The following is a 72089-nucleotide window of genomic DNA, read 5'->3' as shown; positions in this document are numbered from 1 at the left end:
TCCGATTTTAAGCATATAATGGCATTTGCGAATGTTAGCGCTGGCACCATTACTCCTTTTCAGATTCCACGCACCCCCTCATACTTATTGTGGCCCCACAGTGCTCTGTGTTTCATTATTGCTGCATTCCGCTTCCCCTTTATTTTCAGATTATCTTGGTGGTTGCTTGAGTAAACATCGACGATAGTGCCACCGCATTTTCGTGACGTAGCGCCATGGTGTAGGTCTATTGACCCTTTTCGCGGCGATCCCGTGGGCGCTGCCACGTTTGATCACGTGGTGACGCGTTTATTGCTTGTCTCAACTACCTCCATTGCCTCCTTGTTTACAATGTAAGTGTATGACGCCGGCGCGGATTAGAAAACCTCTGTTTTCGGAGATATCGTACACGGTGACTAGGTGGACGACAGGAAGCTTTGAACACAGCTTCAAAGAACATTCAAAAGCACTTTCGGAGCTGATTATAGCTATGTCCAAATGGCGCAAGCAGCGTATATGGTGCTTGTTCTAAAAGCGGGGCTAAATATGTATTCCAAGCTATCCAACCTTTCCGATTATGAATTCAGTGAGGATTAGTGTGTTTTGTTCTTCGTTCTTTATTCGGCAAATATTTTGAAGCAGTGGCCTTTCATCAAGCTAAACATTTCGACAGAATTACCTGTCTGGTTGGGAAAATTGATTAAGACTTGGGGATTGACTCCAACCAAATAAGGAAATTTACAAGCCCGACGTTTCGGAACCAATTCGGCTCCTTCTTCAGGGGGTATTCTTCGGAGGTGGCGGTGTGCCGCTTTTAAAGGGTCCGTTGTAACAAAGGATAGGAAGGGGGAGAGAGCGTAAGGTGCCGAGACACTTGGCAGGGCACCTGTTCTAGACAGACAAAAGAGGTGGTGGGTGGGGGGGTAGGGGGGGATTCGGCGTCGCTGGTCGGATGGGTTGACCGATGCTGGGCGCCCTTTAGTCGCGGGCATGCCTTGACGAGGGACAGGGGGGGGGGGACGAGTTGTTTTGGTGTTGCTGACCTAGAGCGGGGGGGTCCTTTCTTCCCTTCGTCGCGTCTGCAAGGCCATGAACATACAAAGAAGGAAGGATGCCCTTCGCGCGGTTTATATTACCCGCCGCGTTCTGAATTTGCCAAGACTCTAGTAGTAGCCTTTTTCGCCAGTTTGTCTCAGTTGAAGGATTTGGGTTTCTTGGAAAGAAATCTTGTGGTCGGCGTCTTCGGAATGTTCGGCGACGGCGCTGCTTATTCGGTTGAATGTTCTGACGTCGTTTTCATGTTGTCTGATTCTTTGTTTTAGATTTTTGGTTTCCCCGATGTACGACGCCGGACAGTCGGCACAGCTGATTTTATAGACGACGCCTTGAGCTTTTTCTTTTGGTGGACAGTCTTTCGGTTTAGGAATGAGGATATTCAAAGTGTTCATCGGCTTATGGGCGTATTTGAGGCCTTATTTTTTCAATATTCGGCTGAGAGCTTCGCTGGTACCTTTGACGTATAGGATGGACACTCGTTTCTGTGGTCGAGGGGGAGTCAACGGTTGGAGGTCTTGTAGTTTGTTTTTTTCTTTTTTGTTGTCGGGGTGTTTTTCGAATGAATTCCGTTGTATAGCCGTTCTTTTTGAGTTCGTTGAGAACCGTTCTCATTTCGTTCTTTTGATCTGATTCCAATGTGCAATGAGTTTCGACTCTTTTCAATAAAGAATTTACGACCGATGCCTTGTGGTTTGCCGGATGGTTGGATGCGAAGTGTAGGTAGCGGCCTGTGTGGAATGGTTTTCGGTAGACTGAGAATTTTTGATTGCCGTTGGTTCGTGTAACTTATACATCTAGGAATGGTAACGATCCGTTTTTTTCGCGCTCCGACGGGAACTGTATATCCGGGTCTATGGAATTTAAATGGCTCTGCAGGTTTTCGACTTGCGACTCCATTCACGATACAGAAGCAATCATCCATGTACCTGAGGAAAACTTTTGGCTTCGGGGAAAAAGTACTCAGAGCTCTGTCTTCGATATTTTCCATCGTTAGGTTAGCCATGGTGACGGAAATTGAGGCCCCCATGGGAGTTCCTTTCACCTGCCTGTAGTAGCTGCCTCGGAAGGTGAAGTAGGTATTTGACAGGCATAGCTCGAGAAGGCGGCAGATCTCGTCTACACTCAAGGGGGTTCTCTTGTCGAGTGTGTCGCCGCGTTCCAGGGCATCCCTTGTTGCGGATATAGCTAACTGAATGGGTACTCTGATGAACAAAGAGATCACATCATAAGAGACCAGGCATTCATCATCTTCGAGGCGTACATTTGATATGAGCTTGATGAAGTTTTCGGGGTTGCGCACGTGGGATGCTGTCCTTTCGGTGAGTGGTGATATAATCTGGTGCAAGTATGTGGATAGTGATTGAAGTGGGGAGCATGAAAAGTCTACGATTGGCCGCAAGGGGATTCCGGGTTTATGGAGTTTTGGCAAGCCGTAAAAGGCTGGTGCGGACCCGTTCCTGCACATTAATTTTAGATAAAGATTTCGAGAATTTGGGTGGTTTCAGAAAATTTCTACCAGCGTCTTATTCAGTACTGATTGGGTCCTTGTGGTGGGGTCCTTTTTTAATTTGCGCTGTCACCAACAAGGCTCAGCAAAGACTGGTGACTGCGGGGATACACGAGTGCCACACAGTGATTAGGAAGAAAGAAGTCGACGCGTTCTTCGCGAGAAGACAGCTCGAACACAGGGTACCCCATCTTTTTTCATCAATTTATTCGTTTGCGAAGACCATTGCGTCCTCAAAGGAAAAGAAACACCGCGAAACGCAGAAGAAAAAACTCTATTCTTTATTCAAGAAAACCGAAAAACCAGGAGTGTTGGACAGGAACACAGTAACGAATTTATCATCGAGAAAGCTCACAACAGAAGAGACTTCAGTCCTGGCAAAAGGTCATAAATTCAACGTCACCACAGATAACCTCCCCATGCCCAAGATTGTCGCCGCCCTCGAGAGCGGCATCCAGCAGCTGGACCCAAAGGTGCGGGAACCGCTCAGAATAAAAGCAATAGGCATAATAAGGTGCAATAACAACCGCCGAAAAGAAAGAAACTTGTCGTCTCACGAAATAAGAGCGCTGCGATTACTGAGGGAAGATAGGGACATTGTAATGCTACCAGCGGACAAGGGCAACTCAACCGTCGTGTTAAACATGCAGGACTACAAGGAAAAGGCGTCCACCCTCCTTAACAGCCAAGACTACGAAAAATTAAAAAAGGACCCCACCACAAGGACCCAATCAGTACTGAATAAGACGCTGGTCGAAATTTTCCGAAACCACCCAAATTCTCGAAATCTTTATCTAAAATTAATGCGCAGGAACGGGTCCGCACCGGCCTTTTACGGCTTGCCAAAACTCCATAAACCCGGAATCCCCTTACGGCCAATCGTAGACTTTTCATGCTCCCCACTTCGATCACTATCAACATACTTGCACCAGATTATATCACCACTCACCGGAAGGACAGCATCTCACGTGCGCAATCCCGAAAACTTCATCAAGCTCATATCAAATGTACGCCTCGAAGATGATGAATGCCTGGTCTCTTTTGATGTGATCTCTTTGTTCACCAGAGTACCCATTCAGTTAGCTATATCCGCAACAAGGGATGCCCTGGAACGCGACGACACACTCGACGAGAGAACCCCCTTGAGTGTAGACGAGATCTGCCGCCTTCTCGAGCTATGCCTGTCAAATACCTACTTCACCTTCCGAGGCAGCCACTACAAGCAGGTGAAAGGAACTCCCATGGGGGCCTCAATTTCCGTCACCATGGCTAACCTAACGATGGAAAATATCGAAGACAGAGCTCTGAGTACTTTTTCCCCGACGCCAAATGTTTTCCTCAGGTACATGAATGATTGCTTCTGTATCGTGAAGGAGTCGAAAACGTGCAGAGCCATTTAAATTCCATAGACCCGGATATACAGTTCACGTCGGAGCGCGAAAAAAACGGATCGTTACCATTCCTAGATGTATAAGTTACACGAACCAACGGCAATCTAAAATTCTCAGTCTACCGAAAACCATCCCACACAGGCCGCTACCTACACTTCGCATCCAACCATCCGGCAAACCACAAGGCATCGGTCGTAAATTCTTTATTGAAAAGAGTCGAAACTCATTGCACATTGGAATCAGATCAAAAGAAAGAAATGAGAACGGTTCTCAACGAACTCAAAAAGAACGGCTATACAACGGAATTCATTCGAAAAACAACCCGACAACAAAAAAGAAAAAACAAACTACAAGACCTCCAACCGTTGACTCCCCCTCGACCACAGAAACGAGTGTCCATCCTATACGTCAAAGGTACCAGCGAAGCTCTCAGCCGAATATTGAAAAAATAAGGCCTCAAATACGCCCATAAGCCGATGAACACTTTGAATATCCTCATTCCTAAACCGAAAGACTGTCCACCAAAAGAAAAAGCTCAAGGCGTCGTCTATAAAATCAGCTGTGCCGACTGTCCGGCGTCGTACATCGGGGAAACCAAAAATCTAAAACAAAGAATCAGACAACATGAAAACGACGTCAGAACATTCAACCGAATAAGCAGCGCCGTCGCCGAACATTCCGAAGACGCCGACCACAAGATTTCTTTCCAAGAAACCCAAATCCTTCAACTGAGACAAACTGGCGAAAAAGGCTACTACTAGAGTCTTGGCAAATTCAGAACGCGGCGGGTAATATAAACCGCGCGAAGGGCATCCTTCCTTCTTTGTATGTTCATGGCCTTGCAGACGCGACGAAGGGAAGAAAGGACCCCCCGCTCTAGGTCAGCAACACCAAAACAACTCGTCCCCCCCCCCCCCCTGTCCCTCGTCAAGGCATGCCCGCGACTAAAGGGCGCCCAGCATCGGTCAACCCAGCCGACCAGCGACGCCGAATCCCCCCCCCCTCCCCACCCACCACCTCTTTTGTCTGTCTAGAACAGGTGCCCTGCCAAGTGTCTCGGCACCTTACGCTCTCTCCCCCTTCCTATCCTTTGTTACGACGGACCCTTTAAAAGCGGCACACCGCCACCTCCGAAGAATACCCCCTGAAGAAGGAGCCGAATTGGTTCCGAAACCTCGGGCTAGTAAATTTCCTTATTTGGTTGGAGTTAATCTCTAAGTCTTAAAGTGGCTTATCAGTTTCTGACTCAGTGAAGTTCCTCGGTGCGGCCACTATCTGATTATTTTCTGCCTAATCGCTCGCGGGTGTGCTCAGTTCCGATAGATTTGTTCTTGCTGCGCACAAGGCTTGAAACGTAGCTGTTTTGTACATTGTAATACCTTGTAGCAAATATATATTACAGCTAGTAACTCGCTTACTCTTGTGGACTGTCATGAAACATTCAGCTTCGACCATTCGTGCGCCATATGTGTAGTCCGTCATTTAATGTGCGTATTCAGTGCGCATAAATTCAAGTGTGCGCCCATTCACATATTCTTGATACGTCGGCGATAGAGTGGGCGTAAGTTTTCCGGCCACTTGGGACAGATGTGTATAGATAACGTGCGCGAAACTTACTATGACAGGAAGCAGCGCTACTCCCTTTTTCATTGTTTAACGAGTACCTGGTACTCACTCTTGCCGACGTTCCGGAGATAAAGCCCTTCCTTTGAAGGTTAGCGATACAAGGCTGGCGGATGAGCAAATTTCTGTATCCTCGAGGGAAGCCGTACATTACGAAGTGCCGTTAACACGTTCGGACAGTTACAGCAGCGGTCCGCGAACTTGGCCACACAGATTCATTATATTCCTTAACATGCAATCACTATTTTTGCGGCCAACTATTGCACACGTCTTCAGTCCACATGATTCGATCTGACATGATTGGAGCACAGTGTGTTAGCGAAAACTCAGTTGCATTTCCGACAGCTGATCGCACAGAAGCCAGGTAGAAGCGGTAATGGTTTCGTATTCGTGCGCGGTCTCTGAGGAGAGGTATGGCGCACCGCCCTGAGCACCATCTCGTTTCTCTAGAGCAAACTGCTCCGCGAAAAGACTCAATAGAGGAGATAGCGTTTCGGCTGGCGCAGCGCTACCGGCGTAGCGTGACCGGCCGCAAACGACGCTGGCCCGCGCGCCGATAACGTCGGACTATAAACGGCCCTTAATTAGTGTTTGGTTTGCCACTACTTTACTAGGTTTTCCCTAGTTCCGCTGGTCTCTGGTGTTTGCAGTAGCAGAGCCACGCATAACTTTTTTGACACTAACCTTCAATATTTTGCATGTGAACGCCTGTGATGCGGTCCACAACGTTCACGCTGTGGTTGACTGTATCTCAATGCAAATTGAGGCTCGCCCCGCTAGCATCCACTAAATTTGGGATACAGTTGCATGCGGCCCATTCGTCACTGTGAATAATGGTCTGCAGTTGAATATTGGCTGCAATAATGGGGCCTAGCGTCGCCGCATCTCGTCGGTAGACCTTGAAAAGTCGCAGCACTTCTGTGGTCGCGCAGACTACGCCGAAGATCCATGGTCCACGGTCATTAACACCGCCGTAATTCTGGCGGCTCGGCGGAACGTTGTCGCCCGTCATCAGGCGGCCTAGATTGTACTTTCGCTTGCCGCGGAGAAGGTACTCGTCAATTTGCACTATCTTCACGGGGCCACCGAGTGGAGGTCGCGCCAGCAGCTCGTCCCTCACGAACTCACGGGCGTAGTTCCACCAGTCGGCGTGTGGTGTGTTCCGATAGAGGAAGCAAGTCGCCGATCACCTCCTTCAACAGCCACACGTCTACGCTTTTGTTCACTCAGTACGTTAGCCAAATCACTTGTCGCGTGGAGACGTGGACGTTCGGACTACCGGGGCGGTCCATTTAGGCGAAGTAACTTCATTCGCCTCCCTACCCGTGCAGTGGAGCGGTACCGTGTAAATGCGAAAGCTGCTTTCGGCAGCTCTTGCACCGGAACCCAGCCCGACGTCAATTTTGAGTCTCCCTGTACAATGGGACTGCTTCGCCTTTGCATATTGGTTGGTCCGGTTTGAACTCCAGGTGCTTGCCCAATACTCCGATGACGCCGCCGGCTCTTGAAGCCGGAGAGAGCCGAAACAATCGCACGAACTCTTTCCCGCAGCCTACTCACACCAATCTGTGAAAAGGCTGCAAGCATAATTTGCCCGCCACGCTGTCTCCGCAGACAAGGGCCTTCGCCTAACTTGTCACACAGCCAGCGCACTGACGTGTTGGAAAGGTTAAAATGATGCTGAAACTCTACATCGGTCATGTAGGTGAACAGGCCCAGACAATCACATTGTCGCTAGCTGCCGCTGGATGCGATGACACAGGCTGCTGCTGCCACCGCCATGTTTCGGAGTTCAACTCGAGAGGGGTTTCGCGATGTGCGAATTTCGCACGAGTTCACCTGTCAATCAAAACCATAGGTCACGCCCCGCGCGAGGCATGTAACTCTTGTGCGCGTACCTACCATGGTTGGGCCACGCCCAACTTATTTTTCGGCAAAAACGACGCGGTGCTGAGCTGAGAAGTATCAACAGTCTTGACCGCCGAAATAGAACACGCACTGTTATCGGTGATGTACTGGGCGCCACTATCAAAAACAAAGCTTCGTCTTTCGCTGGCTCATGCATATATCTTCTTGGGCTGTGATCGCGCTACAACAGCGTTCATTGCCTGCATTGCGGCGATGTAGCGCACAGCAAAAAGTATCGGCACGTCACTGTAGCTGCTTGCAAGGCAGCTACAGTGACGCCGTAGTGCGCCGTGGTGGACGACGATGCTGAGCATTGCGTAGTGTTTTCCAGCGACAACGTATCGCAGCTGTCGTTTGATATGGCTGCTTTGTCATCAGTGATGTATTGGAACCGCAGTGTAGCAAACACGGTCAGCGTCGAAAATGACTAGCTTTTCTAGACCCAGTGCGAAGGCATTTCCTCATCACAAGCACTGCACACTAAACAGTTGCAACACCTTCCTCCATTCGAAGTCTAATTTCATAACTGCACAGAAAAGTCCTCACCTGCCAAAGTGCAACTGCTGCGGTGTCGTTGCGATATCCACCTGTGATCGCTGTTAGCTCAGCAGCAGAGGCAGTCGGCAAGCACCTTGGACTGCACAACACACACAAATAATGCCTAAATGGGCACAGAGGCACCTTCACTCGGCAAGCGATGACAAGCGATGAATTTTGTCGCTGGGCAGCTAGCGCGCTCTTCTTCGCAACGCATCGCGGAGGCTTCGCGCACACAGATATACTTGTACATTTTCAGTGTGCTGCGTCACTACGGACTCTACAATACCGTACAGCCATTTGAAGCGACAGCCGTTGATTCCGTCTCTATAGCTAGAGGGTTGTTTTTAGTTGGTGAAGCACCTGCGGTGAACAACCATGCCGCGGCGCTGCGTTGCCATTCCCTTAATGGACAGGGAATGGACAAACATTGTCATAATCGAGAATAGCAGTGCAGCGCCCCTGGCGACTGCTCACCGTATGAACGCCCTCGTGCGTTCGACCCTCTAGAATGCATCCGCTTGTAAGCTTTCGTCTCACTGTCGGCTCTCGCGGCATAAAGTGCACAATCTAATAATTCACTCGATCTCCGTCTGGCATCAGAAATTTGCAGCATTCAAAGCGAAAAACAGATACGTTAGGAAAGAAAACGTTATTTTATTTGTTGTGGTTTAACATATTCGATTGAGGGAAGCTGTAGGTGCAAGAATGCACCGCATGTGCCCGGTTCGCATTCGACGTATAAAAAGAGAATGCCCGAAAGAGGAGGCACGCCCTTGATGCGCCCCAGAAAGGTGTGGCAAGTGGCTCACGGCAAGCGTGAATATAGACAGCGGGACAGTCAGGTTACTGGTAAATTGCGATAATACGTTGATAACAATACGCGGCGCTGGCACGTTTCATTGCGCAGTCTTCCTGTGATTGAAATGCGGAAGCACTGGGCCATGCAGGGCGCGCTGATGTCTTATACGCGGCGTTATCGCGACATTGCTTTTTGCCTGCTGTTTTTGCGCGTTCCTTGCTATCTCCGTTCACTGACTGCCGTCTAGCAAACTCGGGCAAAACTCGTGCGATCGTGAAAATCGGCGCATTCTGCATAGCACCCCTGGGGTGGTATGCAGGGGCGGTATTTTGTAGTGATGCCTTATGACTTATCCTATACTAGTCTTATCATCCACCGCTTACGGCCGGCTGATCCCGTTGATAATGCGAGCGAACCGTCGCTCTGACCACTGACAAAGCGCATCCGAACGTGTTACCGGCACTTCGAGATGTATGGCTTTCCTCGAGGATAAAGAAATTTGCTCATCCGCTAGCATTGTATTGCTAACCTTCAAAGAAAGGGCTTCAGCAACAGAACGTCGGCAAAAGTGAGTACCACTCTTTAAACAATGACAAAGGGAGTAGCGCCGCTTCCTGTCATAGTAAGCTTCGCGCACGTTATTTATACGCATCTATCCCAAATGGCAGGAAAACTTACGCCCACTCTATCGCCGATGTATCAAGAATAAGTGAATGGGCGCCAACTTGAATATATGCGCACTATATACGCACAAGGAGTACAGGAGGCATACGTGAATATCTTAGCAAATATCTACAAGGATTCCACAGCTTCCTTGGTTCTCCACAAGAAAAGTAGAAAGTTACCTATCAAGAAAGGGGTCAGGCAAGGAGACACAATCTCTCCAATGCTATTCACTGCATGCTTAGAAGAAGTATTCAAGCTCTTAGACTGGGAAGGCTTAGGAGTGAGGATCGACGGCGAATATATCAGCAACCTTCGGTTTGCAGATGACATCGTCCTATTCAGCAACAATGGAGAAGAATTACAAGAAATGATTGAGGACCTTAATCGAAAAAGTGTAAGAATTGGGTTGAAGATGAATATGCAGAAGACAAAGATAATGTTCAATAGCCTGTCAAGGGAACAATAATTCAGGATTGCCAGTCAGCCTCTAGAGTCTGTAAAGGAGTACGTTTATCTAGGTCAATTACTCACAGGGGACCCTGATCATGAGAAAGAAATTTACAGAAGAATAAAATTGGGTTGGAGTGCATACGGCAGACATTGTCAAATCCTGACTGGGAGCTTACCACTGTAGTTGAAAAGAAAAGTGTACAATCATTGCATTCTACCGGTGCTAACATATGGGGCAGAAACTTGGAGGTTAACAAAGAAGCTTGAGAATAAATTGAGGACTGCACCAAGAGCGATGGAACGAAAAATGTTAGGACTAACGTTAAGAGACAGGAAGAGAGCGGTGTGGATCAGAGAGCAAACGGGGACAGCTGATATTCTAGTTGACATTAAGCGGGAAAAATGGAGCTGGGCAGGCCATGTAATGCGTCGGATGGATAACCGGTGGACCATTAGGGTTACAGAATGGATACCAAGAGAAGGGAAGCGCAGTCGAGGACGGCAGAAAACCAGGTGGGATGATGAAGTTGGGAAATTCGCAGGCGCAAGTTGGAATACGCTAGCGCAAGACAGGGGTAATTGGAGATAGCAGGGAGAGGCCTTCGTCCTGCAGTGGACTTAAATATAGGCTGTTGATGATGATGATGATGATAATGATGATAATGATGATGATGATGATGATGATGATGATGATGATGATGATGATGATGATGATGATGATATACACACAATAAATGACGGACTACACCTATGGCGCACGAATGGTCGAAGCTGAATGTTTTATGACGGTTCACAAGAGTAAGCGAGTTACTAGCGGTAATTTACATTTGCTACAAGGTATTACAATGTAAAAAACAGCTAAGTTCTAAGCCTTGCGCGTAGCAAGCACAAGTTTATCGCCACGGAGCACACCCGCGAGCGATTCGGCAGAAAACAATCAGATAGTGGCTGCACCGAGGAACTTAACTGAGTCAGAAACTGACAAGCCGCTGCTTCAAAATATTTGCCAAATAAACAACAAAGAGCAAAACACACTAATCCTGATTCAATTCATGAGCGGAATGTTTGGATAGATTGCCGTACATATTTAGCCCCACTTTTAAAACAAGCACCTTATACGCTGCTCGCGCCGTTAGGACAAAGCTTAATGAGCTTCGAAAGCGCTTTTACATGTTTTCTGAAGTTGTGACCAAAGCTTCGTGTCGTCCACCCAGCTACCGTCTACGATATCTCCCAAAACAGAGGCTTGCTAAGCCGCGCCGGCGTCATACACTTCCATTGTAAATAAGGAGGCAGCGGAGGCAGTTGAGGCAAGCAATGGACGCATCACCACATGATCAAACATGGCAGCGCCCACGGGATCGCCGCGAAAAGGGTCAATACTTAAACGCGCGCGCCATCCGCAGCTATGTTCGGAGCATGCGCTGAACGAACCCGAACACGCGCGCCTATTTGAACGGCTGTCTGCGACCGTCAGCGAAGCAGCGTTGGCGACTTTCTTTCTTCGCACGCGATGGATTGTGGGTTGTCGGTGCCGTCGCCTCCGACGAGCGAATGGTTCAGGAGCCATTTGGGCAGCGGGCCCGTCGGGGCGCGTCGGAAGCAGCCGGTTAATTTGGCTGCGCCGGCGCGCCAGACTATGGAATAGAATGTGAGCGCACTAGAATACGGTTGTCTAGTACACTCTAACTAGAATTAAGAGCCATTCTCCGGAGCCGCCATTTTCTCGCGACGGTGGCGCCGCGGTGCGAGCATTGGCTGTGGACTGCGGGCACCACGAATCGCTGCACTGGCGGAAGCAGGAGCGGTGGCAATGAATTGGTCTTCAAGCGGACCGTTGGCGTTTAACATTGCTAAGTGCATGCTCATTTCACTTCTGGATTATGTACGCATGACGAACGCAGTAGAACACGCGTCGGATCGAGGGCACGCTTGACTTTAGTTCTAAAGTTTCGCGCTATCATGGTCGCAATGAGGGCGACGCATTTTCGTTTGCGGAAAATGTACGCGTTGGTTTGCGCGCGTCGTAAAGCGAGATATTGATTTAGATTAAGTGTTCTGGCAACTGCCAGCCAAGGTGCAAGATAATTTGTGCCAATAAGCATGCTACAGCTGCATGCAACGTCACTTTGCGCTGTCACAGAGCCTTTGCAGTGACATGACACTGTCTTGTGGCGAAGCTTAATAGTTGTTGACAAAAGTAAAACTCACAAGGTATAAAGCTAGATTTCATTCATACCTCGACAAACTTATCCAAAGAGGGTAGAGGCTTTTTAAATGCGTTGGGGACCTTGTGTAAGGTTACTGAGTGAAGGATCAATGCGATGGAATAACAATATTGTTGCGCAAAAACGTATATTTACAAATATTTACAAAATAGGCGAGTAGCACAGGCGCAGCAACCAGCCAAGATGGCGAGGAGCAACACCTCTACCTCCTCTTCTTCGGCGCCGGCCTAATGTTGACCTCTGCTTCGGTGCCGGTCTTCTTCTGTCTCGCGTCATTACCACCCGGGCGAAAACGCGCGCACCATCCGGGCAAATCAGAGTGCATCATCAGCGGACGGGTGATATGGCTTCAGCCGGGCAACATGAACTACGTACGGGCAACATACTTCCGTACGGAGCGATAAAGCCCAGGCCAAAAGAAACGACGCCGCACGCGATCATAAGTGCGCGTCACACCAAGATGACCTGCTGTAGGTTCGTCGTGAAGCTGCTGGAGGACAGTAGTACGCATGTGGGAGGGCACCACAAGCAAGTGTTCAGGGCCTTCGGAGTATACACTGTGGCGGTATAAAGTGCCATTATGTAAGGTAAACATCCGGAGTGACTCGTCAGGGGGCCCGGAACTGAGACGGTTGATGATGGAACGTAACGCCGGATCACGCCGCTGTTCATCGCCGAAATGAATTAACTGAGATATAGAAAGGACACATGCATCGGTGTCAGGGTTGGTGCTGTCGGGTGGATCCACGGGATAAGGGGACAGGCAGTCCGCGTCCTGATGTAATTTGCCAGACTTGTGGATGACGGAAAATGAGTACTTTTGTAATCGCAAAGCCCAGCGTCCGAGACGGCCTGTAGGATCTTTGAGCGAGGAAAGCCAGCAGAAAATATAAGCGCAGAAAATGCATGAGCTTCTAGATGGCCCCAGACGAAAGGCGTATCTTTCTTGATAAGGTCGGTGAGCGGACGGGCGATGTCAGCGAAATTTTTTACAAAGAGACGAAAGTAAGAACATAAGCCAATGAAGGAGCGAACGTCTTTGGTTGAGCAAGGTGCAAGGAAATGCTTCACGGCGCAAATTTTTTCTGGGTCAGGTCGAATTCCTACACCATTAACAAGGTGGCCGAGCACTGTTATTTCGCGGCGACCAAAATGGCACTTGGATGAGTTAAGCTGGAGACCGGCGCTGCGGAACACTTGGAGGATGGCGGACAGGCGCTGGATATGGCTCTCAAATGTCGTTGAGAAAACAATAACGTCATCTAGGTAACATAAGCAGGTCGACCATTTGAAGCCACAAAGGAGCGAATCCATCATGTGCTCAAATGTGGCTGACGCATTGCATAGGCCGAAGGGCATAACTTTAAATTGGTATAACCCGTCAGGTGTCACAAAAGCGGTCTTCTCGCGGTCCATATATATGATCTACGGCAACCTGCCAATAGCCACACCGCAGGTCGATGGACGAAAAATAACTCGCTCCGTGGAGGCAATCGAGGGCATCACCTATGCGTAGCAACGGATATACGTCCTTCTTAGTGATCTTGTTCAGTTGTCTGTAATCGACACATAAACGCCAGGTGCCGTCTTTTTTCTTGACAAGCACAAATGGAGATGCCCATGGGCTATACGAAGGTTCTATGTCTTTTGCAGCCATCTTGTCGACTTCTGTTTGTATAATCGCCCGTTCAGCAGCAGAAACGCGATACGGACGGTGATGAATAGGGTTTGCGTCGCCTGTGTTGATTCGGTGCATGACAACCGTTGTCTGGCCAAATGGGCGGTTGTAGAAGTCGAAAACGTCCCGGTACGACGCTAACACACGGCAGAGCTCATCAGCCTGCGCAGGTGAAAGGTCCGCGGCTATCATTTTGTTGAATTCACTGGTGGGCAAGCTGGTGGATCCTGCTGAGCACGTCGGACTCAACGTCGCCTCAGATGTTAGCGTGGATTTTGACAGTCGTTGAGGGATGCCAACGTTGCAAGCGCAATTCCGGATGGTAGAACACGGGCGGATAAGCAAAAGTTGAGCACAGGCAGATAAGCTTTGTTGCTGACAATTTCGACAACCGTGTGGGGTAGGGTCACATTGTGTGCCAAGACAACGTCAGTAATAGGGGCTGCAACGTAATCCCCGTCAGCGACAGCGGGAGAGGGCGTCAAAAGAAGATAAGTAGTGGATTGAGGTGGTAATCGCACGCACTCTGAAGAACACAGTTGCGTAGGTTTATCAGGAAGAGTCTCTGGGACAGAAGGGAGTTCAAGTTGCAGGACACCGGTGCCGCAGTCGACGAGGGCTGAATGTGTCGACAAAAAGTCAATGCCCAAGATCACGTCGTATGGGCCCTGCTCAAGCACAAGAAACTGAGCGCTCGTTGTATGGCCAGATATAGTGACGCGGGCAGTACACGTTCCAACAACAGTACGTGTGCTTCCATCGGCAACTCTAACTGTACGTAGCACGGCGGGTGTCAGTACTTTTTTCAGCTTCTCACGAAGACTAGAGCTCATCACCGAGGTCTGTGCACCAGTGTCGATAAGGGCCGTAACACTGACACCGTCGAGTTGGACTTCGAGCAAATTAGAGCGGGTAGGAACTGTCAGACGAGGATTTCGAGGCCGGGTAGAGAATGCAGCGTCACCTCCGGGCGCTGCACTCGTTAGTTTTCCGATGCGTAGCGTCCAGAGTTGGCAGGCGACGGGAAACGGCGGGCTTGCGCCGAAGGGAATGGGCGGGCTTGTGGCGAGCGAGATCGGCGATCGCGCGGCGATGGTGACCTGCTGTACACGTTGATGCGAGTGTCGACGTCGGGCATGTCAGTCGGTGGAGAACGCGACGATGTTGTACGGGAGTAGCCTTCAGGCCGAGGGTTCCGGTGGCTCCAGCCAGTCGGTGACGTGTGACGGCTCCAGCAGTGTCGCGCAATATGCCCAACTCGAGAGCACGCGAAACATATTGGGCGATCATCCGGCGTCCTCCACTCAGCGGGATTGCGGTATCGCGAGTAAAAGGGCTGGTACCGCGGCGCGACTCGTGGAACTGGTGGTGTGACTGGTGCGACTGGTGGCACGCGAACAGCGCACACAGAGGAGAGTCCCAAATTCGCGACCTCCTGTCGAACCACGGCCTGAATTAATGAAACCATAGGCTGGTTGGCAGTCGAGACATCGGGCACGAGAGGGGCTGGTGACATTGCTTCTAGTTCCCGACGAACGATCCGTGTCAAAGTGTTCGAAACCGGCGATTGTAACGGAGGTAGTGGTTCCTCACATGATGACGATGCAGCAGTATTGGGGAGCCTGGTGAATTGCTGGGCGATACGGCGGGATTTAGCTTGTTCGAATCGCCGACACTCTGTCACAATAGCATCTACGGTGGCGCAGTTCCTGAATACTAAGAGGTTGAATGCGTCATCGGCGATTCCTTTGAGTATGTGTCCGATCTTGTCCGCTTCGGACATGTTACCGTCAACTTTACGGCAAAGCGCTAGAATATCCTGAATATACGAAATGTATGATTCAGTAGATGACTGCGCACGGGAGCCAAGTTCTTTTTTAGCGGCTAGTTGACGACCCAAGGGCTTGCCGAATAAGTCATTCAGTTTTTCTTTGCAAACGTCCCAGCTGGTCAGATTGTGTTCATGCGTCTCGTACCAGACGCGCGCGGTTCCTTTAAGATAAAATATCACATTCGCCAGCATAAGCGTATCGTCCCATCTGTTCTGTTTGCTGACACGCTCATACCATGGAATCCAGTCCTCAACGTCCACGTTATCTGTGCCAGAGAAGGTGCCCGGATCTTGCGGAAGCGAACAGATGACAGACGGCTGGGACGGCTGCTGCACGGTAGGTTCCGGCGCGGTGCGTGCTTCAGTGGCCATCACCGAGGGAACAACGCGGCGACCACTTCGGAGTTCTGTGCATGGGTGATGGGGATGAACAGGCAGCGTACCCCGCACCTCCACCAGAAAATGTTGCACAAAAACGTATATTTACAAATATTTACAAAATAGGCGAGTAGCACAGGCGTAGCAGCAACCAGCCAAGATGGCGAGGAGCAACACCTCTACCTCCTCTTCTTCGGTGCCGGCCTAATGCTGACCTCTGCTTCGGTGCAAGTCTTCTTCTTCTGTATCGCGTCAATATTGCCGCGAAGCACTGTTTGTTTTCTTTTGAACCGCCTTTAATGCTTCTCTAATAGCCTCGTTGGCTACGCCTTACGTGACCAAAGCGCGCTTGCTTGAACAGTCTAAGAAAAAAATAAAGCGCAGCTTGCACTCGAGATAGCGGAGCTGATGAGCTTCTAGATAGTCCTGGCTTTTGGGCTAGGCTAAGCACTACCAAGTCATCCCCAGCATATTCGGCAATTTATTGATTATTAATCGATTATTGATTAGCTATTTATTGGCTATCGATTGGCTATCGCAAGGTATTGACCACGTATTTGGGCTAGGCTAAGCACTACCAAGGCATCCCCAGCATATTTCAGAATTTATTGATTATTGATCGATTATCAATTAGTTATTGATTGGCTATCGATGACTGACTAAGCTTAAGTAGCCCAACCATACTTAGCTAGACTTAGCCGGGCTCAGCTTCGCTAGTTCACAAGGGTATGTGCCACCGCGGTTGGGCCCTATCTGCGCACTACCGCTAGGATCATCCCACATTTTCTGTTCGCACGTTACGGACTAACGCTCGGCCAGCTCCGCTGTTAAAAAAAACAGAAGAAAAGAAAAAGAAAAAAGTGTAGTTAAGAGAGACGCTAGTGGGTCCAGCTCTAGTCTGCCCAGACGCTATTGGGTCCAGCGCTTTGGCTCGCAACGGCGCGCGTGCTTGAAAGCCGTGTCTCGTTTGGCTGTCGACGCTGCGCTGCTCCAATCTCTAGTAAACCCTTTACAATTAGTGGAGCGTGCTGCGCCCTCAAAACCTGCAACCTGGAACTTCGATCCCGCACCGTACCGTCGACCATGCCTGAAGAAGCCTCCCAGCAAGTACCTCCCTCTGCACCGGCACCGTGCTCTGTTGTGCCGCGCCACAGGGACCCTGCTATCTTCACAGGCGCGGATGACACCGACGTTGACGATTGGCTTACGACCTACGAGCGGGTAAGCACCCGCAATAAATGGGACGAAACCACTAAGCTCAGCAACGTGCTATTCTACCTCGCGGGTATGGCCAGCTTATGGTACAACAACCATGAAACAGATTTTCCGACGTGGTCAGACTTCAAGACATCTTTTGTCAAGGTTTTTGGTCGCCCTGCTGTTCGTAAGCTGCGCGCCGAACAGCGTTTACGGGAACGAGCTCAACAAGTAGGCGAATCCTTCACAAGTTATATCGAAGACATCCTGGACTTATGCAGGAAAGTCAACACGACCATGTAGGAGTCTGATAAGATCAGGAATGTTATGAAAGGCATCGAAGACGATGCCTTCAACATGATCGTTGCCAAAAACCCTCGCACCGTGGCCGAGATAATTACACTGTGCCAAAGTTACGAGGAACTACGCAGGCAGCGGTCATTGAGCCGTCGCCCTCCATCGCGCGACGAACAGCTCGCTGGCTTGACGGCCATTTCTGATCAGCCAGCGTTGATGGCAGAAATGAAGGCTTTCGTGCGCGAGGAAATTGCACGCCAGCTCTCCTTGATGGCCTTTGCACAACCGCCACCAGTACAAGAGCCAACGTCAAGTTTTGAGCCCCCACTCCGCCGCACCATCGCGCACGAACTCAACCAGCTTTTGCCTGAGCGCCATCAACATGTTCCTGCGGCCGCACCTCTCCGCTACGCTGAAGTCGCCGCCAGGCTCCAACAGATCCCTCCGGCTGGACCACTCAGCTACGCGGAAGTCGTCGCCAGGCCCCACCCCTTCTCTCAAGGTGGGCCTCTCACATACGCCGACGTCTTGACTTTGCCCCGACCACAGCCCGCCATGCAACCATATCACCAGCCGCCCCACACAACGCGCTCTCCCACATGGACGGGGCCCACCACGGCGAATCGGTGGCGTACTTCCGACAGCCGGCCTATCTGTTTTGCGTGTGGCTACGCCGGTCACGTCACACACTACTGTAATTGCGTGCAGTCACCCAGCGCTACAACATATGCGCCAAGTCATATGGTCGGTCCTCGCCGCCCGTATTACGACGACCCTTCGGCATCGACACCGACGTTCCGCCCAACGCCCAATACCCGCCGCTCACCTTCTCCACGCCGACGCTCGCTATCACCGATGCGGCCCCGTCCCGCAGCTCGGGAAGAGGAAAACTAATCGTCGCAGTCCACGAGGCAAGGGCTGCGACGCCGGCGAAACGCGAAAGTCCTCAGGGTAGCCCGACGAATGTGATAGACGTGTTTGTTGATGGTGTTCACACATCTGCACTCGTGGACACCGGAGCGGCCGGGTCAGTTATGGACGCAAAACTTTGTCGCTTGATTCGGAAAGTCACGATGCCCCTTACTGGACTGTCCCTCCGCACAGCCGGCGCACAGCGTATTCACCCGTTAGCGGCGTGCACAGCTCGTGTTGTCATTGAGGACGTTGTATACGCCATCGAATTTATTGTAATTTCGTCGTGCTCCCATGACGTTATCCTCGGCTGGGATTTTCTCTCCCGCCACAATGCCGTCATTCATTGCGCACGGGCCGAACTAGAATTGTCACCGCTCTCAGATTTGACGCTCGCCGACAATGCTTCTGTACCGAACAAACTCCTCGTCAGACACGACACCACCGTTCCTCCCAACTCGTCAGTGGTTGTCTTTATGTACTGAAGCAGCCTCTCCGACGCCGTCGCACTACTTTCTCCGTCGGGCCGCTTTTCCACTCTAAAAGGTCTCCTGCTACCTTTTGCGACGGTGAACATCACGCAGGGCTCTAGTGCTACATTTATTTGTAACCCGTTCTCGTACCCTGTTTTGCTACTCCACGGAGAATGTCTGGGCAGTGTCGAAGTTATGGGATATCCCGTGCATGTAAGGTACAACACTTACTTTGGGCCGTTTGTCGGGAGAGACATCGGCAACAGGTTTCGGCGTGCTGGGTCGCGCTTCTCGTAAAATGCGTTCCGCGACAGACACCTGCATCTGCTTGGAATGCTTCTCAAAACTTGCGTCCACTACATGGCAGCAAGATTTGCTAAGGGCATTCTTGAAGCACAAACTGATAATGGCCCGCTTAACAAGCTTAGAATGTGCGGACGTATATGGCAGAAGTGGCTTGTTTGCTTTGGAGGCGGCATCACTTGACTAGTAACTATGTTACACGAATACGCAATCCTTTTAGTTCATGTAAGTGCATGCGCAGTCTATACTGCCTGACACATATAAACTGATTCAGTGGCACAATAAATTTAGTTGAAAGTTTGCGCTTGGTGTGTGTATTTTTCTCTGCCGTCCATGTCCTTTTGTTGCGCAATAACACCTTAGTAATGGACTACCAACTTGCCCGCAATGCTGCCCTCATTAAACCCATACTGTGCCCGTTACAGTACGCTCGGCTCGATTTCTACGTCTGGCCCATTGCCTATATATGTGTTCGATTCTTCTGTTGCCGATGACCTTACACCGGGCTAGCGATCACAGCTTCTGTGCCTCCTACAAGATTTTCGTGCTTCTTTCGACGTCGGGCAACCTTCCCTGGGCCGGACGTCAACTGTTACGCACCACATCGATACTGGCTCCCAATCGCCATATCGTGTATAGGCTACAGAACGTCGCGTGATTAATGAACAAGTGGCCGATATGCTCCGTCGTGAAGTGATCCGACCTTCCCACAGTCCATGGGCATCTCCCGTCGTCCTTGTTACGAAGAAAAACGGTTCTGTACGGTTTTGTGTGGACTATCGGCGCCTCAACAAGATCACTCGTAAGGACGTTTACCAACTTCCGCGAATCGACGACGCTATTGACAGCCTACAAGGAGTAGAATTTTTTTGATCTCTCGATCTGCGCTCAGGGTATGGGCAAGTACCTATGGCAGATGACGATCGACCGAAGACAGCCTTTGTCACGCCCGACGGCTTATACGAATTTAACGTCATGGCGTTTGGACTTTGTAATGCGCCAGCAACTTTTGAGCGCATGATGGATACCGTTCTGCGCGGCTTGAAATGGCACACGTGCTTGTGCTACCTTGATGACGTCGTTGTTTACGCTCCGGACTACTCCACGCACCTTCAACGCCTCCGGCGTGTTTTGACGTGTTTGAGAAACGCCGGCCTACAACTGAATTTAAAGAAGTGCCTATTTGCAGCGCGGCAGCTGACGATACTGGGTTACGTTGTTTCCAAGGATGGAATTCTCCCCGATCCAGCCAAGCTTCGTGCCGTCGCCGAATTTCCCACACCTACGTCCATCAAAGAACTGCGAAGTTGCGTAGGTTTGTGTTCTTACTTCCGACGCTTCATTCGAAATTTCGCCGCCATCATATCACCTCTGACGAAGATCCTTGGATGCAACGGACCCCTTCATTCGTGGTCGTCAGAGTGCGAGGAAGCGTTCGCAAATCTCCGTCGTTTGCCGACGACTCCCCCAATTTTGCGCCACTACGACCCGACGGCCCCAATAGAGGTGCACACATATGCCAGCGGTGTTGGCCTCGGCGCTGTCTTTGCGCAGCGCAAACCTGGCTTTCCTGAATATGTCGTGGCCTATGCCAGTCGCACCCTTACGAAAGCCGAGACCAATTATACTGTCACGGAAAAAGAATGTCTGGCGATCATCTGGGCTCTTACTAAGTTCCGGCCTTACTTGTATGGCCGCCCATTTGATGTCGTCACCGACCACCATGCACTATGTTGGCTGTCATCGTTGAAGGATCCTTCCGGTCGTCTGCCCACTGGGCACTTCGCCTGCAGGACTACGAGATCCGCGTGCTGTACCGCAACGGATGCCAACATTCTGATGCCGACGCCCTATCACGCTGTCCCTTGCCTGACGACAATACCTGCTGCTCACTATCCCAGCTAGCTGCTTCTACAATTTCTACAATCGACCTTGAGTCTATCGCTTCCGAGCAGCGCAAGGACCCGTGGATTGCCTCGATTATAGACTTGCTTGCTGACCTATCACCACAATCAACCACTCGTACGTTGCGTCGTCAGGCTCGCCATTTCGTGGTTCGCGACAACCTGCTTCACCGACGCAGTTATGCCGCAGACGGCCGCCAGTGGTTGTTAGTAGTTCCTCGCAGTCTGCGCTCCGAATTCTGCGCATCCTTTGACACCGATCCACAGTGCGCACACTCGGAAGTTTTCGAAACCTACCAGCGCCTTCGACAGCGCTACTACTGGCGCGGTATGTACAAGTACGTTCAACAGTTCCTTCGCTCCTGCCCGACTGCCAGCGCCGGAAATCTTCACCCCAGCTCTCGCCGGCTGGTCTGCAGCCTCGACCCTGCCCTACCCGGCCGTTCGGGCGCGTTGGAATTGATTTGTATGAGCCACTTCCCATGACGTCGGCTGGTAACCGCTGGGCTATTATGGCAGTAGATCACCTCACACGATACGCCGAAACCGCCGCTCTCCCAGCAGCTACAGCGCGCGATGTTGCCTCATTCCTGCTTCGCCGATTCATCCTGCGGCATGGTCCACCCCAGGAATTGCTCAGCGATCGCGGACGTGTCTTCCTGTCGGAAGTGGTTGAAGCCATTCTTAAAGAGTGCCACGTTATTCATCGCGTACCACCCCTAACCAATGGCCTCACGGCGTACCACCCCCAAACCAATGGCCTCACAGAACGCTTCAACCACACGCTCTGCGACATGCTTTCAAGGTACGGCGCCTCCGACCACACGAACTGGGACGCGATTCTGCCCTTCGTCACCTACGCGTACAACACCGCTACTCAGAGCACCACTGGCTTTTCGCCCTTTTTCTTACTATACGGTCGGCACCCGTCGCATACCATCGACACAATTTTACCTTACTGGCCGGATGCTTCCGAGGGCTCACCTATTTCTGCCACAGCACGGCATGCTGAAAAATGCCGTGACCTCGCACGTGCCTTTACTTCCAACGACCAAGAGCGCCAAAAGAGTACTCGCGGCGACTCCACTTCTGCGGTCACCTTGCTTCCTGGCGCGCTTGTGTGGATCTCTGTCCCGTTCACCGCCCCTGGCCTCTCATCGAAACTACTCCCGAAATCTGAAGGCCCTTACCGCGTCGTCGAACGCGCATCTCCCGTGAATTTATGTGGCTATATTTGGGCTACTGAAAATCTGCGACTTGGCTGCGTTTGGGCTATAAGTGGCGCCCTAATCCACGCTCCAGAGGTCGCTTTGATCGGGTAGAAGCAAATATTGAAGGCTTCGTTTTAGCTGGCTGAGCCGGCAGAGCGGTTGTGCATGTGTGCGTGTGCGAAATGACCGCCCCTCCCCTTCCCTTCGCTCTCGGCGCCGTTGTCTGAGCCGGTGGCTTTGATCTTTGATGCACTTAAACTTACACCCCGCTTGACCATTATGCACCCGATCCCCGGGCATGGGGATGAATCTGGGAGTAGTGGGTTTTTAGCAGTACACTGTACTAACAAGGATATGCTCAGGAAGGGAGAGCAATAACATAGGGTCGGGGCCGTCGGGTGATCGTGGCGCCGACATGAAAGAAGGGAACCACGAGTGTATGACACGCCCCAGTGTGTTCATGTCCATGCCTCAATTCTGGGTGATGTATCGCGCCGGGCACAACTTTCGACCTACTCCACGTATCTCGCGAAGCTTAAGTGCCATTTTCCTTCTCCTGCTAGATGATTTTTTGTCCGTGCTTACATACGAGATTCTTTTAGATAGGTTGGACGTAAGGTCGGATCCTCCTCCGAGAGGAGAATCCAAACATGGGGAAGTCGGCCAAGTATGCGCGAACGTATAAAAAATAATGGGAGCAAGACCCCTAGCCAAATGCTAGTTCTGGTGCTTTTACTTCTAGATGGTTTGCCCGTAATGTCACGGATGCAGATACTCATTTTGATAATATTGAAACATGTTTGCCACGATGACATCAGTGCACCACGTCACATGAACTTCACCCACCGTGTTAGCTTAGCAGGTGAGGTGTCGCGCTGCTGACCGGAGGTCGCGGGTTTGATTCCCGGCCACGACGGCCGCATTTCGATCAAGGCAAAATGCAGGAAAACCTGTGTACTAAGATTTAGGTGTACGTTAAAGAAACAGAGGTGGCCAAAATTAATCCGGAGTCCCCCATTGCGTCATGCCATATCATGGTTTTGGAACGTAAAACCCCAGCAATTAGAGAATTTTAGAATAGGGGCGTCAAAATTTTTGGGGCCCCAAAGAAATAGCGTCGAAGCCACTGCGCATGCGCAAGACGCTAACTGTGCTTGGATTTTACGTCAGGCAAGCTATTTCAGCGATTTAGCAGGGGCCCCAAAAGATGCCCCAAAAGCTTTTGTCAACAAACATGGCGGCGCCCATCGAAGCGACGGCTCTAACCGATAGCACCGAACTGGGCTCAATTCTTAGTAACGCGTGAAGTTCGTAAGCTAGGAGAAGTGATGGCGGTTATCGCTTTCTCTCAACTAACCTGTGTAATGAGGATTGATTCATTAGACACCGCTGATTCCGAATTCATGGCTCGTAGGCCTAACACGGATAGACTTGGCTGCGTGAAGTTACGTAAAGTTGGTTACTCAAAACTAACCGCAACAAGTTGCTTGCTGCTAATAGAATTAGTTCTAAATTGTAATTAAACACGTAAATCTAAATTACTCTTATGATAAAATGTTATATTTTATTTTAATATTTATGACCCAACGCTAATACCCACAAAGCTTTTTGGGGCCCCAAACGTTGGGGGCCCCTATTCTACAACTTTATTAGCACATCAACATGATTTGCCTTTTGACAGTAACCGGTTTTCACAGCATAAACACTGTTATCAATTTGTTGTTTACTTTTGCTCTTTGCATGCTGTCGCGGCTTTTACCATTTCGAGCGAGTTATGTTCGGGACGTGCTCGTCGCCGAAAATGACTACGCGCTTCTTACACTGGTGTACCGTTTTGCGCAGTAATCATTTAAAGCTTCGCTTATACCGATTCAGAGAGCGAGTGGCATCTGTTGTCTGACACTTTATTTTAACGCATGTTATTTTAACGCAAGATAATACACAAAAGAAAATTATAAACAGCAAGTAGGAACACTTATTGTGCCACTGCTCTTCGGTATCAGTATTAGCATACTTGTATGCCACAGGGCATTTGTATAATAATGTTGTACAAAGTAAACAATATCACACATACTATTGATACCTTTAATAAAACTGGTCAATGGGATCAGCTGTCCTTGAATGTAGCTGCAGTTTTGCTTACAATGCCTTGTATGCAGCACAACCGTTCTACCGCAGCCGTGGCCTAGTGGTAGAACGCCCGCCTCGGCTGCGGGAGGCTGTGGGTTCGATTCCCACCGCCGCCAGGCACCCACTGGTTCAAAAGGGTACAAGCGTACCCCGGCCTGGCGTTCGGCTTCCTTCAGGGGTGATACGCTTGGGAAAAGGAGCCTGCGCCCTGAATTCCCGTCGAAACCAACGTGAGCACGGAATTCGGACAACGTGCTGGTCAGAATGTATATAGGCCTATAATTGTATAATATTCATATCTGTGCTGTCCTCACAAATATCGAAAGGCTTCGGTGATTGTGCTTGTCAGAAAAGTAAGCAATACATATGCAGAAATAAAAAAAAGAGTGGTAGTTCACTAAGTCAAAGTTAAAAGAATTGATGTGAGGTCAGACCCACAAACTAAGCATGTCAACATTAAAATACAATGCATTTGGCTGCAAGTAAAATGTACAACAAATATTATGTTGTATCACATACCTACAAAAAAGTTAGCACCTTGGAAGCTGAGCCACCACACCGCAAAATTAGGAGGCGACGGCTCTATTACGTTGTGAACCTCAACTGAATGAATATTTCACGGTATTTAAACAACTTGGTATACACCAAATGTTTGTGGTTACAGTGAATCTGGCATCATAAAAGGCTATTGTAAAGCAAATGTACTGAGTGAGCACAATAAATTATTTTAAAAATAGAAAACCAACGGTACTCCAGGTGACAGTGGCAAATTTCCACAAAGGTCAGGTAAAAGACATACAGGATAAACATTAAAAAAACATTGTCATCCTCAAGAGTATACTTAGCTCACACATATTCCATTGAGAGCATTCACAGCATGTCCATGTCATCACACAGTTTGCTCTAGTGAAAGGTAGGCCAGCTAACCTACCGTCACTGTCCACACTGTTAAGCTTGGGCTGAACAGAACAATTGTTTAAGCATAATTTGCATGCAGGTGATTCAAGCTACAGCATTCAGCAAGACAGCAAACATGTACTTGCAGAATTTACAATAAGGTATCACATTTTCCCTCTATGAAAGTTTGGCATCTGCATACAACGCTCTTGAACAATATATGCACTTTACAAAGTAACTCAAAAAACAAATGCCGTAACATAAAACCAGGCGGGACAGCTGAAGTTGATGGATAAAGGAATTAATTGTGTGAGCCATCATGAACATAATTCACCCACGACAACACTTGTGTAGCAATTCTTCCAGTACTGCGAGCCGCAGGCACCCAAGCTAATACACCCTGCCTGGGTCAGCAGAGTAACCATGATCCTGTAAAATTGCTTCTGTGAGTGGTTCACTCGCTGCAGGGCTTCTCTGAGGGGCAGTGAGGTTAATTACATCGATTGAGTATGGTTTTTTCAGAGGAGCGTACAAAGAGAATTTCAATGTGTTCCAATAGCAAACAATTTCCGCCATCAATGTCCTTGACCTCATTGCGAACTATCAGACGCTTCAATGCTGCTGCAAACTGCTCTGCTGTTGGGTTGTCATTGCAGCCCCCAAATGATTTTATTGCAGCAAAAAGTAACTCAAGGTGATCCTGACAGATCTTTGAAGTCGGAAGATATGCGAATAGGCCATTTTCTGTAACCAAGTGGTTGTATAGACGGTTGTCTAAGCACACCACAAAGCGAATGAAGCCTATCTTTTGGTTGGTCCCTGTTATTAGTTTACCAGCTGCAGACTCCCTAAGCGAGCAAAAGTAGGCCATAAGTTCTTTGACATACGCAGTGACAGGAGCCACATTTTCAGGACACAGCGGTCCTTTCTATTCTTCTTGTCTTGGATGTCTTGAATTTAAAATGTCAAATGCATTGTTGACATGTCTGATAAACTCTTCTGTTGGCAAGGAACTTGAAAATTTTGAATTTTTTGATCTCTGCAGTCACTAAGAGCATCTGCTACCGATTGACTAAATGTTTGAGCCAAGTTTTTCCAGGCAATATGTGCTTGTTTAAGTTTGTCAAATGTAGGCCCTCTGCTTACTGGATTTCATGCAGCTCATCAATGTGTTTCAATAATATGAACTGTTTGTTCGTATCACAATAGCCTTTTTTATCAAACAGGGTGTGCCGCAGTAGCTTCAACATGTGACAGGGATTCAACATGGCAAATACAAGCTTTTTTTGTCACTGGATGCGGAAAAGAAGCATCCAGCTCAGTCAGGTCCATCTTGCAGCGAAAGCTGTGCAGCAATGACAAATTCGCTGCTGCGCCATAGCAGGACAAACTCACAATGTGTGCACCTGTTTCGTGAGTGAAGCTAGCAGCTTGCAGCACCAAATTGCGCCTCTGCTCACCACCAAGATCATGCACTAGAAAGTAGCCAATCGGCAGCTTCCATCTGCCATTGATTGCAACAAGCATTAAAACAAATGCATCTTTGGCAACTGGAAAGCGGTCATAATTGACATCAATGCCCATGTCAACATAACCATGGAAGCTTTTCCCATCCCACACCACTTCTCTGAATGGCCATCTCTTCCACAACCAGATTGCATAATGTGGAGAGCCGTGCTTTACCTGGATAGCCAATGCAGTCATTGCCTCTTTTGAAAATCCAGCAGCCCTATCAATGGATTGATATCATTTACACAGTGTCTTTGGATGCGGGAGGCATGTGTTGAAAACAGCTCGTACATATCTATGTTCTCTAGGGGAATAAAGATGCAAAGTCAGTGCAAATGACCAGAGCTCTGGCGAGTAAGCGGGTGACATTGCTGGCACCAGACTTATGCGGCAGTTGACGCATGAGCAAGTCTTTTTTTTTGCCCCACCAAGACTCTGCAATATGGCGACATCCTCATTTCCTAGAATGCGATTGTCAGATAAATCTTCTATGACATCTTCGAGATGAGCAACCTTTTGAAAAAGCTGTTGATGGGATTGCCGTAGAGCCTTCATCTTCTTCTTGGTCGCAGTTTGTAATTGTGTAACGCCATACTTCACGCCTCAGAAAGGCCTTTTCAGGTGCGTCTTCTGCTGGCTGTGGCTGCAAAATATCACGCGCTGTAACAGGTGCATGAGCGACGAACATGACACAAAGCATGTACGCAGAACAAAGTACTTAATTGTTGTGGCATACACTCTTGTGCAAGCTATGAAGAATATAATGCTTAATTTTATGTCATTACCTTGCTGACGACGGTTTCCGTTTACACTTTTGTGAGCTTAAAAACTGGGGGCATAAAACAGCCATACACACGAGCTTGCTAGTGCCACTTAATTTTGTTTCTTTATTTGCTAAATACTGCAGGCCCATCTGGGCCCAGGCAGGAAAGGACGAAGTACAAAACAACTAACACAGAAGAGGCCAACATAGCATAGTTCAATGAGAGATGTTTTAAAGAAGCCTTTTAGTTTGAGTGGGCAAAATATACTGAGCTCATATATCATGGCTCATTGTGACCGATGGAACATATAGAGAGCATAGAAAATTGTGAAAACCTGTCGGTCTTCTAGTTATTGTCATTTGAATGGAAAAGAGAAATTGAAAAAGGATTATTGGCCGCTAATTGGTGTTTAATGCAAACCCTGAGGAAACTCATACCGCTGCGGACGAATATGAATGCTTCAGTATTTAATTAGATGGTTGCCATGATCATAAATGTTAGTCTCCAAGTGCAGTTCATTGAGTGACATTTATTATGCTTCAGCTATTAAACAGTTGGCACGAAAATATATGCTACTTCACTTGCAGTTACCTAACGAAACGAGTATGTAAAAATTGTGGTGGTCGAGTATTATCCGCACCATAGTATGCCTTGCTGTTCGAGCTGTCGCTGGGTTGTGTGTAGGCAGTGCTGCAGAAGCTTCACCCTTGAGCATCCTGGATGGCCTTGGAATGGGAGACTGGACAAAATACACCAAGTGCAATGAGGAGGGACTGCTTACTGCCACATAACTTGAAATTGCTGATCGTGCAAACGAAACACCAGATGCACAGTTGAAGCTAAAACCCGGGACTAATAGCGACACCATTGGCTTCATTTAAAATTTAAGCACAATAATGACCAACAAGCAGGACATTGTTAGGGAGATCAGTGGCTGTGGCTATATACTGTATTTTTATCTACTGTCACAAAAAATGTTGATAAAGCTTACCAGCACAGTTGCATGTTATAAATTTTATTACTGTTTTAAATGTTGGAGCCTGAAGTATAATTCAGAGAAGGAGTGTGTTTTCCTTATTCCAACTTTACTGAAAAAAGTGGTTTTTCATCTTACATAACACTGCTTTGCTGCAGTTTGTTTTATTTTCCTTATCTTGTACTTATCCTAGATTGACTAAAATGAGATCATGATGTAGCATATATGGCTTTCATTCATTAGCACTTGCTTTTGCCAGTGTTCGCAATGAAATTTGAACGCAGTATGTTTGTCACCTGTGTCAAAAAAGGGCTGTAATGTAGCCAATGCTATGTTGAACAGTTCTATCTTTCTCTTCATTCTGAGCATTACTAATAGATCTTTTAAATCTGTCGAAAACATCTTACAAAAAGCTGTATGACAGTCTCATATGCATTTTTGAAACCTAAATAACTACTTTAATGGTGAAATCCAAAATATATATTACAGGGAAGCACCAGATTTTTGCAAAGCAGGTCAGAACATGAATGAACCAAGCCACACATGTGAGAAAATGTCTTAAGCAAGCTCTGTGATCATTACGACAATCAAACATGCCAGGACATGTTGGATTTCGGAAGGCTCATCAGCGATGTCTGAATCAGTCAAGGACGCGCTACCAGATGTAGCAGTACCCTCTGCTAGCACATCAGACAAGCCCTCAGAGATGTCCATATCCATTGTTGCTTGAGAGAGACCTGCCTGAATATAAGAAAAGCATATTTCACTTCAGGAATGGTGGGGGATGCATCTACCACAGTCATGAAAAAGGTATTATCAAAGTGGAAACATGCATTATGGCTGCATACAGCTGTGCATCAACTTACTGGCTCAACTTGATGCTGTTATGTTCCCGTGGATGTAGCTGCTTCACTTTAAGGTTGACTCATTGCTGTGGCACTGTCCTTTGCAAGCGTCTGCAGTTAAAGAATAACCAACCAGATATTTTTAAGGTCTGTAAGGAAGAAGAAGTACGCCGTGCAGAGCTCCGCAGCCGGATTGCCAGCGCTACTGAAGTGGGGCTCGGGCTCGACGCTGTTCCTGGTGCGCCTGGCTAAGCCTACGCAGTTGTGTCTTCCTGTCAGCGTCCTTCGTGTCGTCCACAGCTGTGCCAGACTTCTTTGTCATATTTGGTGGAGGTTTGCTGGGTCTTCTGTCATCCTGGAATTGCGCAGCCGGATTCTCCCTGCTACCATGACCTCCGCAAGCACCACGAGCTTACCACCAGCTGCTCCCCAGTCCTCCGTATGCCCCGGCACACTCCGTCAGCGGGACCCTCCCTTCTTTAGCGGCAGTGATGACCACGACGTTGATGACTGGCTGTCATCATACGAACGCGTGAGTCGCAACAACAAATGGGATGACATCACGAAATTGACCACCGTCCCATTTTACCTCACCGGAATTGCCCACTTGTGGTTTCGAAACCACGAAAGCGAAGTCTCAAGCTGGACCGTGTTCAAGACGAAGTTCAGCGAGGTCTTCGGCCGTCCTGCTGTTCAAAAGCTTCGTGCCGAACAGCGTCTGCAGTCGCGCGCTCAGCAGCCTGGTGAGACCTTTACCAGCTACATTGAAGATGTCATCGATCTCTGCAAACGCGTCGATGCATCCATGCCTGAGGGCAATAAAATCAAACAAATACTGAAGGGCATCGACGAGGACGCGTTTCAGATGCTCATTTCAAAGAGCCCCTCTACTGTTGCCCAAGTCATTGAACTATGCCAAAGCTATGACGAGCTACGCCGTCAACGCCTCCTCACCCGCCGCCCTAATCTCCATCAGGAATCGTTGTCCGGCTTGACCTCCCCTTTTCCAGATTCCACCCTCCTCTCGCAGATCAAGGCATTCGTCCGGGAAGAAGTTGCTCGCCAGCTCTCCCTTATCTCCAACAACCCGCCGGAGTCAAGTTCGTCCCTTAGTCCGACCCTACGACACGTTATAGAAGAACAAGTGTCCGAAGTTCTTCCTCTGGAGCGGGCGCCTCAACTCACCACCCCGTTGACTTACGCCGACGCCGTCGCACGACCACGCCCACCGACGTTCCGGGCTCCGCCTCCGATGCCTAGCCCTGTTTTTACCTCCACACGCATCCGTTCTGGCACCTGTGTCCTGTTCCGTTGCCTGCGACTCTACCGTACTCTTCACACCTTCCACTGCTTTCGTTCGTCGCCACATCTCACCACTGCCAACCGCGCTGCTTGGCCTTCAAGCAGGCGCGACTCACCTTCCTGTATACAACCACTTCCCATTCCCGATTACGTTGCTTCGCGGTGAATCTCTCGGCACTGTGGAGCCTTACGACACCATTACCACGTTGGAACTTTTTGGATCGTCCGAGGTCAACACCCTCTTCGGTAGTCCCGCACCTGCCACATCGCCTGAAGACGTTTTCAGCCACGTCATCGACAGCGCCTTAAACTCCAAGCAACGCCATGACCTTCTCCGTCTCCTCGAGAAATTTCGCCCTGCATTTGACAGCCATAGCACTTCTTTGGGTCGAACGACGACTGTATGTCACCGGATTGACACTGGTGCTCACTCACCGCTACGGCAGCGACCATACCGCGTATCGTCGACAGAACGACGCGTCATTGATGAGCAAGTAGGTGAAATGCTGCAGCGTGGTGTCATTGAACCGTCCGACAGTCCATGGGCATCGCCAGTTGTTTTGGTTAAAAAGAAGGATGGCTCGATCCGCTTTTGCGTGGATTACCGTCGCCTAAACAAAATAACTCGAAAGGATGTTTATCCATTGCCGCGGATCGATGACGCCTTAGACTGCTTACAAGGCGCAGAGTTCTTTTCCTCCCTCGATCTACGCTCTGGTTATTGGCAAGTGCCTATGGCTGCAGACGATAAGCCTAAAACTGCTTTCATCACACCAGATGGCTTATACGAATTTCGTGTGATGCCATTCGGCCTTTGCAACGCGCCCGCCACTTTTGAGCGGATGATGGATACTATTCTTCGAGGCCTCAAATGGAACACGTGCTTGTGTTATTTGGATGATGTAGTAGTGTTTGCACCAGATTTTCCTACTCACCTTCATCGCTTGGAGCAGGTTTTACGCTGTCTCAGTGACGCTGGCCTCCAACTCAACCTGAAAAAATGTCACTTTGGGGCACGAAAGCTGACAATTCTCGGACATGTCGTATCGAAGGATGGCGTTCTCCCCGATGCCACAAAGCTCCGTGCTGTTAAAGAATTCCCAAGGCCGACGACTCTAAAAGACTTGCGTAGTTTCATTGGCCTCTGCTCGTACTTCCGCCGCTTCATTCGAAATTTCGCTTCGATTATGGCACCACTGACAGAGCTTCTTCGGGGAGACCCCAATCTTTCCGCATGGTCACCGCCTTGCGACGAGGCCTTCGCGACGCTACGGCGCCTGCTTACAACACCACCGATACTGCGCCATTTCGATCCCACTGCTCCCACGGAAATCCATACGGATGCTAGCGGCGTTGGTCTTGGCGCTGTGCTCGCCCAGCGAAAGCCCGGCTACCAGGAATATGTTGTTGCTTACGCGAGCCGCACTCTCACCAAGGCTGAGGCGAATTATTCAGTCACTGAAAAAGAATGCCTAGCGATCATCTGGGCCATTACAAAGTTTCGCCCATACCTGTACGGCCGGTCCTTCGATGTCGTTACCGATCACCATGCACTTTGCTGGTTGTCGTCCCTCAAGGATCCCTGCGGCCGCCTTGCCCGGTGGGCACTGAGGCTCCAAGAGTACGACATCCGTGTTGTCTACCGCTCCGGCAAGAAGCACGCCGATGCCGATGCTCTTTCGCGCTCGCCTGTCCACGCCGAAATTGTCAGTGTCTCCGTTCTAGATGACCCAGTTCCCCCATTCGCTTCTGTCGACATGGCTTTGGAGCAGCGCAAGGACTCCTGGATTTCATCTTTGATAGATTACATCTCCGATTCACCTGCACGCCCACCATCCCGAGCGCTCCGCCGACAAGCTTCGCACTTCGCCATCCGCGACGGAATCGTCTATCGCCGTAACTACAGTTCCGACGGCCGCAAATGGCTGCTTGTCATACCCCGGCAGCTCCGCACTGATGTATGCGCCGCTTTCCACGCCGACCCTCAGTGTGCACACGCTGGTCTCTTCAAGACCTACACCAGACTACGTCATAGGTTTTATTGGCGCGGTATGTACACATTTGTGCAAAAGTACATTCGCTCTTGCACCGAATGTCAACGCCGCAAGCCTGATCCTTGCCGCTCTTCTGGACCAATGCAACCTTTACCGTGCCCTTCGCGACCCTTTGACCGCGTTGGAATAGACCTATACGGGCCTCTGCCATACACAGCTGCTGGCAATCGCTGGGTCATTGTAGCCATAGACCACCTCACGAGGTATGCAGAAACGGCCGCTCTACCAGCCGCGACAGCTCGTGACGTTGCCTCCTTCCTGCTTCAACGCTTCGTTCTCCGTCACGGCGCCCCCCGCGAACTCCTGAGCGACCGAGGTCGCGTCTTTCTCGCCGATGTCATTCAAGAACTTCTCACTGAATGCCGCATTATTCATCGCTGTACCACCGCATATCACCCGCAAACAAATGGATTGACAGAGCGGTTTAACCGAACTCTTGGCGACATGCTTTCGATGTATGTCGCCTCCAACCACACAAACTGGGACCTCATCCTTCCCTATGTCACGTACGCCTACAATACGGCACCCCAGGCAACGACGGGCTTTTCTCCCTTCTTTCTTCTATACGGCCGAGAACCGTCATTTCCGATTGACACTATTCTTCCTTACCGTCCCGACTTATCAGAGGGTACACCGGTTTCCGAAGCCGCCCGGTATGCAGAAGAATGTCGGCAACTAGCTCGCTCTCTAACAACGCAAGAACAAGCGCTACAGAAATTTCGTCATGACGACGGGCGCCCCCACAGCCAGTTTTCGCCTAACGCTCTCGTTTGGTTGTGGGTGCCTCCTACTTCGACACCAGGTGTCTCCTCCAAGTTTGTATCCCGATACCATGGACCCTACCGGGTTCTACAGCAAACTTCTCCGGTGAACTACGTCATCGAACCTCTGACGCCCCCTACGGACCTGCGTCGCCGCAGCCGCGAAACTGTCCATGTCGATCGGCTCAAGCCGTATCACGAGCCCTTCGTCCTTACGACGCCTTAGGCCTCCTGTGCGGCTCCGTCTTCAGCGAGGGGGGAAGATGTAAGGAAGAAGAAGTACGCCGTGCAGAGCTCCGCAGCCGGATTGCCAGCGCTACTGAAGTGGGGCTCGGGCTCGACGCTGTTCCTGGTGCGCCTGGCTAAGCCTACGCAGTTGTGTCTTCCTGTCAGCGTCCTTCGTGTCGTCCACAGCTGTGCCAGACTTCTTTGTCATAGGTCCAACAATAACATTTGCTGTGGAATGCATTTACACAACCGTTGCAGAATCATGCAATAGACCTCGCATGATCTGTGCATGTTTTCCCAACACACCACATCCCCTTGTGTAGAAAACTATGTTTGATCTAAGTGTGCTTTTAAAATACACATACAGCTAATTGAATCTCGGGGAAAATGGAGCTGTAGTAACTTTGCAGAGCATGTTTCACACAAACATATCAAAGATATAGCTGTAACACATACATAATGTAATGCCCCCTCTGTAATGCCTCCAGGCCTTCAGGGTACTACTAATAAATGAATGAAAATGATGTTCACTCCTGTAATTTAAAGTAAAACTGTGTTATTTCATCTCAACTGTCATTTATCTGTTTAAAATATGTCAACCAACATCATATCTCCTGAAAAAAAAGAAAATAATATTTAGCCTCAACATGGGGAGTGATTGAACTTTGCAACATGATGTTTGAACTTTGCACACACAAGGCGAGTTACTACGAGCAGAATATTCTCTACAAAATTAGTGTTTTTGGCGACTATTGCAAAACTTGGTATGTTATGTGAAGACTAATCTTTCATGGTTTCTTCAATTAATTAGTTTTATTGCAATTTTGATTGTTTTCAGCCACAAGAAATACATACAAAATTCAGTGAATAATAATTTTTATAGCAGAAAATGTGATTGTTCGACAATAAATAGTTTCACATCGTACCTTTTTAGGAGTGTACGCTAGCTGATAAAAGTACTTTAAAGAGAAATAAATGTTTAACACTTAGTGGGGATTATGACAAAGTTGGAAAAAAAATGGCTTGAATAGTATTGCACCACTATTTCGTCAGTTATAATTCACACGAGCACGTAGTCACTAACGATCGCGAATATTGCAGTTCCATTTTCATAAATAAAAGAAACGTTCGTTGTGCTTACCTATGGAAGGACAGACCATCGCGCCGATTTTCTGTTCGATTAGGGCATCCTGGCACAAAACACTTCATCACGCAGGTGTGCCTACTGCTGACGGGAGTTCTCGCCGGTCTGCTAAGAGGCCGAAGACTTTGAGCAGATCTCGAGCAACAGTGTCGACTGCGCTACGGGCCGGCACGGCCCTAAATATGTTCGGAGTCTCCGGCTCGCCAGTCCATCCTTGGGCTCAAGACGGGACGCATTTTTTCTCCCGTAGGGACAGTCGCTTCGGACCCTGTACGCTCGCTTAATCGCGTGCACATTTTGCGGGGGCGAAAGGCATCATTGTTTCCCAGAAGACGTCGTCAAACGCAACGAATCGTCGTCGGAAGGGCGGCTTGGTTGCCTTCACACGCTTGCAGGCCGAAAGGTTCCCTCGCTTCCCTGAAACCACACTGAAACGCAACTCGTCCTTGAGGTGGTCCTCCCGGGTTGTTCGGCGCAATGCCGGTTAACCGACGCCTTCGTTCGCAACAGCCTTGGCGGCTGTCTGCTAATTAAGCGGCGAGACTCAACTGCTTCACACACTCGAATTCCTTCACTAACCTCGGCGCGCGTTTGCCACGCCGAGTATGTGCGCATATTCCGAAACCCCTGCAGCAGACGAAACTGCACGGGCGATGAAGCGGTTGCTGCGGTGGTGGATAACACTCTCTCCCCCATCGGAACACACACACTCCCCCCAGACACCTCTCCCGAAGCTGCAGAGGAAGCTGCCATTGCCCTGGGCATCGTCAACACAGAAGCCCGGTATGTTTTATCAGATTCCAAAACTGCAATCCTAAATTTCGCACGAGGCCGAGTCCACGTTCCTGCTTTTTGCATACTGGACTCGCCCGCCGCGCCCCCGCCCCGTCATGTGGAGCTGATTTGGGTGCCCACGCACTGCGGGAATCCTGGAAACGAGGCCGCAGACCTCTTAGCCCGAGGTTCTTTAAACCGGGCTCTTGCGGCCTCCGATCCGGGATTCACGAAGGAGCGCGCGCACGCTTTCAACGAGCTGACGCATGCCTCCAAGGCGGCGCGCCAGCTGTACCCTCCACCGCACGAATACCTTAGCAATCGACAAGCAACCCTTTGGCGCCAATTACAGACACAAACTCTCCCCTCTCCTCTCATTCTTTCTCACTATCAGCCACTTTTCCTCACTTCAGCCTGTACTCTCTGTCCGCAACCTCGCGCTTCTGCTCTCCATCTCCTTTCTCATTGCCCGGCGGATCCTCCCCCGCGGGGCCTAGAGCACCTGAAGACTTGGGAGGACTGGGAGGCGCTGCTCCGCTCCGGAGACCCGGTCGTGCAGACCATTGCCACTGACCGGGCTGCCAGCGTTATGGACCGGACTAACATAAACGCTTGAGTGCCGTGGGGTCGTGCGGGGGGCCCTGGAGCCAGCGTGCTCCAAACTCCTCAGTCTATATAATAAAGTTTTTATGATGATGATGATGAAGACACCGAAGCGAACCGAGTAAAATCTACCGCTTGCCTATCACGTGAGGGCCTATTTCCCATCATTCCATTCCTCTAAATTTTTTATGACCAGGCTTCAAGATTGTCACGTGACGCTCCCTCCTAGTTTTTTCCTTCCTCCATGATCCAAGCGCCGTGCGTCTACACCCCTACTGCGCATGCGCATCCTCCTCCCTCTCCTATCCTTGTCTCATCTCCTCTCCTCTCGGCATTCCTCCTCTCCTTTCCGACGCTCCTCTCCTCTCCGGATTGCGCAACGAATGGCAACACCTGCGGCTCCGCGCGCGATAATGCGAAGCAGTTTAGGTAAAGGTACGTCCACACTAGCGACAAAAACGCGCGCGACACGCCGCACGCGGCAGACTCGCGCGGGCAAGTCCACACTCGCGCTTTGCTGCACGCGGCAACGGCGCGTGGAGTGTCGCGTTGTCTCGTTCCATTCGATACTTCTCGTAACAACGCGCTCTCCGTTCTGCCGATTTCGTGTTCCGTTGGAAGTGTCCGTGTTTCTTTGCGCCACTGCCAGCCACGCTCAGCCATGTCGGATACGGACGAAGAGGCACTGGTGACTGTGAACACTATAATACTTATTCGTTCTTTACCTGTGCGACGTCCACGTGCCAGAAAGCGGACGAGAAAGTTTTGGGTGCGCCCTATATGGCGGTACAGGGACACTGAGAGCCCGGCGCACACTCTGCTTTCCCGCATGTGCCAGCGGTTGGCACGCAACTCCTTGTCCTTAAAATCGACGTTCGATTTGTCATAGAGGCAAGCATATCCGCGAACGGTTTCCAAAAACGCCTCTATTGCGAGGCGAATTCTTCGTCGACGTCTCTGTGGCGGTGTGGGAAACCTTAACAAAAACAGCCCCCTTGACTGGAAATGGCCTCTGAGATTTTACGGCGTGCGTGTCACTGTTCAATCTCTGAGCCCATAGATTATGATTATTTGCTTATGTGACAGGTGGCGCCACAACAGCGCGGCTCGCTTCTTATTGGAGCTCGTTTTGCGGCTGCCGCAAAAAAATGGGTCTCGCACCCATTCGCGCGTTTGCCGCTCGTTGCTGCCGCTTTTCGTGAATCTTGCCGCGCGCGACAGCACCGCTCGCCGCGCGCGGCGTGTCGCGCGCGTTTTTGTCGCTAGTGTGGACGTACCTGTAGAGGCGCGACGGTAGGCGCCCCAGAGCCACCGGCAACAGTCCCCAACGCCGCGCGCATTCGGTGCGAACGCGACAACAGTTCTGCGCGTTGCTGGTGCTGCTGCATGTCCAAGTTTATACAGCTGATAAAACTACCACGAGTCGACCCCATGGCTGCTTCGCATACTACTCAGGGTTTACTGCTCGCGTATTACTCGCGTACTACTGTATGTGTTGTACTCTTTTTATATTCACACGTATAGCTTCACTGGCTTTACTCAACAATAAAACAATAACAAAGCATAGACGTTTCGCCACCTATGCGGGTGGGATCGTCAGTACACAAATGGCGTCCCATGAAAGAGTACATCAACTGATGTACTCTTTCATGGGACGCCATTTGTGTACTGACGATCCCACCCGCATAGGTGGCGAAACGTCTATGCTTTGTTATTGTTTTATTGTTGAGTAAAGCCAGTGAAGCTATACGTGTGAATATGAATTCGCCTGGCTTCTGGAACATTTTTTCACGTATCCGATATCGTTACGGATGTGCTCTACTTGGCCCCTTGAGGGAATACATCGGCTACGCGACGAAAATTGTCCGTCAGGACTGCCACCTGCGTTTCATCTACAAGTGCCTCAATAGCAACGTGGTTCCCAAAAGCCTGCACTGCCGGCCACTGGTCGACACACCCTACGGATGCAAGCTTGCAAGAGACTTCAGCAGGGGTTCCTTAAAGGCCCGAATTCAGGAGAACAAGCAGCTAATCATCCAGGCAAGACGTAAAGTTTATGCATCCGAGGCATATCTCCGCATGAAACTACGCGCTGCCGACTTCAGTGAGGTTTTCGAAGCAAGAGCAAGGGCGGAAACTCTTGAACGAGAGAAATGCACGCATGCCCATGACAAGAAACTGTCCGTTTTGCTACCCAGTCTTCCGCAACGACACACTGAGGCCACCAGCATACAGAACCTGTCTCGGAAACAGCTGTCTCGGGACCATGTGAGTGTTCTTTCAAGAGGGATGAACTTTGCTGTAGCAGCGCGGGTGATTCCAAAACGTGACATTATCGTAGAAACGGAGGAATGCTTCCGTCACATGAAAGATACTGCGGCTGTAGCCCTTGCTCGTAGCCGCATTGTGAACATATTGGCTAATTCCAGAACGCCTCGTTCGAATCTTACTAGTAGTGAATGTGCTGCACTTGAGGATCTGAGGTCCGACCCTTCTGTCGTGGTCCTGGAAGCCGATAAGGGTAAAGGCATTGTTGTCATGGACCGTAAGGACTATGAAGAAAAAATGCAAGAAATTTTGGATGATCCTTTGCACTTTGAAAAGATGCAGCACGATCCTACTTTAAGTACTGAAAGACAATTAGTAGACTACTTGCGTAGGCTAAAAACGAAAGCAATGGTGGACCAGTCGTTATACCGCCGTCTCTTCTCGTGTGACGGGGCAACGCCGAGAGCGTACGAACTGCCAAAGGTTCACAAAGATAGCTGCCCCCTGAGACCTATTGTATCTTTTGTTGGATCTCCGACACACAACTTGTCCAAGTTCTTAGTTGAAATTTTAAATCCTCTTGCGGAGGAGAACACGTTCACGGTTAAGAATTCCAAAGAATTCGTTACCGCGATACGTCAGCAGCAGCTGGGTGACGCGGATGTTATGGCATCTTTTGATGTCACGTCTTTATTCACCAATGTGCCGATAAAACTGGCTACCGATGTAATCGAGAAACGCCTACAAGATGATTGTACTTTGACAAGTCGAACTTCGCTGACTGTAGATGATATCATGATTTTACTGAGGTTTTGCTTAAAGCAAATATATTTCACTTTTGGCGGAACTGTCTCCCACCGAATAGAAGGTGTCCCGATGGGCAGCCCTGTGTCGGTAATCGTGGCAGATGTTTTGATGGAACACGTGAAAACATTATGTCTGTCCACCTTGCCCTCCCCTGTGAAAATGTACTGCCGTTATGTAGATGACACTTTCGTCATTGTAGAAAAGCACAATCTGCAGGCTATGCATGATGCACTCAATAGTGTTCATCCTGCCATTCAATTCACTTGTGAAATGGAAGATGGTGACACTTTGGCGTTTCTAGATGTGCTGGTGCGTCGGAACGAGGGCGGTTTATTGGCGACATCCGTATACCGCAAACCTTGCGACAGTGGCAATGTGCTGAGTTTTGACTCGCACCACCCTGCGGAGCACAAATATGCTGTTGCCCGTACACTTCTGTCACGTTGCGACGCGCTGTCGTCGACGCAGACCCTGAGGAAGCATGAAGAAACTAATGTTGCCACTGTCCTGAATAAACGGAGCTACCCTCAGTGGTTTGTCGATGACACGCGGCGCCGCATGCAAAGACCTCGCGAGAGCAGGGCTAATAATGAAAATTCTGTTGTGTGCATCCCGCATGTCTGCGGCGTGTCAGAAGCTGTGCGTAGGGCCTTGCGACCTCTGGGCGTTAGGACTGTGTTTAAACCCATGCGCACACTGGCTAACGTGTTCCCAAAACCAAAGGACCGCACCCCCTCCGACGAACAAAGCGGAGTTGTGTACAAAGTTAACTGTACGGACTGTGATGCCTGCTACATCGGTGAGACCGGGCGACGACGTCATACTCGCATCAAGGAACACGCCAGGGACGTCACCAAAGCCACACATTCAACACGTGCCAAGACGGAATTAGTCGACCACTGCCTGACGAAAGGACACGTGTTCGATTTCGATAATGTGACGACGCTGGCACGGGAACAACGATGGGGCCCAAGGAAATTCATCGAATCATGGTTCATCCGTCATAACCAAATGCATGCAACAGTAATCGTGGTCCTTTGCCGGATGTTTACGGCAAGATATATGTTGATTTACTCTTTCATGTGACGCCATTTGTGTACTGACGATGCCACCCGCATAGGTGGTGAAACGTCTATGCTTTGTTATTGTTTTATTGTTGAGTAAAGCCAGTGAAGCTATACGTGTGAATATAAATTCCCCTGGCTTCTGGAACATTTTTTCACTCTTTTTATGTTTCGCGCTCTGTTTATTTTGGTATTTCCCACGTGTATATATAATGGACAAGTAGAAATAAATTTTAAGTTGTTAGTTAAGCGCTGTCTTCTGTCTCGTCTTCACTTTCTCCTCATCTTGTCGCGCTGTTTTAAACCATAAAGTATGCTCAATATAGGTGACCATGCCTACTTTCTAGGTGGACCTTCCCCAGCCATGCGGCCATACAAAAGAGGGTCGGCTGAAAGCAGAGAAGGCCAAGCAGCTGCAGGAGGCATTTGACACAGAGCAGCAGACTGTGGCCAAAGAGACGCGAGTATGCATTAGAATTGCCGACTGCGGTTCCCGTCGTAACCATGGTTTCGAGGACGTGGAAGCTTTTAGCCAAAACATGGGCACGAACATTGCTTAGCGAATTCCAATGTTGGCAAGGGAAGGAATCACATCTTTATCAGATGTGAAAAATGCCTGCACTATTACGTGCACGACGTACTTTTTGCAAACAAGGAAAAGCCTGATAGCAGCTGCAGGGACTTTTTCCCAATACATCGTGATATCAGCAACCAGATCCAAGCTGTTCTTAAGAAAGACCGCTTCAGCACAGTTGATCAAGAGAATGCTAGCATCCTTATTCAAAAGATGAGGGGTGAGCAACCCGAATCCTCCATTGTCTATCGGCCGTATGCAGCACGCAGCTGCGTGTGTAGCAGCGACTCGAACAACGTGGAAGAGAGCATTGCCAGCGAGTGTGAAGACACGGTTGCTGTTCTGTTTCCAGACAAAATTCATGAGAGAAATGCTTAAAAAGTATGGAGGCTCAGTAGTTTGCCTGGACGCAACACACAAGACTAGTGACTATGCCTTACCACTTCTCTTGCTTGTGAATACATCGTCGAGATAAACACCAGCTGGTGTGTTTATCGTACAGCTTGAGACGGCCCACTGTATCGCTGAGGCTTTAGACGTTTTCAAACAGTGGTGTGATAACTGGTCCCCACAGTGATTGATGGTAGATTACAGCAAGGCAGAAATAAGTGCCATCAAGCAAGTGCTTCCACAGAGTCAAATCTCCATTTGTGACTTCCATAGACTACAGGCATGGCAAAGGTGGCTGCGCAGAAAGGAAAAGAATATATCCGATCCGGATGAGGCCCTGAGACTCATGAAACACTTAGCCAGTGCTTCAAAACAGGATGAGTTTGACAAGGCATTTGATGTCCTTGTTGCCTCAGAGTATTGTAAAAATTGAAAATTCCGCAGTTAATTTGAAGCAGTGTGGCTCTCTGTAAAGGAGCTGGGGGTGATGTCTTACAGGCTGGAGTTTGATGTTTTGACCACAAATAACGGCATTGAGGCCCAAAACAGGGTGTTGAAGGCACAGTATGTGAAAAGTGCCAGTGGGAAACGGTCGTTAACATCCCTAATCACAGCTGTTGTTCATGGCTACCTTCCCGACAAAGAAGTGAAATTCCGTGAGGCAGCAAGGAGGCAGTCATCAGTATATAGACAGTACAGTATTCCTGCATACCTGCACAAACGGCCGCACGGGTTTGTTAAACATGCGCTGAGACGGCTTGTTAACTCAGAGGAATACAATCACACAGGCATGAAAGAGCTTCCCATTGAAGGCATGTTCTCGGTTCATTCTGAAAGAGGTTTAATTTTCAGTACCCTAATTTTCAGTACCCTAAAAATACTACCATTACGTTACATGCTCCAGCTCAAATTGGTTTTACTAATATACCGCACACTAAATCATGAAATCATTTTAGATACATTTAATAGGCCTGCTCTTACCAACACTAACAATACGAGATTTTCCGCTAACAACAATTTTTTACTCCCTCGAATAAACACTAATTATGGAATGTTTACTGCTCTTTTTACGGCCATTAAATACTGGAACAAACTACCCCCCCCATATTAAAGCCTGCCGCACAACATTAACATTCAAGAGAGATACGAAGAAATATTTACTAACGACACTACTGGCCACAGACTCATTACTATGAGTCTATATTGTATACAGAATTATTTTCCAGTTTTCAATGTTTTTGTATTTATTTAATGTATTGATTGCTTTTATTTATTTTTATTCTGTATCTTCCTTTGCCTTCTTTTTTTTCTCCTTCTCTTTAGTTGTTTTATATTTTTTTTGTCACATAGTCTATATAACACTTGTACTTTGCGTATTGTGAGCATATATTTGTTTCTAATTATCTGTTAAATTAACCTCGTGTTCTTTGATATGTGTCATTCCTATGTTTCCATAACGTGTCAATTTATTTATCTATTCATACGCTGTATGTATTTAATTTGCCTATATTTTGAACTTCAATTATTGTAAGCACCTTTCTTGTATTTGATTATTTGCTTCACTAACTTTGTGTATTCTTATGTCTGTTGCTGTTATGTTGCCATAATGTAATAATTATTGCATTGTTAAATTACTAATAGGAGGTCCCCCTGACAGTTCTTGTAACTCCGGGACCTCCTTCTGTACTAATGATGAATGATGAAATAAATAAAAAAAGGAGCTTCGCCGAGGTGATGATTATGTGTACACAGTCGACTTCACCAAGCCATCGTGTACCTGCCCTGACTTTAGAAAGCACAAGTACCCATGCAAACACTTTTGTGGTATTTTTAAGTACAGCGACAGGTGGGGCTCTTCCTCTCTTCCGCAGAGTTACCTCAATAAACCGCAAATTACACTTGGATGCTGTCTAGAATCTGAAACAGGTTGTGAGATTCCTCTTCTCAATGAGCCCAGCCGTTCTGAAGTTTCTTCATAGGCTCTTGGTACAGCAGTATCAGAGCCGGACATTCCCTTTGTCAATGAGCCAAGCTTTTGTCCACTGCCTTTACAGCCTCTGGTTGCTATAGTTCCTGGGACCGCAGCCCCCTCAGTGTCGGAGTTGCGCAAACGTATAACCGAGCAAGATAGATTGAGGAAGTCGTAAAATATGGACGCAGCATTAAATTAGTAAAAAGAAAGCTTGGCATAGGACAAGGCAAGATGTATGCACTGAAAGATAAGCATGGTAATATCATCAGCAATTTTGATGACATAGTAAAAGCAGCGGAAGAATTCTATACTGACCTGTACAGTACCCAAAACAGCCAAGCTACTTTCATTCGAAATAGTGATGAACCGGATACAGAGGCTCCTTCCATAACTCGCGATGAAGTTAGAAGGGCCTTGAAAGACATGACCAGGGGAAAAGCTGCTGGAGAAGATGGAATAACAGTAGATTTAATCAAAGATGGAGGAGATATCATGCTTGCAAAGCTTGCGGCCCTTTATACGCAATGCCTCACAACTTCAAGTGTACCAGAGAGCTGGAAGAACGCCAACATTATACTAATCCATAAGAAGGGAGACGTTAAAGAATTGAAGAATTATAGACCCATTAGCTTGCTTTCAGTATTGTATAAAATATTCACCAAGCTAATTTGCAATAAAATCGGGGCAACACTTGACTTCAGCCAACCAAGAGAACAGGCTGGCTTCAGGAAGGGATATTCTACGATGGATCATATCCATGTCGTTAATCAGGTAATCGAGAAATCTTCGGAGTACAATCAACCTCTCTATATGGCTTTCATAGATTATGAAAAGGCATTTGATTCAGTAGAGATACCAGCAGTCATAGAGGCATTGCGTAATCAAAAGAGAGAGAGAGATAAATGAGATGCCAAAGGCGGGGAGGTTAACCGGAAGGTAAATATCCAGTTTGCTACCCTACACTGGGGAAGGGGTAAGGGGAGACAGAAAGATAAAGAAAAATGCACACACCTAGAGAGGGAGATAAAAAAGGAAAAAAAAACACACACTCACAAAGGAACTAAGGAGCGTCACAGTCGTTCAACCAGGTCGCTTGACCGGAGGAACTTCAGTAGCGCCCTCGTCGCCTTCTGCTGTGAAGACCGTATCAGTCGGCATTCTAAAATCGTCTGCTCAGAAAACGGCCGGTCGTCGAGGCGTGTCAACTCCGTTACGAGCGACTGTCTCTGGGAGCTGTAGCGGGGACAATGACACAGGATATGTTGGACTGTTTCCTCGCTGCCGCAAGTATCACAGGCAGCACTGTCGGCCATTCCGATGCGACAAGCAAAAGCATTCGTAAAGGATACTCCAAGCCACAGTCGGCAGAGAGCAGTTGTCTCGATTCGTGGAAGTCCAGATGGAATGCGTATCCGGAGGGATGGGTCCAGTCGGTGCAGTCGAGTATGTTGGAAACCAGGTGTGTTCCACATGGCTCGTGTGGAATCACGCGCGATTATGCGAAGCTTTGTTACTGCATCGGCTCTTGATAGCGGGATGGGTTCTTTCACAGCATTTTCGTGAGCCCTCCTCGCAGCTTCATCGGCCTGTTCGTTGCCCATGATGCCGCAGTAGCCTGGGAGCCACTGAAAAGTGATGTCATGCCCTTTTTCTGCCAGCTGGTGACAAAGGTGCCTTATTTCCAGCACAAGTTGGTCTTGTTGTCCACGACGTAGAGCGGATAGCAGACAATGCAGGGCGGCCTTTGAATCTGTAAATATGCTCCATCTTCGTGGTAAGTCTTCGTGAATCATTTGAAGTGCGCAGCGAAGTGCAGCAAGCTCCGCCGCAGTCGACGTTGTCCGGTGAGAAGTTTGAAACTGAAGGGTCACAGCTTTTGCGGGGAAGATCACAGCCCCTGTAGATCCGTCAAGAGTTGTCGAGTCATCAGTGTAAATGTGAAAATGGTCCTTGCGTAATCAAGGAGTACAAGAGGCATAGGTGAATATCTTAGCAAATATCTACAAGGATTCCACAGCTACCGTGGTTCTCCACAAGAAAAGTAGAAAGTTACCTATCAAGAAAGCGGTCAGGCAAGGAGACACAATCTCTCCTATGCTATCCACTGCATGCTTAAAGTATTCAAGCTCTTAGACTGGGAAGGCTTAGTAGGGAGGATCAACGGCGAATATATCAGCAACCTTCGGTTTGCAGATGACATTGTCCTATTCAGCAACAATGGAGACGAATTACAGCAAATGATTGAGGACCTTAATCGAGCAAGTGTAAGAATTGGGTTGAAGATGAATATGCAGAAGACAATGATAATGTTCAATAGCCTGGCAAGGGAACAAGAATTGAGGATCGCCAGTCAGCCTCTAGAGTCGGTAAAGGAGTACGTTTATTTAGGTCAGTTACTCACAGGGGACCCTGATCATGAGAAAAAATTCACAGACGAATAAAATTGGCTTGGAGTGCATACGGCAGGCATTTCCAAATCCTGACTGGGAGCTTACCACTGTCGTTGAAAAGAAAAGTGTACAATCATGGCATTCTACCGGTGATAACATATGGGGCAGAAACTTGGAGGTTAACAAAGAAGCTCGAGAACAAGTTAAGGATCGCACAAAGAGCGATGGAACGAAAAATCTTAGGACTAACGTTAAGACACAGGAAGAGAGCGGTGTGGGTCAGAGAACAAACGGGGATAGCCGATATTCTAGTTGACATTAAGCGGAAGAAATGGAGCTGGGCAGGCCATGTAATGCGTAGGATGTATAACCGATGGACCATTAGGGTTACAGAATGGATACCAAGAGAAGGTAAGCTGAGTCGAGGTCGGCAGAAAACCAGATGTGGTGATGAAGTTAGGAAATTTGCAGGTGCAAGTTGGAATACGCTAGCTCAAGACAGGGGTAATTGGAGATCGCAGGGAGAGGCCTTCGTCCTGCAGTGGACATAAAATATAGGCTGATGACGATGATGATGATGATAACCAAGGAACTTGAAAAGTTCAGTTGCCTCCTTTACTGCTGCCATGACGTTCAAACATTGTTGGTGGCTAGCGGCTCATTGCAAGTCGCCTTCCGTAAGTTGTCTGAATCTGTGCCACAATGTGCTGGCCTTCACATTCGGGGCTCACCGACAAAGGGATGTTCGTCTCTGAAGCCTTTTCCAAAGAGAAGGCGCCTATAGTGTGCTGTCACTCTGCCATTGATTCATTGACTTTTCACAGGAGCTTTGGCTCGGACTGCTAGGAAAGGATCAGGGGAAATTGCCACTCGGTGTTTTTTTTTTTCATTTTTTAAAGAAATTGCTAACTTTACAAAACTCAATTTTTATCATGCATAACTTTGGCTTAACCAGAGTGTTTGGACATCTGTAAATATGTGCAAATATTTTTAGAATGTTTAGAGCTTTTAAGATTATTATGGTATGTTTTTTACTGGACTCCATTATAGCCATGTAATTGCGACATTGTCAACGGCTGTGTATGTGTAGAAATACTGCCTTAATGTTTCGTGTCGGTGACAATTTCAGTTCATAATTTCTATAAAGATAAGTTTTTAGGCTGGTGCTTTCAATGTATGTGTATAAAACTGTTTGTAAAGTTGCATCCTTTCCGCACTTCCATGAAAGTGCTTGCTTTTATACTTTCCTTTTGAGATTTTAATATAGCATCTATTGTATATGAAAACATGTTATTACATTTTAGCTGGTGGTTACTTCAATGAATATTCAGTAGCGTGCTTGTAATATGCATCGACTGCAAATAAACCACATGTGAGAGAATGCCTAATGTGCATAAAGAGTTTACTTTGAAAATGTGAGGTGTGGTTGAGCAATTGTTGTTAAGGTTGAGCTAAACAGTAGAGCAATTTCGTCAAGACTACTTCAGCAGCTGTGACTGGTATTAGAGGCTGGGCAAACTGGCCATTTTCGAGTGCAGTTATGAGAATTACCCTTTCAGTGAAATGTTTTAGGTATACATACTGATACTACTGACTTGAGGGAGTTGTTTATTTATCCAGACTTAACATTTTTTTTTCTGTGGCATCCTATGGGGATATAAAAAGGGGTTCCATAAGAAACAGTAATGCACAATAAAATAGGCGATCGTCTAAACTTAGCATTTATCAGCTAGTATTTTTAAGTTAGTCTAAATATGTACTTTTAGTATCGTGGAACTCGAAACCGCCAATGTTGAGCTGCCTAGTTTTTGCCCATCATGTAACCAAAACATGCGACCTGATGTATGGTGCATCAGTCGTTAGTATGGTGCATACTACATAGCCGTTCCACGAAAAGGGGAGAAGTCTCGTGAACCCTCTTTTTTGTGCCTTGGAGGTTCATTCACTTTTTCCCGTACACCTCCTTCGGCCAGTCAGTGGTGCTTGCTTCCTGTAAATGAAATAAACAATATTTATTTCTCGTGTTTTTTACATACATGTTAAAAGACACACAGGTCAACTGTAACATTATGTGGCGTTGGTAAGTACAAAAAACAACAGTGACATGATTCCATACTTCACACCAGGCATGTAGCCAGGATTTTGTTTGGCTCGCAACCACTGAAGGGGGGGAGGGGGGGGGGGCTGGCATGGGAAAACGCCACAGGTGGGAGGGGGTAGAGAACCTCCCAGCAAAATTGAATATTTCTTGGGGGAGGGGGGCACTCTAACCACCGGCTATGTGCCTGGTACACAGCCATAATGGGCTTTTCCTAAAGGTATTCATTTACTAGAACCTAAGGGCCCTGAAAGGGGAATTGTATAAGGGAAAATAAGTTAAAAACCTGTCGCAAAGTATCCTCCTTACACTGCTTGCCCACAATCTTTGAGTTGGAACGCTGCTCGATATCTTCATGAGACTGAAACGTTTGCAAGTGCATCGCCATGTAACATACCTTTTTTTTTGTTTCTCTGGAGTCTTCTTGTAGTATTCCGTTCCAAATATGCAGATTTTGACAGTTTCTTTGACAACTCGAAACGGCACATTGTCCAGAGAGATTATGCACCCGCAGTGGATCATGTAGAAGACGACATTGGCTGAAAATAAACAATAAAGACGATGTAATGACGGCGCCTAGTTTTATGCATGGCAGAAGGCAATATCGAATCTAGCTTTAGTTTTCGTTTAATGGACAGCAAAGAACCTTTAAGATCCGCATGCTTCTGGCAAGAAATTCTGGCTCTCCTCAGCCAGAATAATAATAATTATTATTATTATTTCCCAGACTTTCTTGTGTGGTTTTAAAAAGTAACAACTTAAAAGTAGCACCAACATGCTACAGTTTGGTTGGGCCTTGGGATTTTAATATAACACGACAAAAAGCTCGACGCTGACGCTTCAACTCATATACAGAGTTCATCATCAGGCCTATTCCTCGCTCTAGACGTCCAATTCACACTTCTAGCAGGACCACGGATGACACACCCGACCGTGGCACGACATGGAGTACAGCCCCACCGCAAATAGTGCCTCGTGTTGCGCACGACTACTTTTTCAATGTTCAAAAAAAAAAAAGCGCAGATGCATACAAAACAAACGCCCAAGCGCAGCTCTGTCTTGAATTCAAAGCAAATATGTAAAGAGCACAGGGATAGACTTTCTCATTTTTAAAGTCACAATTAGCTTGCATGCGCTGTTCTAATTATGACTGAAACCGAAAAAATAACAGTTCAGTTAATTTTACGTGTATCAAAATTTCTTAGGATCGGGTCATGTCGCGGTAACCAGAACAATAGTCCACTCAAACTGAAATAAATCGGGGCCAGGGGAACTCTGAATCGGTAACCAGAACAATGATAACCCGATCTTCAAAAAGACGAATCAAGATAAATCAATAGTCTAGTGTTGCGCACTAATCGCAACTGAAAACAAATCGTTCTATCGTGTTTAGTCCCTGGTTAAAATTACTACTGCGTTTTTCAATGATAAATTACGCGCACAGCGAAACATCAAGAAGCAGTCGATACATCCTTACATTAAGACGGCTTGCTCATGTCTCTGGATGTCCGCACAGCAAACCTCTCGTTGACGGCAGCCAAGGACCTCTCAAAAAGCTTAAACTCAGTCTTCATGATGATGATGAAAAGTACCTTGGAGGTACTTTTCGATCACCCTCTGTCGGTGAGGAGGCGGGCTCATCGTTGTATTCCGCGCTTTCACAAGCGAAACAAAACAACGCGCGCCGCGAATATGATACGCGGGCCAAGTTCTCCGTCACGTGGAATGAGTTGATCCGAACTGAGGCGCCGCACACCGACCGCGCCGCCACAAAGAGAGGGAAAAAAAAGAAACTGGTGATACGTAATCGAGGCGAGGCCACGTCATCGAGGCGAGGGCCCGCCCCTGTACGAATTTGTTGTGAAAACAGTGGCACCTATTCTAGTACACTATAGTCGCACTCTAATAAAGCGGATTCCCATACGCGGCTGCTATTGATCGCTGCGGTCGGCTATACACCGCGGCCGCCGTGGGGTGCCACCACGAGTCCACTGGCTAAGCGCACTGCTACAGTGTATTAGAATGTTTTGCAGTGGCTCAAGCGGAGGCGCGTCCTATTGCGCGTCGCGTACCCGCTTTGGAGGAAAGTAGCGGCGGCGCTGTCATCGCCCGCAATTGAAGCGAGTGTGCGCCGCTTCCGCGTCTGCACGTCGTTTTTAGATGTCGTCGTCGCGGAACGTCGCATCTTTCGCGCCTTTTTCTGCGTCAGTGTTTATGATATCGCCCAAGCGGCGGTTAAACCAGTGTTACGCGCCAGGCTGCGCAACTGGCTATGCAAAAACAGCACAGGAACCCAAATTGTCGCTTTCTAAGGCTCCGAAAGATGAACACTAAAGGCTTGTTTGGCAGCGAAATCTCCACAGGCTTGACAAGCCGCTGGACACTAATTGTGCTGTTTGTGAACTGCACTTTGAGCCGCATTTTATCTTGAGGCATTATGTCCACATGATCAATGGAACTGAAGTTACAATTCCGAGGGGGACCCGAACGCTTGCTCCTAACGCTTGCTCCACTTTTATATTACAGGGTTAAACAAGTCCGACCCACCGTTGTTCCTCAGTGGTTACGGCGTTGGGCTGCTGAGCACGAGGTCGCGGGATCGAATCCCGGCCACGGCGGCCGCATTTCGATGGGGGCGAAATGCAGAACACACCTGTGTACTAGGATTTAGGTCACGTTAAAGAGCCCCAGGTGGTCCAAATTAATGCGGAGTCCCCCGCTACGGCGTGCCTCATAATCAGATGGTGGTTTTGGCACGTAAAACCCCACATATTATTATTATTAAACAAGCTTCGTGATGCAGCTCGGAGAAAGTCGCACCAACACTTGAAGCTTAGTCGCTAATGAGGATAATTATACCAAGCCGTTGGTCAGTGGTCGACTGAAAAGCGAGCATATTGTGTAAATAAAAGTGCGTTGGTGTGCTATATCACAACTTTGTTGTTTATTGTTCATAACTCTACCAGCGAATACACGCAAAGTTCCTCGAGCGACCAGTCACGCGGCAATTTTGCGTTTATTCGCGGGCTTCAATCACGCTCGAAAAAAAAAAAAAAACACTTTTATGTAGCACGTATTCAGCAACAGAAACCTGTATCGGGAGTTTTTCATGTTGCTCTTCAATTTTCTCATTGACAGATTTCATCTCATTGTAACATTTGAGAAGTTGATTATTTAGACTAATTATGTAAGTAGGCGGAATGCAAAAAAATAATCTGGGTATTTCCAGGCGACGGAAAACAACATTACATTGGTTCTGTCCAGCTGCGTGGCATCTGCGTATTTTTTAAATCTTGGTGCATGATAGTTCGGCCACCCTGCATATCGCAGTCCAGCTCAGCCGCTCGCGGGAATCGCGGTAAGCGTTCTCATTTTACGTTATGCACGTTCGTAGAAAAAAAAAAACAGCGTTGATATTTTCATAAGCCTGGCAAACTGCAACGAATACCACTGCGAAATGTGTAGTATTGCAGCTATGTCTCGATATACCAGACGATTCCACAACTACAACACGCGCAAGCGACAGTATTTGAATCTTTCCATATGCATAACGAAGCTGCAAAGAATAAAAACCAGAAGGAAAAACTTTTGTCCCTTGCTAGTCTTGCATTACTTCGTGGCGATAAACTTCACCCGCCGAAAACGCCGGACGAAGTGGTTGTCGTAACAGCACGACGGCCCGAAAGCTGACACGCTTTCAAGTGCGGTCGACTACAGCCCCGCCGCATCTTTCTTCCCCTCGAGGCCCTCTCCAGCGGAGGCGGTCGCGCCACTAGAAGATATGCTCGCTGTGGACAAACGCGTTTGGCTTGCGGTTAGCGCGTCATAGGCACCAAAATCGGAAGTCGTGGCGTCTACGTTACCATTCAAAAGGGAATTAAAAGAGCGAGGGATTCTGGGTTGCGCCGTCTGCTTGCTGTTTCCGGTTCGAAGAAGCGCAGCCGCCGCTACCGCTTCGCCGTTGAAGCCTATTGATGCGCTTGCAGTCCGGCTTTGTCACACTCGGAAGATTACCCGGTTGCAGGCGCCTAGCAAAACGATGGTCTGTTGTTCAGCAGTTGGCTGCTCAAATTCAAGCGTTAAAGGTAAACGCGTCTAACTACTGCCTTGCAGAATATGCTCTCTTCCTGAGTCAGCTGTGCACAAACATCAGAGGCATGGCTGCTATATACTTCCAAACCTGTAACAAGGCAGAGACCATCAGTGAACAAAAAGAAAATGAACGTACAGTGCCACTTATCAGGTGGCGTTGAGCTGTGTAAGGGCAGACACAGAATTATTCCCCAAGATATTTCTTTCTCTAACATTGACTCAAGCAACCAGAACTATTTTAGTACTCGCATGCACATACAGAGGTATAATGAAACATGGTCTTATAGGGCGCAATTTTAAACGGGACACAGCGAAATACATTCATAATACTGGTAACCAACTAGCCTACCTTAGTTCGTTGAACACAGATAGCGGTAATGCGCAGCCGTAATATGTCGGTGATACGGTAATTCCCCGATCTTGTTGACAAAGAAGCCAAAGCTTCCAACTACGTACCACTTGAAATGAACCTTGAGTTTCGACCGAGAAATGCCGTTGACAGCGCGCAAGGTTTTTAAACATTTTCAGCATTTCATTTTCTAATTACGCTAGCTGCGGCGTTACAGACGATATCGGTTGCAGCGACGATCACAGAGCAACATTTACCAGACCGCTGTAGCCATCGCGTCAGCACCCGATTTTCTAAGTTAAAAGCTTTATACAGTTGATAAATCATCGGATAAAGCTAACTTTTTATCTGTCTGACTGACCCGCAGGCAGAGCAGTCAGTGACGTGCGTCCAAGCAGCCGCAAATGTCGTAGAGCAAAAGCGGTCAGAAACAATAAAGGCTACCAAAACGAAAACAAAATTTTGTTTACGAATAAAAGCATATCCTTACTTTCATTGGCTCGTCATCGTCGCGCCCAGAGTGGACTGGAACCTAGAAATCAGCTGTATGAATGCTACGACATTTCTGGTCGACAAAGCGGACGGAAATCTTCGGCTGGGAAGTTCATGTCGTTACCGACTCGCAACAGGCCTGCCGCAACTTTACCAACGGACGAACACCGGTGCTGGCGGCTCAGATTCTAGGCCCGAGGCTGCAAGAATCCCATCAAATCACGTGGACGCCGGGTCACGCGGGACTGGGGGGGAAGGAAAGGGCGAACGCCTTAGCTCGAGCGCTAATTAACCGAGCGGGGCAAAACCAATCGTCTGATCAATCCCAACCCTTTACCTTCGTGCCCCTGCCATCAAATTACTGCGAACGACTCGAGATCCAGCGACTGAACTGCAGGATTTATCCTCCCCCTCACAAAAAGCTCAGCACTGAAGAGGAAATAGCCCTCAGACTTATCCAAACAAACACATTCCCAAACCTACACAGATACAGCAAAATATACCCACAAACATGTCGCGGCATCTGCCCCTGGTGCGGCGACACACGCCCTACGCTCTTTCACATCTCGTGGGGGTGCGGGGGCAAACCTGAACATTTAAAGACGCCTAACACGTCATTTGAGCGGTGGGAGGTACAGCTGACCGGCGATACCCTGGCGGGACAAGGAGCTCTCGTCCAGCAAGTACATCGAGCAGCCATGGCCAGTGGAGTCCTGGAATGAGGACACCACCCACTCGTCCTCAAGATCAACTCGACGGTCTAAATAAATGTTTTTTTCTCTATCTCTCTTCGCACGACTGAAAGTTTAAACCGCGCAAGAAATGAATGAATGAATGAATGAATGAATGAATGTTTATTTTCCACAAAACATGTACAATACAGTGTTGTGGTGGTAAAGTGGGAAAAAAGCTGCTCATGGCAGCTTGACTGGTACCAAGAACCCAGAAACTTCCGAGCAGCAGGGTGGAGCAACATATTTCGTAATGACTATATAAAGCAATTGCGATTGACAAAGACCACCTCACTTGACAAAGACCGAAAAAAAGAAAGGCGCCTGCGGAACGTTCGGAACCTCCTGCCACTAAACGTGGCCGTGTCAGACTCGAAAATTCTCTCCAAGTGCGAGAGCTACGCTTGTAACAATGAGAATATTTGGAGTTTTACGTGCTAAACCATGATATGATTATGAGGCATGCAGCAGGAGGGCTCCGGAAACTTCGACAATGGCGTTCTTTAATGTGCACTGACATCACACACAGTACACGGGCCTCTAGTATTTCGCCTCCATGGAAATGCGACCGCTGACTTTCGGTCAGCAGCTGAGCACCGTAACCACTGTGTGGACTGACTATGCTCGTAAAGTATCCACACATCCAAATGGACGCGTTCCTTAAAGGACCAAGTCGTAATGCTGTCTCTGGGCGACTATGTAAGACACAGACAGTGGAAAATATCACTCAGATGGGAACAGAGAAGAATCGGAGACACACACCCACCACAGAAAATGTCTACCCTTCTCGCAGTGCCAAACCAGGATGTTTTTGAATGAATGAATGAATGAATGAATGTTTATTTTCTACAAAACATGTACATTACAGTGTTGGGGTGGGAAAGTGGGAAAAAATGTGGTTGATCCCTCTTATATAGGAATCGGTATAGAACACGAAAGTGAAACGTGTCTTCACAGATGTAGTGTAATGTTTATTGCACATTGATATATAATGTCTATTGGTGTTTTGTGGCTAAAGCGCCCTTAGGCGTTGATGCACCCACGCTGACGCCTGGTGGCACGTCTCCTCCATCACGACTACCAACGTCGATGACCATGAGCAACCGTCGTGCATATGGAAGCTGCACTACGCTGCACACGCTAGCACAACGCGAAAGACGAAGCACGTAACTGACACACTAATACAACGCGCAAGACAAAGCACGTAACTGAATCGTCACCGAGTCAAATCAGCGCGTACAGCGCGTCGTAATTGCAGCCTCCGCGATCAACTTCAGAAACATTTTCAGAGCTAATTGCGGAGGCCACGCTCCGCTGTGCTGAGTACGGTGAACGCCACCTGGCGTTGGTAGTGCTTCTTGATGCCAGCGTCCCTTCGAATGCTGGCATCGAGGCGTCGTAGTGCTGAGACCACCGAAGCGTTCACTGTCGGTGCGCGTTAGTGTCATAATGCAGTACTTCTCTTTTCTGCTCGTAGGCGGCGGCACCGCCCCGAGCAAGAGCGCGGGTACACGGAGGAGTGTTAGATATATAAGGCGCGTCTGTGTAGCTCTCTGCAAATGCGTTTGTGGCGCAATGGGTTAAACGCTCGGCGATCTATCGTCGCGGACCGAGAGGTCGTGGGTTCGATTTCCAGATTTTGCATGTTTGTGGAACTTTTTCTTCTGGTTTCTTTCTTTGTATTATGTTCGTGTACATTGTAAGCTGACGTATTTCCGTGACGGAAATACGTCAGTGAAGTCTTGGTGGACCCCGGCATAAAACACTTTCGTGTTAAAAAGCTGCTCATGGCAGCTTGACTGGTCCCAAGAACCCAGAAACATCCAAGCAGCAGGGTGGAGCAACATATTTCGTAATGACTATATAAAGCAATTGCGATTATATAAATACAACAACATTAATCATCTAGTCAATAAAGAAAGACATATTTGAATCATAACTGAATCAGACATAAATTAAACACAAAGAAAGACACAACTGAATTATTTAGAGGCGTGAAAAAAAGTTAAAGAGATCAACTGGTGAACACGACAGTACATCAATTTCATTACTCAACAGTTCATTGAGTAGCCAAGGAAGTCTAGAACATAGCATTTGCTTGCCGTAATTGGTACGTGAGTGAGGTGTATACCAATATTCCGGAAATCTGTTTGTGTAGATTGCTTTACGCTTATTGAGTTGGGCTATTGACTATATAAGGCTTATATTGCTTTTGTGCTCCTTTTTATAGGCTATTGCCAGACGGTATTCCATAAGATTTGTTATTTTCAAAGTTTTAAGCTCTTGAAATAAGGAGGCAGATGGGAAGACGTACGGCTTGTTACATATAGCACGAACTGCTTTCTTTCGTAGTACGTACAACTTCTTAATGTTAGTTGCAGAAGTCGTATCCCATACAAGGCAACAGTAGTTTAAGTGGCTCATGAATAAGGAATTATATAGCGACTGTTTAATGGAACGGGGGAGAAATTTCAGTGAGTCGACCAGACCAGCAATTTGGGACAGTTTGCATGCAACGAAATCTGTATGATTATTCCAGGTCATGTGTTGATCAAAGTGTACACCTAGAGATTTTACAGATTTAGTGGCCTCATTCGTAGATAAATTAATCCTGAGGTCTTCTTGCAAAAAAGACACGTGCGCCAGGCAGCGTGTTTCTATTTGCGCCCAAGCCCAGCTTTCGACAGCTGGCGCCGCCATGCGCCGCTCGTGCGTACCATGTTTCTAGCCGCACAGCCGCCTGGCCGCATGGCCGTGCTAGCCGCCGCGTTGGAACGGAGAACATGATGGGCTGGTGTTAGGGATCGCGCTAGGGAACACGCTAGGCGCTACTGTGGCTGCTGTTAAGGGATCGATGGTATTCCTAAATAAACGCATCACTGTTTTGGTGATCCAAATATAATCTCACTATTAGGGAGGGAGTAGACTACCTGACTGGAGCAGTCTACCTGACTGGACCGCCGCTTCGCGTCGGCACCGCGGCACCGGGGCTCAACCGACCGCGCCGCCAAACACAAAGGAAAAAAAAGCAAGGCGTGATACCAAGAATAAAAAATAAAGTTGATAGCCAAGGCGGGATTGGAACCCGCGTACGCCTGGTTTCAAAGCGAGCGTCATAACCACTAGGCCATACAGCCACTTTTTTTTTGCTTTCATGGTATTTAATACGCTTCCAGAGCGTGCTTTCATGCAAACTATATGACTGCGTTCGAGCGCCCTCGGCGAAAGAAACCACTTAGAAACATAGTACGCGCGAGCGGCGCATGGCGGCGCCAGCGGTCGAGCGCTTGGCATGGGCGCGTGGCTGTATGGCCCAGTGGTTATGGCGCTCGCTTCGGGACCAGGCGTACGCGGGTTGGAATTCCGCTTTGGCTAGAAACTTTATTTTTTTCTTAGTATCCCGCTTTTCTTTTTTTTTCCTCTCTGCTTGGCAGCACGGTCGGTTGAACCCCGGGGCCGCGGCAGAAGCCGCGGTACCGGGCGCCAACGAAACGCGGCGGTCGTTGGGGTGTTGCGGAGCGCAGCGTAGCAACACCCCAATAAACAAATACTGCTCTAGTCACGTAGACAGCTCCCTCCCTGATAGTGAGATAATATTTGGATCATCAAAACAGTCATGCGTTTATTTAGGAATGGCATCGATCCCTAGCAGCAGCCACAGTCGTGCCACGGCCGCTTGATAACAAAAAAAAACTTTTTTTATCCAGCGGCCGTGGTCGTGCTTAGTCACCACCAGTACAGCGTCTTCTCCGTTCCAACGGCGGCGGCTAGAAACATGGTACGCGCGAGTGGCGCATGGCCGCGCCAGCGGTCGAGCACTGGGCTTGGGCGCAAATAGAAATACGCCGCCGTGCATGGCCGCCGATCATGGAGGAAGGAAAACAACTAGGAGGGAGCGTCACGTGACAATCTTGAAGCCTATTCATAAAAAATTTAGAGGAATGGGATGATGGGAATTAGACCCTCACGTGATAAGCAAGCGGTAGATTTTACTCGACTCGCTTCGGTGGCTTCGGTTTCGTCTGCTGTGGGGGTTTCGGAATATGCGCAATTGCGCACATACTCGGCGTGGCAAACGCGCGCCGAGGTTAGTGAAGGAATTCGAGTGTGTGAAGCAGTTGAGTCTCGCCGCTTAATTAGCAGACAGGTGCCAAGGCTGTTGCGAACGAAGGCGTCGGTTAACCGGCATTGCGCCGAACAACCCGGGAGGACCACCTCAAGAACGACTGGTTGCGTTTCGGTGTGGTTTCAGGGAAACGAGGGAACCTTTCGCCCTGCAAACGTGTGAAGGCAACCAAGCCGCCCTTCCGACGACGATTCGTTGCGTTTGACGTCTTCTGGGAAACAATGATGCCTTTCGCCCCCGCAATATGTGCAGGCGATTAAGCGAGCGTACAGGATCCGAAGCGACTGTTTCCCTACGGGGAAAAAAATTCGTCCCATCTTGTGCCCAAGGATGGACTGGCGAGCCGGAGACTCCGAACATATTTAGGGCCGTACGGGCCCGTAGTTGAGGTAGCGCAGTCGACACTGTTGCTCGAAATCTGCTCAGTCTTCGGCCTCTTAGCAGACCAGCGAGAACTCCCGTCAGCAGTAGGCGCACCTGCGTGATGAAGTGTTGTGTGCCAGGATGCCCTAATCGAACAGAAAATCGGCGCGATGGTCTGTCCTTCCATAGGTAAGCACAATGAACGTTTCTTTTATTTATGAAAATGGAACTGCAATATTCGCGATCGTTAGTGACTACGTGCTCGTGTGAATTATAACTGACGAAATAGTGGTGCAATACTATTCAAGCCATTTTTTTCCAACTTTGTCATAATTACCAGTAAGTGTTAAACATTTAGTTCTCCTTAAAGTACTTTTATCAGCAAGCGTACACTCCTAAAAAGCCCACGATGTGAAAATATTTATTGTCGCGGAATTACATTTCCTGCTATAAAAATATTATTGACTGAATTTTGTATGTATTAATCTTGTGGCTGAAAACAATCAAAATCGCAATAAAACTAATTAATTGAAGAAACCATGAAAGATTAGTCTTCACATAACATACCAAGTTTTGCAATGGTCGCCAAGAACAATAATATTGTAGAGAATATTCTGCTCGTAGTAACTGGGCTTAGGAGTGCAAAGTTCAAACATCATGTTGCGAAGTTCAATCACTCCCCATGTTGAAGCTAAATATCATTTTCTTTTTTTTTCAGAAGATATAGTTTGAACAGGTAAATGACAGTTGAGATGAAATAACGCAATTTTTATTTTAAATTACAGGAGTGAACATCATTTTTATTCATTTGTTAGTAGTACCCTGAAGGCCTGGAGGCATTACAGAGGGGGCATTACATTACATTATGTATGTGTTACAGCTATACCTTTGATATTGCTACACGCATATGGTATTTGGTTGTTTGAACGAGGCGCGCGGGCGCCTAGACGAAGAAGACGAACTGCTCTGGGATCTGGCCAGCGCTGCAGTTATCTTTTGTAAATATACTTGTAAATAGTCTCCTGTATTTAATTCTTCGTTCGCGTAACATTTTTGGTGGAGCGTGCGTTCCCCGTCCTCACCACGGAGCTCCGCAGCGGCCGCACCGTCCAGCTTTCCGCCATGGCTCCCGGTGACGACAACTCGTCTGCTGCTACTACTGCAACTCCAACCGCCACGTACGTCACGGTTGCCACTCCCCGCGATCCTGGCATATTCTCCGGCCAAGATAATGTTGACGTTGATGACTGGCTACGCATGTATGAGCTTGTTAGCCGCAACAACCACTGGGACCCTACCATAATGCTAGCTAATGTCCTCTTCTACTTGGGCGGAACACCTCGTGTCTGGTTCCGGACACACGAGGAGGAGATCTCTAGCTGGGACGCTTTCAAGGAGAAGCTCCACGACCTCTTTGAAAATCCGACCGGTCGGCAGCAGGCTGCAAGAAAAGAGCTTGCTACACGAGTACAGTCTTCCACTGAACCGTATGTATCGTACATACAAGACGTGCTAGCTCTTTGCCGGAAAGTCGACGAGAACATGGTCGAAGTTGACAAGGTTGGCCACGTTCTCAAGGGGATCGCGGACGACGCGTTCAACTTGTTGATCTTCAACAATGTGTCTACCATCGACGTCATTGTCAAGGAATGCCGCCGCTTTGAGCTCGCCAAAAGCCGCCGCGTCATTCCACAGTTCTCCCGGCTTCCTAACACGGCTGCGACGTCGTCCTGCGTCGCCCTTACCGCTTCACACCCCTCCAATGAGACCGTCACGCGTATTGTTCGCCGCGAGCTCGAGGCTGCCAGTCCTGCCACGTTCTTTCCGCACCCACTTGACCCCACCATTGACCAACCAGCCCCAGCGATCTCCCTCATTCAGGAGGTTGTGCGGCAAGAGTTTGCCAACCTCGGTTTTCCTGCTGCCTGCTCCATCTCCCGAGCTGACGCCCGACTGGTGCCGACAGCTGCGCCTCGCAGCGATCTGTATTCCCATCCCAGATACCGCAACCCTACAGAGTGGAGAACTCCGGACGACAAGCCCATTTGCTTTCGTTGCCACCGCATTGGCCACGTCGCTCGCCACTGCCGCACCTCATGGACATCGCCGCATTCGAGCTACTTTTCCCCGTCTCCTCGCCCATATGCCGACCCTCGCCCCTACTCGCCTCGCCGTATACCTTCTAGCTCTCACGTATCCGTCGATGACAGTCGTCCCACTCGCTCGTCGTCACCTCAGAGCCGTCGGTCCCCGTCGCCCCAGCCACGCCGCTATTTGTCGCCGACCAATTATGGACCCTCCCGGACGGAAAACTAGGCCATGCAGCTCTTGAAGGTAGTGCTGCATCACGTTCGTCCTGTCCAAATCCTCCGTTGACGCTCCTCACGAACACGAACCTAATTGAAGTAGATGTAGATGGTGTCCCGATGACGGCATTGATTGATACTGGAGCCCAAGTGTCCATAATGAGCGCTAACCTATGTCGTCGCCTCAAAAAAGTTCTTACGCCTGCCGTCACTCGAGCCGTACGCGTCGCCAATGGCGCCACTGTTGCCGTCTGTGGTATGTGCACTGCTCGCGTAGGAATTGCTGGCCGCCAAGTTCCCGTCCTGTTCTCCGTGCTGACCAGTTGCCCTCATGACCTAATCTTCGGGCTCGACTTTCTGACGACGCATTCTGCCCTCATCGACTGTTCCACCGGTACGCTGTGCCTCGAGTTTCCTCTTGTTTCCGACGTTCGCCCCGAACAACCGCACACTACAGCGTTTGTTTGGTTACCTCCAAAAGCCCTAACCTTCGTCGAATTGGCCTCAACGGCAACCGTGCCTGATGGCGACTATGTCGTCGCCCCTATTCCTGATGTCCTCCTGGGGCGCGACATCTCTGTGCCACACTCCGTCGTTACCCTTGCCGCTAATCGGATGTGTCTCCCCGTTGTCAATTTTGACTTGACGAAGCAAGTGTTACCTGAAGGCATAGCGGTGGCCACGCTCCAGTCAGTGACAGACGACCACGTCACTGCTTTTGCAGCCGACGCGTCTCCAGATCCTCCTGGTTACCCGCAGGATGCCTTGAATCTCGACGGCCCATTACGTCCCATGGTCGCTGCGGACCTCGGCCCTGGCCAAGCAGCCGCCCTATATCGCCTTTTGCTTTCCTATCGCTACATATTTGACACTGACAATCGCCCACTTGGTCAGACGTCCCTTGTGAAGCATCGGATAAACACTGGTGATGCTGTTCCCATTCATCGCCGACCGTATCGCGTGTCCACGGCAGAGCGGCAAGTTATTCAGCAGGAAGTCAACAAGATGCTCGCCAAAGGCATTGTTGAGCCCTCGTCGAGCCCTTGGGCGTCGCCGGTGGTGCTCGTCAAAAATAAAGATGGCACGTGGCGTTTCTGTGTTGATTACCGCCACCTAAACCGAATCACTAAAAAGGACGTTTACCCGTTACCACGAATTGACGACGCTCTTGATTGTCTTCACGGTGCCAAATACTTTTCGTCCATTGACCTTCGATCTGGTTATTGGCAGATTTCCGTCGATGAGCAAGACCAAGAAAAGACCGCTTTCGCCACTCCAGATGGCCTCTACCAATTTAAGGTTATGCCGTTTGGTTTATGCAATGCCCCCGCCACGTTCGAACGGATGATGGACTCTCTGTTTCAAGGTTTCAAATGGTCAACTTGCCTTTGTTACCTCGACGACGCCCTTGTGTTTTCTCCTACGTTTGAGACGCACCTTGAGCGCGTCGCAGCTATCCTTGACGTCTTCCGCAAGGCTGGGCTCCAATTAAACTCATCGAAGTGCCACTTCAGGCGCCGACAGATTACAGTGCTCGGCCATCTTGTCGATGCTTCCGGAGTACAACCCGACCCGGAGAAGGTTCGAGCAGTAACAGCTTTTCGTGTACCTCAGTCTGTCAAAGACGTCCGGAGTTTTGTGGGGCTCTGCTCTGCATTGATGTATCACTGTGTCTTGCGCAAGTCATGGTTCTTTGAAATTATTTTGTATATATATTAGACGATCCTTCAATAAAATATCAGTTGAGAGTCAGCGCCGTGTTGTCGTCTTTCCTTCCTTTGTCCCTGTATTGTTTGCGCTGTTACGATACTTAAGATGAATCTGCTCTTATTTCAGACGGTTTGTGAAAGATTTCGCAGCAATCGCTCGACCACTCACTGAACTTCTGAAGAAAGACGTGCCTTTTACGTGGGGTTCCCCTCAGGCTGCCGCATTTTCACGCCTTATCACGATTCTGACCGATCCACCGATCTTGGCCCACTTTGACCCGTCCGCACCTACAGAGGTCCGAACCGATGCCAGTGGTTATGGGATCGGCGCAGTCTTAGCGCAACGACAACACGGACACGGCCGCGTTATAGCCTACGCTAGCCGGCTCCTGACACCTGCAGAGCGCAACTATTCGATTACCGAGCGCGAATGTCTTGCTCTCGTCTGGGCAGTTTCAAAGTTCCGCCCATATTTATATGGCAAGCCCTTCTCAGTAATCACAGACCATCATGCGCTGTGTTGGCTTTCGTCGCTCAAGGATCCTACTGGTAGGCTCGGTCGTTGGGCTCTCCGACTACAAGAATATCCCTACGCAGTGACGTACAAGTCGGGACGCCAACACCAGGACGCAGATTGCCTCTCTTTGCCTCTCTCGCTACCCAGTCCAAGACCCGACCTCTACGTCTGATACTGACACCGACGCCTGCGTTCTCTCTGTTTTTCCACTAGTCCATGTCGCCGACGAGCAGCGCCGTGACCCGTCCTTGCGTGTCATCATTGACCGCCTGGAATCGTCACTTGCCGTCAGCTCCCTTCGCTTTTCACACTTCAAGATGGCGTACTCTACCGCCACAACGTTCACCCCGACGGCCCAGCATTACTCCTTGTGGTCCCTAAACACCTTCGCTCGGCTGTTCTCCACGAACTTCACGACCTCCCCACTGCCGGTCACCTCGGTGTGTCACGTACCTACGACCGGATCCGCCGACGCTTCTTTTGGCCAGGGCTTGCTCGCTCCGTTCGAAGATACGTAGCTGCGTGTGGGAAATGCCAGCGACGGAAGACACCGTCGACGCTCCCTGCTGGGTACCTTCAACCAATTGACATTCCCGCGGAGCCATTCTTTCGGGTTGGTTTAGATTTACTTGGTCCTTTTCCTCTTTCTACCTCTGGGAATAGGTGGATCGCTGTGGCCACAGATTACGCTACGCGCTACGTCATCACCCGAGCGCTCCCTACAAGCTGCGATTTTCTTCTACGCGACGTGATTTTATTACATGGAGCTCCGCGACAACTTCTCACAGACCGTGGCCGGACATTCCTGTCAAAAGTTATCGCGGACATCCTGCAGTCCTGTGCCACGAGGCACAAGCTATCCACGTCATACCATCCGCAAACGAATGGCCTCACGGAGCGTCTTAATCGCACTCTCACAGACATGCTCGCGAAGTATGTGTCTTCCGACCACACTGACTGGGACCTCGCTCTGCCGTTTGTCACCTTTGCGTATAATTCCTCGCTCCACGACACAGCCGGTTATTCGACATTTTTCCTTCTGTTCGGCCGAGAACCAGCACTGCCCCTCGACACAAGCCTCCCTGTTCGCGCAGCACCCACCAGCGCCGTCACCCGCGCTGCCCACGCAAGGGAAATTGCCCGTGGCCGCCTTCTGCACTCCCAAGAGAGTCAACGGCGTTTGTACGACCAGCGACACCGCAACGTGCACTTCCCGCCTGGTTCTTTGGTGCTTCTATGGTCTCCGTCGCGTCAGGTCGGCCTGTCAGAAAAACTGCTGTCTCGTTACACAGGAACCTACCGAGTGATTCGTGCCGTGACTCCCGTCACCTACGAGATCGCCCCTGACGCCCCATCTGCTTCCCAGTCCAGTGATATCGTGAACGTTACACGACTGAAGCAGTATCACCCTCCCAGTGATGACATTTAGACGCTCCGGGACGTCGCTTCTGCCGCCGGGGAATTATGCTACACGCGTGTGGTATTTGGTTGTTTGAACGAGGCGCGCGGGCACCTAGACGAAGAAGACGAACTGCTCTGGGCTCTCGAGCTATCGGCTGATCTGGCCAGCGCTGCAGCTATCTTTTGTAAATATACTTGTAAATAGTCTCCTGTACCTAATTCTTCGTTCGCGTAATAATACTTTTTGTGTGAAACATGCACTGCAAGGTTACTACAGCTCCATATTCCCCGAGATTCAATTAGCTGTAAGTGTATTTTACAAGCACACTTAGATGAAACAGTTTTCTACACAAGGGGATGCGGTGTGTAGAGAAAACATACACAAATCATGCGAGGTTTTTTGCATGACTCTGCGACGGTTGTGTAAATGCATTCCTCAGCAAATGTTATTGTTGGACCTTAAAAATATCTGGTGGGTTATTCGTTAACTGCAGACGCTTGTAAAGGACGATGCCACAGCAATGAGTCAACCTTAAAGTGAAGCAGCTACATCCACGGGAACATAACAGCATCAAGTTCAGCCAGTAAGTTGATGCACAGCTGTATGCAGCCATAATGGATGTTCCCAGTTTGATCATACCTTTTTCATGACTATGGTAGATGTCCCCCGCCATTCCTGAAGTGAAATATGCTTTTCTTACATTCAGGCAGGTCTCTCTCAAGCCACAATGGATATGGACATCTCTGAGGGCTTGTCTGATGTGCTAGCAGAGGGTGCTGCTACATCTGCTAGGGCGTCCTTGACTGATTCAGAGATCGCTGATGAGCCTTCTGAAATGCAACATGTCCTGGCATTTTTTATTGTCGTAATGATCACAGAGCTTGCTTAAGACATTTTCTCACATGTGTGCCTTGGTTCATTCATGTTCTGATCTGCTTTGCGAAAATCTGGTGTTTCCCTGTAATATATATTTTGGATTTCAACTTTAAAGTAATTATTTAAGTTAAAAATGCATATAAGACTGTCATACAGCTTTTTGTAAGATGCTTTCGACAGATTTAAAAGATCTGTTAGTAATGCTCAGAATGAAGAGAAAGATAGAACTGTTCAACCTATCATTGGCTACATTACAGCCCTTTTTTGACACAGGTGACAAGCATACAGCGGTCAAATTTCATTGTTAACACTGGAAAAAGCAAGTGCTAATGAATGAAAGCCATATGTGCTACATCATAATCTCATTTTAGTCAATCTAGGATAAGTACAAGATAAGGAAAATAAAACTAACTGCAGCAAAGCAGTGTTATAAGATGAAAAACCACTTTTTTTCAGTAAAGTTGGAATGAGGAAAAAAGACTCCTTCTCTGAATCATACTTCAGCCATGTGCTCTCATTACACACATAATTAACACCCTTGCTAGGCTCCAACTGGAGCCTAGCTGGTAAGCTTTATCAACAGTTTTTGGGACAGTAGATAATAAATACAGTATATAGCCACAGCCACTGATCTCCCTAACAATGTCCTGCTTGCTGGTCATTATCGTGCTTAAATTTTAAATGAAGCCAATGGTGTCGCTATTAGTCCTGGGTTTTAGCTTCAACTGTGCATCTGGTGTCTCGTTTGCACGGTCAGCAATTTCAAGTTATGTTGAAGTAAGCAGTCCCTCTTCATTGCACTTGGTGTATTTTGTCCAGTATCCCAGTCCAAGGCCCTCCAGGACGCTCAATGCTGAAGCTTCTGCAGCACTGCCTACACACAACCCAGCGACAGCTCGAACAGCAAGGCGGTGAGGATAATACTCGACCAGTACAATTTTTATATACTTGTTTCCTTGGGTAACTGCAAGTGAAGTAGTATATATTTTCGTGGCAACTGTTTAATAGCTGAAACATAATAAATGACAATCAATGAACTGCATTTGGACACTAACACGTGTGATCATGGCAACCATTTAATTAAATACTGAAACTTCATATTCGTCCACAGCGGTATGAGTTTCCTCAGGATTTGCATTAAACACCAATTAGCGGCCAATATTACTTTTTAAATTTCTCTTTTCCATTCAAATGACACAATAACTAGAAGACCAACAGGTTTTTCACAATTTTCTATGCTCTTTATATGTTCGATCGGTCACAATGAGCCGCGATATATGAGCACAGTATATTTTGCCAACTCAAACAAAAAGGCTTCTGTAAAACATCTCTCATTGAACTATGCTACATTGGCTTCTTCTGTGTTAGTTGTTTTGTACTTCTACCTTTCCTGCCTGGGCCCAGATGGGCCTGCAGTATTTAGCAAATAAATAAACAAAATTAAGTGGCACTAGCAAGCTCGTGTGTATGGCTGTTTTATGCCCCCAGTTTTTAAGTTCACAAAAGTGTAAACGGAAACCGTCGTGAGCAAGGTAATGACCTAAAATTAAGCATTATATTCTGCATAGCTTGCACAAGAGTGTATGCCACAACAATTAAGTACTTTGTTCTGCGTACGTGCTTTGTGTCATGTTGGTCGCTCATGCACCTGTTACAGCACGTGATATTTTGCAGCCAGAGACAGCAGAAGCCGCACCTGAAAAGGCCTTTCTGAGGCGTGAAGTATGGCGTTACACAATTACAAACTGCGACCAAGAAAAAGATGAAGACTGTACGGCAATCCCATCAACAGCTTTTTCAAAAGGTTGCTCATCTCGAAGATGTCATTTATCTGACAATCGCATTCTAGGAAATGAGGATGTCGCCATATTGCAGAGTCCTGGTGGGGCAAAAAAAGACTTGCTCATGCGTCAACTGCCACATAAGTCTGGTGCCAGCAATGTCACCCGCTTACTCGCCAGAGCTCTGGTCATTTGCACTGACTTTGCATCTTTATTCCCCTAGAGAACATAGATATGTACGAGCTGTTTTCAACACATGCCTCCCGCATCCAAAGACACTGTGTAAATGATATCAATCCATTGATAGGGCTGCTGGCTTTTCAAAAGAGGCAATGACTGCATTGGCTATCCAGGTAAAGCACGGCTTTCCACATTATGCAATCTGGTTGTGGAAGAGATGGCCATTCAGAGAAGTGGTGTGGAATGGGAAAAGCTTCCATGGATATGTTAACATGGGCATTGATGTCAATTATGACAGCTTTCCCGTTGCCAAAGATGGATTTGTTTTAATGCTTGTTGCAATCAATGGCAGATGGAAGCTGCCGATTGGCTACTTTCTAGTGCATGGCCTTGGTGGTGAGCAGAGGCGCAATTTGGTGCTGCAAGCTGCTAGCTTCACTCACGAAAAAGGTGCACACATTGTCAGTTTTACCTGCGATGGCGCTGCAGCGAATTTGTCAGTGCTGCACAGTCTCGGCTGCAAGATGGACCTGACTGAGCTGGATGCTTCTTTTCCGCATCCAGTGACAAAAAAAGCTTTCCTTTGCCATGTTGGATCCCTGTCACATGTTGAAGCTACTGCGGCACACCCTGTTCGATAAAAAGGCTATTGTGATATGAACAAAGAGTTCATATTGTTGAAACACATTCATGAGATGCATGAAATACAGTACACCGATGGCCTACATTTGGAAAACAAACTTAGACAAGCACATATTACCTGGAAAAACCAGCCCATGAAAGTATCATTGTTGGCTCAAATGTTTAGTCAATCGGTAGAAGATGCTCTTAGTGACTGGAAGCTCAATAAATTTGAAATTTTCAAATTCCTGGCCTACAGAAGAGTTTATCAGACATGTCAACAACGCATTTGACATTTTAATTTCAAGACATCCAAGGCAAGAAGAATAGAAAGGACTGCTGTGTCCTGAAAATATGGCTCCTGTCACTGCATATGTCAAAGAAAGTTTGCTTGCTTAGGGAGTCTGCAGCTGGTAAACTAATGACAGGGACCAATCAAAAGACAGGCTTCTTTCGCTTTGTGGTGTGCTTAGACAACCGTCTATACAACCACTTGGTTACAGAAAATGGCCTATTGGCATATCTTCCGACTTCCAAGCTCAGGAAGGATCACCGTGAGTTACTTTTTGCTGCAATAAAATCATTTGGGGGCTGCAATGACAACCCAACCATCACCGCACAATCACCGAAGCCTTTCAATATTTGTGAGCGCAGCGCAGATATAATACATTTACAGCACTGTATTGAAGGCGTTGCATACAAGGCATTGTAAGCAAAACTGCAGCTACCTTCAAGAATAGGTGATCCCATTGACCAGTTTTATTAAAGGTATCAATACTACGTGTGATATAGTTTACCATTATTGTACAAATGCCCTGTGGCATACAAGTATGCTAATACTGATACCGAAGAGCAGTGGCATAATAAGTTTTCCTACTTGTTGTTTATAATTTTCTTTGTGTATTATCTTTGCAATGTACTTCATTTAAATTATAAATGTGGCTTCCTTCTGTATTTGTGTGAAATCTTCTCGCTTCTATAGGTGCAATAAACACTGAATAAAGAATGAAACAATTACTGTTGTCATAAAAATATGCTTTCCATAGTACAAGTACACCAGCAACACAATGAATCCACAAGTGCAAATGAATGCTGCCATTTTTTCCTTGCCGCTATGTATTCAGTTTTCATGCCGTTTCACACTAGCAGAGGAAGAAGGGTCCCCCTGGCATTGTTTGATTCTGGGACATAATTATGCTGTGGGGCTATACTCGCATTCGAAAACAGCTGAATAAACTCTAGATAATGCACCAATTCCGTCCATTTGCTTTGTTATATAACGAAAATGGATCCCCGAGGCGCGTCTCAACAGCGTCGTCGCACCACACAATCTTGCAAAATAGTACACGTAAATCTGAATAAACGGCGACCACTTCGGCGTTTAGAATGCAGGCTAATGCTGTTTATTTCTTTTAAAATAAAACACGCACACGAGAGCCTTTTATTAAGCGAAAATGCGACAAAAAAAAATAAGTGTCACTAGGTGCAAGACAGCGGGACGAAAAATTAGCAAGATAATACGCACCACAGCTTAAGGTGCACAACGGCTGATTTGACGAAACTTGAGTACGTGGGAAAAATAGACCACACTCGGGCGTCTGGACGGGTTTCGAGCCGCGAGCGCTGGCAACTCCCCTAACCGCGGTGGTAAGCGCAAGTGAAGCCTTTAAAATTGTCTGTCTTCATGAGTCAGACGCCCCAGTCTTGCTCCACGTTTCAAGGCATCGCATTTGAAGCGAAGAACGACGCGCGCAGTAGCAGAGAACCACCACCCGCATACGGGCCTCCAAGCCTGTGACGGTAGGCGCCACTAAAAGTTACCACGTATCAAAGAATCACGAATGTTCCGGCAACCTTGTGGGCCTATTCCTACCCAAAAGGCACCGCGCACGGGGCCCCTGAGAGAGGGAGGGGTGGCTTCAGAGGAGGTTAGCTTGCCAAGGCTAGCGGAATCACGTGACGCTCCCTCTTAGTATTTTTTACCTCCATGCCGCCGATGCAGCCGCGTCGTCCGTCGAACCGGAAGCTGCTAGCAGACGGCGCGCCCCACAATTCCCTGCGATTGCTCGTTTGACTGGTCACCTACTTGAACTGCGCTCCACGGTGACATTTGGAAGGCGGGGCGTTGCGGCCCTGCCCCACTCCGCAAGGCATTGAAGAAGGAACGGGAGCGCAGCGGAGGCCGTGTTTGGTTCTCTGCTTCTGCTGAACGCATTGAAGTACGCTTTGCGGCAAAGTATTTTTGAAACAGCCTATTTTCACTTCAAATGCCTTTCTCCACTTCGATAAAAAGTGGTTCAGGGCCCCTTTAACATATATTTACCTGATCGTCTTTATTTTTGGCAGAGCTGGGCCGGTGTAACGTGAAACTATTGAAATCCAAATCGGCCCTCCTTGATAGGTCTAAACGGCTGCAGCTCTGCCCATATGGGCGTGGCGGCCAAACCAAATCGGTAGAGCTAAATTTCCGGAGTCCCCCCTACGGCGTGCCTCATAGTGTGATCGTGGTTTTGGCACGTAAAACTCCATAATTTCATTTTTTTAGAGCTGGAGCCGTTCTGACCGATTTGGAATAAACACAGAATGGGAATAGTTTTACGTTATACCGGCCCTGATATTAGGATGAAAACATTGTATTCGTTTAGTGTTATATGATATTATCAACTTGCCGACATTGTCAGTTTGCAAGGACATGACGTAATATTAGCGGGTCATTTAGGCCACGCATTTAGTTTACACGGCATTTCCAATATCGCTGTAGTTCAACTTCCTTCTGGACCTCGATTGCCCCGAAATTTTCGTGCTTATGGGCATTGATTCTGCCGTCTCTGGTTGATGTAGATTTACACTCGCTGGCATTTTTCGTTACGACTGTTAGAGCCAGCAACTTTCTTGCTTTGAGAAGTAATACGTCGCGCTTCGACCGAGACTTGAGCTGAACGATTATATTGGGGCATAATCCATTTCTTGACTTGACTCATAGATTTCAATGTCTACTGGTGCCTCCCCAAGACAGAAACAGTACAATCAAGACAGAACCACTATGCTTAAAAGATTCAATTTTTCTCCTTCCTTACACCTTTTGTTCCAAGGTGTACTTTTCCTTGAATATTGTCCTAGGCTTGATATTCTCAATTCGTGGTTTCAAAGTTCCTTCTTCATGGTTTCGCACACGTTTTCAAGGACTTGATTTGCTTTCTTTAGATGTTCGTTTTCGTTTTGAAGTGGCTCATTATTCTTCCTAGTTATTCAAACTGTTTGTTCAAGAGCGCAAGGCTCTCATTCATCTATCTGATATATTTCCGTAAGTCACTCAACTCTCTCCACATGCCGCATTCAACTATGGCCGCCTCTTTCCGAAATTCATCTCCTAGCTCAACAACACGAGTTGTCATATTGTACAGAACAAAGGAAAAGTAGAGACAAAAAATAGCCGTAACGCGTGTCGCAAGAATACACTATAACAGCACCAAAACAGTAGAATATAACATATGGCAAAATGAACGGATACAAATTTCGAACCTGCGGGGACGAATGCGATGCGTGGTCTGCTGTCCGCTCTGCTGCCAAGATACCTCGGGCGTTGAAGGCTTGTTATGCGCAGCTGTGAGATGGCGTCTTCTGAAATATCTCTACGGTGGCTAGCGTAAGATCGCCACACCAGTGTAGTGCGCACGGCTGCACCACATGGCAGCACGGATTATCTGCGGTGAAGAATGGTTAGGGACGGCGGTCCGCTCCACTGCTGCCAGGTCTGCAAGGTCAAGTTCTTAGTATTATAAGATAGAGATTTATCCCTTATTTTCTCTCGCGATAGTAAAGCCAAATGCCTGAGGGATCCAGCGTGATCCTAAAATTCCACAAACGTTCCTCAAGCGTCATTTCATTGTGGACGCAAGGCATGTTTTTTTTCTTATTTGCTGATTCTAAGTTAAGTCAATGATCACCACAGTAAAACCTTGCGTAATTGTACTTAAGCCTTCATTACCATAGCTTTTCCCAAGAAACATTTACCCGAAAGCAAAGATATGGTCATTGCTTGGTTTTTCACACATCAACGGACTACACGTTTTTTCCACGCCTGTACCTTCACGAGAACAGCCATTCTTTAATCAATCCTTTATTTATTTTTTTGCGCAGAAAACTACGCTTGTTGCTGTCTTGACCATGGCGCTGGTTTACCTGATCTTACACAAAACGACGCTGCACACTTATGCTCAGTGGCTTCGGTCGAGGCCATCCATCATGTGCCGTCGCTTGATAAATAGGGCCCAGCGATCATTTGAATAATGTGCCGCGCCTGGCACAAAACATGACTACACTCTGCAGGTGTTGCTGGAAATGAAAAGTTAAACGTGCACAAAAGTGGGGTGCTTATAAGGACAGTGGAACCACAAAACCGCACTAGCTGCCACGGATGCGTACATAAAGCCGACAGGGTGAAAAATGCAAGCGACTGGCGTCCACTTCGAGCGAGTCCCAAGTTTGCCGCGAAAGAAGGCACATACAGCGGCCGCCTTCTAGCTCTCCTTGCTGGGGCAGAAGCTGCCTCCCTTCTCTCGAGAGCTTGTTCGGAGGAAAAATACATGCCCGGATCGGCAGCTAGGCAAACAAGGCAACCCCACCGTGGATCATTGGCCGCCCCCCGCTGAGGCCACTCAAG

General features: G+C 48.3%; 1 long non-coding RNA gene and 1 pseudogene across 1 annotated transcript; one reads left to right on the top strand and one right to left on the bottom strand.

Annotated features, from left to right (window-relative positions):
- Positions 1 to 38076: 38076 nt before the first annotated feature.
- On the top strand, positions 38077 to 43400 carry LOC125941132 (uncharacterized; annotated as a pseudogene).
- Positions 43401 to 47481: 4081 nt separating this feature from the next.
- Positions 47482 to 48846, bottom strand: LOC125940641 (uncharacterized). The gene is made up of 2 exons (XR_007463839.1): positions 48279 to 48846; positions 47482 to 47773 (listed from the first exon to the last, which is right to left on the bottom strand). It is a non-coding gene; the product is annotated as an uncharacterized LOC125940641 (long non-coding RNA).
- Positions 48847 to 72089: the final 23243 nt, after the last annotated feature.

The sequence above is a fragment of the Dermacentor silvarum genome, chromosome 10 (assembly GCF_013339745.2).
Source record: "Dermacentor silvarum isolate Dsil-2018 chromosome 10, BIME_Dsil_1.4, whole genome shotgun sequence".
NCBI classification, from domain to species: Eukaryota; Metazoa; Arthropoda; class Arachnida; order Ixodida; family Ixodidae; genus Dermacentor; species Dermacentor silvarum.
Note: the sequence above shows the minus strand (reverse complement) of the source record. Positions and strands in the feature narration are given on the sequence as shown.